This window comes from Alligator mississippiensis, chromosome 1 (assembly GCF_030867095.1).
Source record: "Alligator mississippiensis isolate rAllMis1 chromosome 1, rAllMis1, whole genome shotgun sequence".
NCBI classification, from domain to species: Eukaryota; Metazoa; Chordata; order Crocodylia; family Alligatoridae; genus Alligator; species Alligator mississippiensis.
In genome coordinates, this window is record NC_081824.1 from 285441827 (window position 1) to 285513915 (window position 72089).

Below are 72089 nucleotides of genomic sequence, written 5' to 3' on the forward strand. Positions count from 1 at the left end.
TTCCATTGCTCAAGACCAATCCAAGAGAGGAGTGGAGCAGTGCAGCAAAGCCCTCAGTTCATTTACCAGACCAGGTAACTCCTGATTTGGGGTAGCACAGGGAGCATTGCCCCAGGGAGAGCTTTTCTAGCCCAGGTTCCCATCTCCACATGCCCATCTAGGTGGAATTCATGGTATTTGATAACTGGGAAATTTTCCCTGAGCCTGCTTCTCCACACCCTAACTTCACATTGTCACCCCTTCCACCCAGCTTGTAAAGGAAAGCTGGTGGGATTGGGAACTGGGCTTGGGGAATCTCCCCTATCCACTTCCTGGCACTACCATTGCCATAAATGAAGCCCAGTTGCCAGTACCCAGTCTTGGGAAGAGGCGAGCAGCTGCTCCCTCCCTTCCGAGACCAGTTTGAGAGAAGTTGGGAACAGTGGGGCTGGGACCTGGGAACTGCTTGGTTTGGGATAGAGGCAGGAAAAAATGACAGCTGTTCCTTTCTCATCGTGGACTGGTCTGGGAGGAAATACAAACAGTGAGGCAAACCTCCAGGCTGTCCCCCTAGCCAGGCAGACCCTAGAATGCAGAAGAGGGAGTAGCAGAGGCTCCTTTTCCTGTCCTCTCCTGCAACAGTTCAGGACCAGTCCAGGAGCAGAGCGGAGCAGTGAACTGAAGGCCCATGCCCATTCCCCAGAACAGGACCCGTAGGTGGGGAGGACCAAATGGATACCCTTCATTCTCCTCCTAATCTTTGGAGGGGCAAATCCCTCTTCCACTACCCAGACTGGGGACTCTTTTGGCACTTGTTCTAGCTTTTCCTGCTCATTCCCCCAGTCTCTCAGAGGAGAGATCTTCCCTGATCAAAGAGGAACTTCTTAACTTTTCCTGAAAGAAGCATTTTTTTTGTCAAGAGGAACTTGATAAACACCTGTTCACTTAACATTCCTATCAGGAGGGCAACAATTCTACAGGTAAAAAAAATAAGACCTGCATATGGCCCATGCAGATCTCAGTAACTTCTATGGGTCATCACAGTTTACAGAATTTTAGATGTAGAAAATCTCGACCTTCCATATCTATTTTTTTAACGTTTTGAAAAATACAACAATCGGCTCTACTTTCTATTCCCAGTTCTCTCTGATTTTGGAATGAACTACTTATTGAAGTAAAGTAAATTGAGTGAACTGAAATGAGAAAAGTATTCTCTCTGGACTTGCAGAAGAGGTTACAAGTGCCAAAAGCTGGTTCATCCTATCACCACACTCTCATTCCAAGTCTTTATTCAATGATTTCTCCCAATGGACTGATTTTCACTTAGACTTTTCCTACAAACATATGTTGTTTGCATAATATTTTTATTTAGTTTAAATTATTTATATGATTATAGTCAGTGCAAATATGAACACATTATGTCAAATTTGAATTATATTACAACTGTTTTATTTAATATATATATATTAAACATAAGTTTTTAGTTAAATTTAAAAATCTCATTTAATAACTGTTTTTTAGCTGAAGTAAAACAAGGTGAATATAAGTGATCCCACATTGTGATTTAGAAGTCTCTGCTATGAATAACAAGCAAGGAATAGTACAATGTGCAGAAGGAACAAAGAATTATATTTCAAAATGAAAGAATCACAGAAAATTGCAGTCATTACCTTATCTAGGTATTTTCTATGTGAACATTTAACTTTCCTTTTAAGAACACGGATTACATGAATGCAAATATAGTGTATAAAAAAGTAAGCAAACTAGCAAGAAAAAAAGTTTTGCATGCACTTTGCCTTTCTAAGTTATTTTTTCCTGTTGTTGTTGTTACGTCTGTAATTTTAATTAATTGGTTAAATAGAAGATTCTGAGAGCTCTAAGAGTACAAAAATTACTTTTTTTCAATTTTTATAATGCTACAAGGAAGAGTATTTAAGGGCTTGGCTTTTGCCTATTATTTTAGGTATATTCAGAAAGCAGTGTTCACAGTGCCACTTAATACAGTAGACATGCACCAGTGTAGGCCCCTGACTTGTTCGCCTTCTTTTTTAAAAGCCTAGTGGTTCAGAAACCTAAAAGCCAGTTGCTGCCTTAGGGTTTTAGTCTGGATTATTAACCTATGGCTTACCCATTGACCTAGTTAAAGGGACAAACACACACACACAAATATGTAATGGCTTATTTTAACCTTAGTTGACTTAAAAGGTGATTGACAGCAAGAAGTATCAAAGTGCAAGCTGAAGGAAAAAAGATGATTGGTTATGAGAGGTGAGGGGTAAAGTAGTTGCAAGAAAAAATGACTGACAGGAGTGGTTTTTGAAGGAGAGTTATCAGTGAAAGGCTGTTGCAAGCCAAAAGTGATGGATAAAAGCATGATATGTAAAAGCTGTCAATCATTCAAGAGGTATACATTCTTTAAAGAAATGTCATAACATGTGGAGGGTTTGTGTGGGGAATCTGTGTAAGTGAAACATCTGGTGAAGAAAGGCAACATCTGGAAAAACAGAGGGGAAAAAAGAGAGAGAAGACATTTGAAGACTCCTCACCCCAGTGCCTGGAGAAAGCCTGACCAGTGAAATACTGGTGCTGCAAGAAAGACTCGATCTCAGTATTTGGGCTATGCAAAGGAGTGGAGATTCGGCCCAATTCAGCAGCCAAATCTCTGAATCTGAGTTGAATCAGGAGACCCTTTAATCTCTCCAAATCAAATTGGAACCCTCTGAATTGATTTGGAGAGATTTGATGATTCAGACATACACACAGCTTTAAATGTTTTTTCTACGTACTTCAAGGTACCAGGTGGCTCATGAATGCTGAGATGCTGGGGCAGATGGAGCATCCTACAGAAGCCTGGGGGAGGGGGTCTCCAGAACACTCAGAGGTGGACTGTGCGGAGGACACCCCCCCCCCCAGGTCAGTGACTAGTACCTCCTGGGTCTGGGGGGGCACCCAGGGTCCCCCCGTGGCCAATCACTGAGCCAGGGAGGTGCAGGGGGGGTCTGCCTCCGAGCATCAAAGAATCGAATTACTGTCCCCAATTTGGGCCGAATCCAAATCTGAATCAAATTCGGCTCGTTTCACACACCCCTAGTAAATATATCCCTTTTCCTATTGCAGTTGTGTATTGGTGTTCTTAACTGTTTAATAAATCCAGTTTTGAAGCTGGAATAGCTTCACTGAACATTCAAACTGCCTTACCTGTCCCCTTTTTCTAAATTAACTAATTAATTAATTTGGCACAACATGAGTGTTCCATTGATTTAACACTGTCAAGCAGGAGCAGACTAGACACAGAATCAAGAATCGACACCACCAAACACTTATGAGGGTGAACCACAGAATTTAGAGGTTTAGATATCATATTATATGTATTAGATAGCCCTGACAAAGTGAAGAACAAGGGTCAATGAAAAGTTATTTGGGAGAGAAAATTGGGACAACTGGTTGTGATAGAATCTGTCACTTTATACTGTATAAAATAATCAAATTATAAAAGGAAAAGCCACAACCTGAAGTAACCACTTCTAATTATGGCAAGGGGGTTATGCCTTCTGCTGTGGAGGCCAGAATAAGGTGTCAGATAAAATCCCCATTAAAAAGAGCAAATGAATGAGATCTTCCCACATGCTATCATCCACTGACAGAAAATTGTATCTTTTAGCTATACAATACCCAACACCATAACTGTAAAAATTTAAGTTAAGGAGAAAACAAAAAAATCAAAAAAAAAAAAAAAGAAGAAAGAAAGAAAGAAAAAGAAAAGGACATAAGGAGAAGAAAACCACTTGACTGCTATATATAGCTTAAGGGCCTTGTTTTATAGTAATTTTAGACAGTTCTCTTAACCCCTGGGTTGGCTCCACATTAACACCTTTATGTGGCTTAAACCACTAATTATTCAGCTCAACATTATGCCATTTCAAGGTAGGATTATCTTTAATACACAACATTGCTCCTGTTCCATTAAGGTGTAGCCACACCCCAAAGCTATTGCATCCAAGTTGAACTCTTCCAGTATCCCAGGATGTTCCAGGGTGCTCACTCTGCCCAGGAGTAGCAGAAGCCTGTTCAGGCTGAGGTGGAAGGCACCAGGGCCACCAGGCACTGGAGAGATCCTGGTGTCACCATGGCCACCAGGTACTGCAGAGACACCGCTGCAAAAACAAGCAGTGTGAGGCACGCAATAGCATGAGCCACTAGTAGGGGAGCCTGGCCAGCCAGAGCTGTGCTCTGGCTGCTGGTCAGGCTCTGAACACCCAGATCACCAGTGCTGCTGCCCTGGACAGTCCCCAGAACCTCAGGTGAGGCTGCTGGGGCCAACCTGGGTGCAGGCCCCAGCTTCCCCTACCCCACTTGGGGCAATTTGCCATGCACTAGAGCGTATATACAGGGGCTTGCCTGTGGACAAACAGCAGTGGCACAAATATGTGCTGCTGCTTTGTCCTTCAGGAAATGCATGTGCATGCTTGTGGGGATGTGCCCAAAGATCTTTTAATTACAGAAAAGCACAAGAAACATTATGGGGTACCTACCTGGGACCATGTGCAGCTCCTAGTCCTGTCCCTCTAGTGACAAATCACAGATGTGCAGGTGAAGGGCAGTCAGAGATGGTTTTTCATTCTAAGGTGCAAGTGCTCCACTAAACCAAACAACACTAAGCTGATTAATGTTTGTGCAGCTTATAGCATAAGGTGTAACATGGCCCTAAAGCTAGAACTATATGTATTGTTAATAATAAGTCCCAGAACACATGACTACTGAATTATTCTCTCTCTCAGATCTAGGTTCCAGCTCTATCCTGTGATAGAATTGTGTGTAACAGAACTGGAACTTTGCGACACAATTATATGTCCATGTCTGAAATATGATCATTACTATGTTTCAGAATGGAACTTCAGCACCTTTTGATGACTAGAGGAATGAAAAATTAGTAGAAAAAACAAGAGCAATTCAGCTGTAGGAAATACACAGTTCTAATGGGTATGTCTGAGTCTACAAGCATAGATTTTCTCTGAGGAACTACTCAATGATAAGAGTACTCTGCTGGAGCATTAGGAGAGATTCAGCAAACAACCCATCCAACTGCAAAAGACCTGACCTAGGAAATTGACCTATTTTGACCTGAGTGGGGCTGAAATTCCTCCCCCGCCCTTCGCCCTAATACACTGGGAGACAAATGATTTCCAACTATTTCAGAATACCCAATTCTAAAAGAAGTTCTTGCTGTGGAACAAAGGTAGTTCCTGAAGCTTCTTTTACCCAGCAGGTTAAGAAATTAGTACTGGGTATATGTATCCTGAAGCAAAGAACACATTGTAGAGCAGGTCTGAGTCAAAAGTAAAGTAGGTAAGTAGGTAACTGAACCTTGAAAGCACATTTCAGAATTTTATTTCCCTGTGTTGCAACTTTACAGTATAGGTTATATATTTTATATCAGTAAAGCATTGTATTTTTATATTTTATTTTTCCACTAAATGCTCTTTGTGAAGAATGTTCTTAAAAAATCTGTTCCTGAAAGAGGGTTAACTACAGGCTTCAAGCAACATTCTCTGTAAAAAGAGCTAAAAGGGAAAAAAAGAGTTTGCTAAATTAAAGTGGTTAAGCAAACATACGAAAGGTTGACTTGTATCAGTAATCAAACAAAATAACATGGTGTCAGGAGACAAATCTATTATAGTATTTTAGTGACATGGCAATAAAATAAGAGTGTAGTCATCAAAGCTTACTTGCAACTGCCAAATCAAGTTATTTAGTTACTGACATGACAGCAGACACCGTCAATTTATTTTACCTCCACTTGTCTCCTTGTTAACAATAGGAGGAAAAATAATAAACATAACAGTTGGGGTTATTTTTTTCTCATCTACAGGCATATGACTTGAAAAATAATCTTTCTTGTCAAACTCAAAAGTTTTACAAAATTTAGCTAATGAAGGAATTCAATTTGTTCTGTTGGAATTTTTATTTTTTTTTTTCATTTTAAAATGTACACAAAAGAGCTAATTTAGATTTTTTAAACAAAAGTTTGTCTTATAAATACTGAAAAAAATAATACTTTAAAATTCCTATCTCAAATTCTTATTTACTTACGCTTTTTCTTTTTTGCATTTTGCATTTCTCTTACCCTGAATAATGAAAATCTATTGAATCAGTTTCAGTTCTGTATAAAATCAGTGTGTTTAGCAATGATGGAAGCAACACAAATATATATTTAATTTTAAGCACTTGAGTAGTCTCAATGACTTCAGTAAAAGTGATCACATACTTAAAGCTAAATATGCAAAAAAGCTCTTGCAGGGACAAGACTCCAGATACATTTATTTTCATATTCTTCTGCAATATCTGAGCTCCAGATACTACAAGGGAATTGCTTTTCCAATTAAAGTAATGACAATCATTTATTTAAAAAAAAACAAAACATTTCTCTTGATCTTAATTTTTTTATTAGCTTGCTTTAACAAAATCCAAATTTGAATTAACAGCATCTCTTTGAATATTTTTAGCAGTTTGATCTCATACTCCTTCCTCCGGCAAAACATTCCTTGTGTGAATACAGGAGGGAGATTTAAGCTTATATATAAAGATTTCTTCTGGAACAGGTAGCACATCCTTCCTGGTTTTTCTTTCTTTCTCCACTGCATTTCATTTATTTATTCAAGAAGTTGTCTTATCCAAGCTTCAAACTAGTTAATATATTAATGAAAAGTCTGTTCCAGTTTGGTGTGGTTCTGTATAAATATAAAGTCTGACCAATTTGAAGAAGAAAGTATTCAGTAATTCACATGTGCATTGTATTACAACAGACATGGCCAATCTGTGGCACAAATACCATAAGTGGCTAGGAAAGCCTCTGTGGGCACTTGTATATGTGCTCTGGGGGAGTGGTAGGTGCTTTAATTAGAGTAGCTCCAAGAGCCACTCTAATTAAAGTGAGCTTTAATTAAAGAGCTGCCACCACCATTTTGAAGAGTGGGGAAGCTGCTATTCAAGACGTGAAGGTATGGTAATTACCACGCTCCAATAGACTGCATTAATTGCTCATATATAGGCACCCTCTGTGACATGCACCAGATCAGGGAGGGGGCAGGTGGACACAGGCAGACAGGGCAGGAAGCATGAAGCAAAGCAGCAGATCAGGCAGGGAGAACAGAGTTGGGAGCAGAAAGAAGAGCATCAGATCGGGCAGGGAAAGAGGAACAGAGTACTATTTAGGGGAGGTGTGGGTAAGCTGTAGTATGTCTGCCAAAAAGTTTGGCCCCCACTGTCTTATAAGATCTGTATCTTCACTGCCAGTTAAAGCCCAGCTCTGGTAGATAGTGATTTAAAATTATTATTACCTGAAAGTTATTTGGTGGCTTATTGAGAGATAGAGTAGACTATTTTTCCTTAGACTTCCCAATCCTTCCTACTGTTGACATAACATTTCTATCTTGCTATCACTCTGACAGCGGTACCTATAGAATAAAGGCCGCTCACAGACATTAAAAAAAACAAACAAACCCCAAAACACTTCACTTTAAACTCAGCGCACTACCACACTGAGCTCAGCACAAACCCAAAAGAAGCATCATTTTGTGCTAGTTGGACCCAGCTCACCCAAAGTCTGCATAGAGTGGGCATTTTAGTGGAGCTTTTTTTTTTTTCTTTTGGTGTTTTTACTTAATAACTGATTGAATTGGCTTTAGACAACAGTGCCAAAAGGCTCTGCTGAAGTGCCCAATATATCCAGATGCTGTGGAGCCAGGTCCAACTAACATGTTGCTTTTTCCAGTAAATAACTTATTTTTAATGTCTGTAAGCAAGCAAAATGATTAGAATGTCTACTGCTTTTTAAAACTACTATGTTGTCTAAATATGCTACTGGAGACAATGCTAGAAAAAAAGATCAATTGTTTCATCTTTACTGAATATATTTTCAGGGTAGAAATAAGCAACACAAATGATGTACTCAAGGGAATCTTTAGCTGTACTGTTTATAATGGACTTTTCTCTGAAGAGGTAGAAAACTGTGTTTTCTTTGTTTTTTCCCTCTGGCCCCTTTCAAGCATGAAATTCACTTACGTCACATAACATAGCACATGGAATTATTTTCTTATGAAAAACAATAAACAGCCTCAAGTCAATATGACATAGGAAGCTAATATTAACATATAAGACTATATGCAGTACTGTGTCCAGTTTGGGGCACCAAACTTCAAGAGGGATGTGGGAAATCTCAAGAGGGTCCAGAGGAGGGCCACTCACATGATTAGTGGCCTTTGTGATAGACCCTATGGGGGGCGGTTGAGAGAGCTGAATCTCTTCAGCCTTCACAAGAGACGGCTGAGGGGAGATCTTGTGGCTGCCTATAAATTTATTAGGGGAGGTCAACGGGGAATAGGGGAAGCGCTGTTTACTAAGGTGCCCCAGGGACTAACTAGGAATAATGGGTGTAAACTAGTTGAGAGTGGATTTAGGTTAGATGTTAGGAAGAAATTTTTCACAGTAAGGGTGGCCAGGATCTGGAATGGGCTCCCAAGAGAGGTGGTGCTATCACCTAGCTTGGAGGTCTTCAAGAGGAGGCTAGATAGTCACCTGGCTGGGGTCATCTGACCTCAGTCCTCTTTCATGCCAGCGGCAGGGGGTTGGACACGATGATCAATTGTGGTCCCTTCTGTCTCTACAATCTATGAATCTATGTCAACTTATAGCAGGATTACTCTTTAGTAGTGCTTAGAAATATTGATACCAGATAAACAATTACATTTAATACTGAATTTGGGGAAAGTACTACAATGCTACATGGACTCCAAGGGCACGTCCACACATGCAAGCATGTGCACTTGCAGCAGCTCAAATAGAAGTGATGCAAATTTGAGCCAGGGCTTTTTGCCTCAGCGCACATGCTCAGACATGCACTTTGTTGTGGAGCAAATTGTGCCACTTGGGGCAAAATAACTCTGCCTGGCTCCTCCCGGATCTTCAGCCAGGGGGAGCTAGAGCCCGGGGCCAGCACCTGTGCTATCCCCAGCAGTATAAAAAGCCACCCTGGCAAGTAGTTCAGGGCTATTAACTCTCAGCAGCTTCTGGGGCCCAGCCAATTGGTACCTGGGGACACTACCCCTTGTGCCAGCTGGAGAACCTAGCAAGGGGCCCTGAGCTTTGAAGGTGCCACAGGCAAGCCTGCACTTTCCTACATTGTATGCTGCCTGTAGTGATATCTCTGCCTACGCTATAAGTGCTTGAGCCTTGTGGCTGAGGAGATTGCTGATACCATTGAAGAGTCCCTCTGCATGTGATGGGCCCCTATTTTCTAGCTGGGAACCCACTAGATGTTCAATCAAGTTCTGAACTGCTTCCTGCCTACCTGCATATTGAGAGGGGGAACTTGGCCAGGTGAGGGGGGCACCCCTGATGCAGGGCTCCTGGCTCCAGGTGTGGGCAAAGGTGGATGCAGAGCCCACTGCCCCCTAGTCCACCCTGTGCAGGCCACACCAGCATGGGTGGGTTAACTCATGGGCTAGCAGGACCCAGGTCCAGGGACACCTGCAATCAGAGTCCTGTGGGTGCCTGGGTTCCCATAGGGAATGGTGGATTTTCCCTTGGAGGCAGGCAGCATCCCAGAACACTGCCAGGCAGCATAGAGAACATCTCCCTGCAGGTAAGTGTATGGGGGGAAGGACTATAGTGGGGGGAAGATCGAGGCCCCCATGATGGAGGGGGTGGGGCAAGAGCAAGGGCTGGGGGTTCTTTCCAGCAATGGTAGTGTGTGGGACCTGGGGTTGGGGTTGAGAGTAGGATGGAGCCATGGGCAGCTTGTCCAGGGGATGCAAGGGGGGACCACTCTTCACCACTTCATGCATCCCTGAGGGGAGACAGGGGGGCATGCCCCTCCAATTTGAATGTGGGGTGAATGTGGGCCACCAGCTGGGGGTACGGGGCTCTCCAGGGCTAAGGCAGCAGAGCAGAGAGCCCTAAGCCCGCAATGAGCAGCCTGCATCCACCTTTGCTCCACTTGGCTCTGCTCTGGCAGTGGTGAGGGAAGGTGGGGGCAAGGAACCAGGGAGGAGAGATGGGCATGTGCCACCACACTTTGGTTTACCCAGCCTCCCCTACAGGCAGGGGTGGGGCCAGGCACTTCCCAATGTTGCGGGGGGGGGGGCTACTTAGTGGGGCCAGTGGCTTTAGGGGCTATAGCCACCCCAAAATTCACCTTAGCTCCATTGCTGCCACCCCTCCCAGAGCTGCCACTGCCACTGTCTGCCTGCCTCATGCAACTGAACTCACAGTGCTCCTGCCTGCTCTGAGCCTAGCCCAAGCCCTCCCAGTGAGAAGATTTCATAGATTTCATAGATTTCATAGACATTAGGGCTGGAAGGGACCTCGGAAGATCATCGAGTCCAGCCCCCCGCCCAAAGGGCAGGACGTCAGCTGGGGTCATAGGATCCCAGCAAGATAAGCATCCAGTTTCATCTTGAAGGTGTTCAATGAAGGCGCTTGAACAACCTCCGGCGGCAGGCTGTTCCAGACCTTGGGGGCTCGGACAGTAAAGAAATTCTTCCTTATGTCCAGCCTGAAACGATCTTGTAGTAGTTTGTGACCATTCGTCCTCGTCATCCCTTGGGGCGCTCTGGTGAACAAACGTTCCCCCAGATACTGGTGATCACCCCTGATAAACTTGTAGGTGGCCATCAGATCACCCCTGAGCCTGCGCTTTTCCAGGCTAAAGAGCCACAGGGCTCTCAGCCTGTCATCGTAGGGTCTGCTTCCCTGACCCCTGATCATGCGCGTGGCTCTTCTCTGGACTCTCTCAAGCTTCTCCACATCCTTTTTGAATTGTGGAGCCCAAAACTGGACGCAGTACTCCAGCTGCAGCCTCACTAAGGCCGAGTACAGGGGGAGAATGACGTCCCGGGATTTGCTTGAGAAGCATCTATGGATGCAAGCCAGCGTTTTGGTCACTTTACTAGCCGCAGCATCGCATTGCAGGCTCATGTTCATCTTGTGGTCAATGATGACCCCCAAGTCTCTTTCTTCCATAGTGCTAACCAACATAGCACTGCCGAGCCTATAAGGATGCTGCGGGTTTTTTTTCCCAAGGTGGAGAACCTTGCATTTATCGGCGTTGAACACCATCAGATTCTCATCCGCCCACTTGCTGAGCCTGTCCAGGTCAGCCTGGATCACCCGCCTGTCTTCTGGCGTGGATGCTTTGCCCCAAAGTTTGGTGTCATCGGCGAACTTGGCCAGTCCGCTTCTGACTCCAGTGTCCACATCGGTAATGAAGATGTTGAACAGTATGGGTCCAAGGACAGAGCCCTGGGGGACCCCACTGGTCACAGGACACCACGATGAGTGACTTCCATCAATTACTACCCTCTGGGTCCGACCCCGGAGCCAGTTTTCCAGCCAGTGGATCGTGGGGGACCCAAGGCAACAATTGGCCAGTTTCTCCAAGAGACGATCATGGGACACCAGATCGAAGGCTTTTTTGAAGTCAAGATATATGACATCAATCTCATCTCCCTTGTCCAGGTGATAGGTCACCTGGTCATAGAAGGAAATGAGATTGGTCAAGCAAGACCTACCCGCAACAAACCCGTGCTGGCTATTCCTTAAGATGTTGGCGTCGGCCAGTCCATTAAGGATGGCCTCCTTAATAAACTTTTCTAAGATCTTCCCTGGGATAGAAGTCAGGCTGATGGGCCTATAGTTAGCCGGATCCACTTTCCTCCCTTTCTTGAAGATAGGCACCACGTTGGCCTTCTTCCAGTCTTCGGGCACTACACCAGAGCACCAACAGTTTTCAAAGATCCGCGCTTGAGGCTGGGCTATGATGCTCGCCAGCTCCTTGAGTACCCTGGGGTGAAGATTGTCAGGGCCGGCTGACTTGAAGGTATCCAGCTTCTCAAGATGTTCCTTCACAAAGTCAGCATTAATGGAGGGCAGGGGATCACCCTCACCCGGACTTCCCGGCCCTGTAGCAGGCACAGGCGTCCCATGGGGCTGATGAAAGACCGACGCAAAGTACCTATTTAATAGGTTGGCTTTTTCCTGGGCGTCAGTTGTCAGTTGCCCCATCTGGTTCAGCAGGGGTCCAACGTTGCCCCTGCTTTTCCTCCGGCTCCCCACATATCTGAAAAAGGACTTTTTATTGTCCTTGATGCTCAAAGCTAGCTGGAGTTCAGTTGCAGCCTTGGCTTTCCTGGTCTGCTCCCTACAGGACTGGACCAGTGCAGAATAATCCTCCTTGGAGGTGACTCCCATCCTCCATCCTTTGTAGGCCTTTCTTTTTAGCCTCAGGAGGTCTGCTAGGTCCCTGGAGAGCCAGGTGGGCTGCTGTGCCCTCTTGCTGCCTTTCCTCCGAGATGGAATAGACTTAGTTTGTGCATTGAGGATCGCTCCCTTGAGGAGCAACCACTCTTCTTGAACTCCCCTCTCCCTGCGGTCACAGTCCCTTAGGGCCTCACTGACAAGCCTCCTGAGCTTGTCAAAGTCGGCTTTCCTGAAGTCAAGGACTTGCGTGTTGCTGACCGACTTGCCAGCTTTTCGGCGGATGGTGAAGGTGATCAGCTTGTGGTCGCTGTCACCCAGCTTCCCATCGATCACTAGGTCGCCGACTAGGTCCTCCCCAGTAGCCAGCACCAGGTCGAGCAGCGCTTTGCCTCTCGTTGGCCCATAGATTTCTTGAGTCAGGTAGAGGTCATCCACGCACGAGAGGAAGCTCTGCGACCGCTCAGATTTTGCTGAGCGATCCTCCCACGAGATGACTGGGTAATTGAAGTCACCCATGACAACCATGGTCCTGGAGCAAGCTGCCTCAGCCAGTTCCTGGGCAAACTCCTGGTCTAGCTCAGGACTTTGGGTGGGAGGTCTGTAATAGACTCCCACCATTGTGTCCCCTGTGCCATGTTCCCCACGGATTTTAACCCAGAGGGTCTCCAGCCATCCACCCTGGTCGCCAATATCGGCTTGCAGGGACGTGTAGCTTTCCTTAACATAGAGAGCTACACCCCCGCCCCTTTTCTCTACACGATCCCTCCTGTACAGGGTATAGCCATCTATCCCCATGGTCCAGTCATGGGTGGAGTCCCACCAGGTCTCCGTGATCCCTATGACATTATAATTGTTGGCACTGAGCAGGAGGATGAGCTCCTCCTGCTTATTCCCCAAGCTCCTGGCATTTGTGTACAGGCAGGCAAGCGCCCCCTGGGGGGCTCCTTCCTTGCCCACAGATTTTACTAGGGCTGGGGCTGGGGCGGGCTCCCTTGAGTGCCATGATCCGCTGGCTTTGCAAGGATTGTTCAGCGGGCCAGCAGTGGCGGTCGTCCCCCCGTCCCCCAGCGGGCTTAGTTTAAAGCCCGGTGGAGCAGGTCAGCCAGTCTGGCTGAGAAGAGCCTCCTCCCTAGGGGAGAGAGGTGGAGACCATCTCTTCCCAGCAGCTCGCTGCCTCTCTCGCCAAAGAGCGGGCTGTGGTCATGAAAGCCAAAACCTTCCTAATGACACCAGCACCGCAGTCTTTGGTTGACCACATAGATCCTCCCGTCCCTTCTCAGCCCATAGCCTGAGACTGGGAGGATCAACGAGAACACCACCTGTGCCCCCAAACCCTTAAGCCCCGCTCCCAAATCCCTGTAGCGCCTCATGACCTGGCTGGGAGTGCTCCGAGCTGTGTCATTGGTGCCCACATGAATAAGGAGCGTGGGATAGCGGTCTGTGGGTTTGAGGAGCTTGGGGATCCTCTCCGCAATGTCCCGGATGCGGGCCCCTGGGAAGCAGCAGACTTGCCGGGCTAAGGAGTCAGGGTGGCAGATTGGCCCCTCCGTCCCCCTCAGGAGGGAGTCTCCCACAACAAACACCTTACGTTTTGTCTTGGGGAGAGCAGGGGCGGGAGTTGCAGTTGGGCCCATGTTGCCTGTTGTGGCCGGCAACTCAGCAGGCTCTGCTGGGGCAGCAAGAGGTGCATACCTGTTGCTCAGTTGTGGCGGGGGTGGGGCCTTGGTGCGGCGGGCCTTAGGGCCCTTGACCACCTTGGTCCATGCCCCTGGCTGGACACAGCAGGAGGTCCCAGAGTCCTCCTCTGGCCTGGAGGGAGACTGTGATCTACCCTCTGCCTCCCGGGGGAGAAGGGCCTGGCAGTAGGAGTCTATCTCCTGCTCGCAGTCCCTGATGGCGCACAGTCTGTGGACTGTGGCCTGGAGCTCCTCCAGCTGGCGTGCCAGAGACCCCAAAAGGGAGCAGACCCCGCAAGGGGAGGTCGCCATGCTCCCAGGTCCCAGAGCCTGAAAAAGGGACAGGCAGCCCCCGCAGCTGAGAGCCAGGGGCTCCGTCTGCGTGGAGCCCGGAACCAGGGGCTCCGTCTGGGTGGCCGTCTCTGAGGTGCCGGGGGGGGGGCCGCGGAGCCCGAGGGGACCCTCAGGGTGCGGCGCGTGCCCATCCGTGTCATGCCTCTGGTAGGCTGGCTACAGCTGGGACTGTCTACCCTGGGGGGTGCGCAGGCAGGGTCTGGCGCCCTCCCGCACGCCCTCCCGCGTGAACTCCGCGCTAACTCACGCGCCGGCAGAGAAGCGTGCCTGTTTGTGCAGCCTGTTCGCGTGGCTCCCTGGGGGGCTGGGCAAAGTAGGGGCCTGGGCGGGGCTTGACCCGGCCCGGCTCCACTCAGCTGCCGCCTCCCACACACACACTAAGGGGTTAGCCCCTTCTCTCCACGGGCCCCGCTTACCCCGGCTGCGCTGGGGGTCAGCGGGGGGCTCCGTGGCTGCTGGAGGGTTTCTGGGGGGCTTTGGGGGAGCGGGGGCGCAGCGAGCTTTCACCCGCGCGTCTCTTGCCGCTCCCGCGTCGCTGGCTGGTGCTGCCCCTGCCAGGAGCGCTGAGCCTTTGTAGGCTCAGCTGAGTGGGGTGGGTGGGTGGGCGGTGACATTGGCACTGGAAGGGGCGGCTATGTTGGGGCTAAGGTGAATTTTGGGGTGGCTACAGGCCCCCAAGACTCTCCCTAGCATGGCCTCTGCCTGCAGGGCACAGAGGCTCACCCCACCCTTGGTAGCAGCAGCACCATGAGGGGAAGGGACAGCATCTGCACATATTAATAACTGTTAATTATCCTGCCATAAGATAGCACTGTCCCTGACAGTGCTTACAGTAGTGTAAATTAGTTTACTGAAGCCTAATAGTATCACTTGTGTATACAGTGATGCTTTATTCCAAGTTAATTAGCCCACCCTGCATTTATGTGCATGTGTAGATCAGGCCAGTTAGATTAACCTACATCCTGAACAAAAAAATTGGCAAAAATATTTCAAGGACTATTAGAACAAACCACATATGCAATCCTGGCAAACATCTCATTAGATGACATACAGCCAGTCAAAACATGGAGAGGAAATACCAAATGAAATGACGCTGTTTCACTGCTCAAAAGAAATCTCTGGGATTAGCTATGCATTGGATTCTTATATTCAAAGTACTGAAGGCATGGACCAGTGTGACATTTGTTGTGAATGCTAAATAGAATCTTGCAGGGCAATAAAAGCAAGCATACAAACATTCAAGCTGTTTATAATGCTACAAATACATGGTTAAAGTCAATAGGCAGTACATGGGAGGAGGAAGGGGGCTAAATTAAGGTTAGGGAATTTCCCAATATTACAAGAACTCTGGCAAGGGCTGGGGCTCTGGAAATGCCAATTCTGGAGGTGGTGGGGGCAAGAACAGATCTCCATTTCCCATGACATCCCCATAGGGTGGGAGGCTATCTTCGGGAGCTGATGCTCTTTGGTAGTTACTAGCTGATCCTTGATAGTCTTTGTCCTTCACTGGTAGGAGAGAGGACAGGCTATCAATGATCCAGCTCCCCTGCAGATAGGGGAGAGAAAGAGCAGCTCCCAATCCCACCCCCTACCCAATGGGCAAACTCATCTTTGAAATGACTCTGTAGCTTTCCAGCCAGGAAGTTAGAACACATATATGCTGCTCATAAGCACTATATTTTAGTAGTGCTATAAAGTGCCAAGACACTAAGCACACCAATCTCCTTGCTGTTACCAAGCTCTTGCATTGTAGTCATTATAGTCTCTGTTTTCAAAGGTTTAAGCTTATTAAGATACAACAATTTACACCTTAGGCTAAAAAAGTCTTAATATTTAAATGCTGTATACTAGTAGTGTTGATTGTGTAAGTGCACAAAATACATAAGAATAAAAATGGATAATAAGTAACAGAATATTTCAAATATATTCCAGTTAACAGTTGAGATGAAGCCTAGCTGGCCATATGATATAATCTACATTTTTATGTTCACACTTTTCGAGTCCCTAAAAAAATATTGCATTTGCACCTTATATCACACCTAAAATTTACACTTTCTTCTTCACAGAATAGTATAATGCAAGCATGGAAACAGCACGTGAACAATATGGAAGAAACAAGGCATGGGGATATTAGAAATGATTTAACAGGAGTTTGGAAATGAGCTTATGAAGTCTGGTGTAAACCAGCTTTTGTACAATGGCTATAACAAAATTATCCAGGATCTTGTGAACCTAGTCTTTTTTGAGATTCACCTTCAGGTTGTGGACCTGACACTTTGTTCTTGGTAAGTTTTTCTACCAATGACAAAAGAAAAACCTGTACAGGCCAAGCATTTAATTCCATAGTGGAAAAATGAATTCAGGTGCAAAGACAAAGAACCAAGAGCATACAAAATAACCTTCAATGTACTTGGAATAGCACTAATAAGTATAAGAATCTACATAACACTTAAAAACATAGGTTGATTAAGACATAATTAGAAATGTATAAAACTCTAAACAGGGTAGTTTAAAATCAGTAAGAGAACTTACAGAGCATGGGTGACAGTAATATGAGGCATAAAGAGAACAAATACAGAGCAGATGTCAAGAAGCACTTTTAAACACAGTTGGCTAATACTCTTTTGAAATGGCCTAATGGGCAAGCTTGTTGAGGCAAATACAGCAATGCAATCAAGAAGCAATTAGAAGGAAATGATGTATTAAAATGGATAAACTTCACTGGGTTAAATGGCTCTCTCTTATTCACAATCATTTTTATAGCATTATGAATTGAAAATATAATGTAAAAAAAGACATTTTACTTAAAAAAAGTACATGCCTTTTTTCCACATGATAGAGTCTCCCTGAGAAACCAAACACATTAATTCCTTACCTTATTTAAAGAGAAAACATGTCAGGTTTGAAAACAATAGTGTGTGTTGGTATTACAAATACAATTAAGTATACATATGTGATGAAGGGATAGTGAGGGGATTTGTTCAGTTCTAAATTTCTTCATGTTGTAAATTAATGCATGCACATATCCATGGCTATGGCCATGCCAAAGTCGACTCTATTCAGTGAAGCAGCTCTCTTTTAAGCCCCAATTAACAGAAATATGCGTTTCTTCTAACATTCTAATTAGGAGAATATTAGAATAATTCTTAAACTCATTGTCCATTTATAGCAAATCTAACCCAATATATTTTGAGTACTGTATATTACTATATCTCATATTGAAGTAAACGAGGGCTCCTGTTAGCTTCAGGAGGCATCAACTAAGCCACAGAAACAGCAGGATGAGGTATGTGAACTTCAACGAAATACAGCATTTCACAGAGTATGTATGCCATAACCTTTTCAAAGTTTTCACTTTTCAAAACATCACATAAAATTAGTAGACTTGATCAAATATTTGGAAAACTAATAATTTCAGATAACATTTTGTAATAACTATCAGGAGGAAAATAGGCAGGCACTTCTATAGTCTGAGAAGTTTCTCACTTCTGAATATCAGAGGCACAATACAAGCAATATTGGTATTGATGCTTCACAAAAATAAAATCTCAAGTATTCCTCCTGATGGAAAGGATTGCCAACCTATGCATAGGGGTTACAATTAGCTCCTTTGCTTTACTGCTGAGACTAATTACTAGGGCTGTGGGAGGCTTGGAACAGAGCTTCGGATCCGGAGAACCTTCAGACGCTTTGGGATCAAGCAGCACATCCGGGTTGAAGCGCTGGCCTCGTTCAGGTTCCCCAAGCACTTTGAAGCTTCTGAAGAGCTTTGGAGCTGCCTCGGAGATCCGGCCATAGGGTATAATGGGGAAGCAATAAAATATCTATAACTATGTTGTTTTTTGTCTGATTTGGATGAAATTTTCGACTATGAAGAGAGGATGAAGCCTGCCGAGTTTCAAGAAGATCGGCACAAAGGTTTGGGGGGGAACAGCATCCCAAATTCTTGAAAGCAAAACTTATGTCACGTCTAGTCTTACAACATAGCAGGGTGAAAACTGCAGGGGTGGTGGCTCTTACTGAGGCCACAAAGCCTGCCAAGTTTCAAGACGATTGGTGCAGGGGTTTAGAGGCAATTGCCCCTAAGATACGGACAAGAAAAACTCGTGCCATGGGTGCTGTGGGACTGACTGTCTGGCCTGGGGCAGGGAGGGAAGACACTGCTGCAGGCCTGGCTGCTAAGCTGCTGTGTTCCCAGTTACCAATCAATCAATCATGATTCACTCAGGGACCAGGGACTCAGAAACCAGCTCAATACACAGGACCTAGCTACTACATAATGACTTAACGAGCATCAGTTAGCACTGACAAAATCAGGCTAAGGAGAGGAAAGAATCAATACAGACAATCAACTGCCCCAAGGCAGACACAGTCTTGGCACAGTTTTGCCCACCAGCAGCTCTGGGTGCAGGGCCATAGACACCACCCTGCACTGATCTCCTCCACAGCTGGCAGGCATCACAACAGGGGCCACCATCCCTGCAGCTGCCACCCCATTGCGCCTTAACACACACAGTGTCACCCATGTCACAAGTTTTGCTTGTCTGCAGCTTGAGGGGCAGTTCCCCCTAAACCTCTGCACCAATCTCCTTGAAACTTGGCAGGCTTTGTGGCCTAAGTAAGAGCTATCACCCCTGCAGTTTTGACCCTCCTGTGGTGTGACACACAGCCGTGACAGGAGTTTGGCTTTCACAAATTTGGCGTACAGTTGCCCCAAAACCCCTGCACCAATCTTCTTGAAATGTGGCAGGTTTTATGCTCTCAGCAGAGGCTATAATTTCTCCAAGTTTCATCCAAATTGAACAAAAAGCAACAAAGTTATAGATATTTCATTGATTCCCCATTATACCCTATGGCCGGATCACCGAAGTGGCTCTGAAGCTTCAGTCGCATCGGCCGTATCGAGATGGAAATGCAGTCCAGAGCTCTGGATCGGGTTGCAGCCATCTGAAGCGGCCAGATCCAAAGCTGAATCGGATCGCTGCCGACTCGTACAGGCCTACTAATTACAGGTAGATCTGTATTTAAAATTTTTAAATATTCATTTATATCCATAAGTTAACCAGACACATATTTTATTGGTTTAACATTTCTGTACAAATTATTTACAAATGTCTAAAAGCCAAGAATAAAAATTATGCAAGTGTAATAATTTGGCATTTTATTTATGCATAAGACAATTATGAATAGTTTTCCATTAGTGCAGTTAAGCTGCATAAAGTCAATCATATTTATGGATTGTATTGCATTTGCTTTGCAAGTTTAAGTTATTACACTTTAAAGTAAGAGAACATTTAAACTTGTTAATAGAAATGCATATTTTAATAATATTCTAATTAGGAGAATATTAGAATAATATTGCAGAGATACAAAATAATGTTTAAACACTTAGTCGGATTTTTATCTCAGTCTCAACTATACAAACAGAGAAGCAGATGCGATTAAACTTTTCAAACAAACATTTAAATAAATATTTGGCTAGTATACAAGATTCTCTCTCTAACTCTCTCTGTCTCTCAAGAGTATGAACAGCCACCTGCTCCTAGCTAAAGCAAATAAGTGTGTGATGCATCTCCAGGAAAACTTTCAGCAATTTGAAAATCCCACCTTTTCATTAAGATCTTCATCATGCTAGGAGTGACACTAGCATTTTGCCTAGATGCCTAGAAAAACCAGAGACATCAAAAATTTTGGTGACATTCTACTGCTTTGTGGGTACACAGGTACTCCCACTGTAAAGAGCCTGTGGATGTGGCCATAGGTGCCTGGAGCACTGGGCATCTAGATGTGGCAGTCCAGAGATACACACCCAGTTATGTGTCTGGTGTCCCATATAGGTGATAGGAAGGCATTGCCCAGCAGATAAAATAGCAATTTGCACATAATAGCCTGCACACAGCTACTCATATTCACATAGAAAGAAAGACACTTCATGTATAAGCATCCAATTGACCTGGGGCCAAAAAGGGCTATTCAGATGACTACAGAAAATTGTCCATTCTATTGTTATTCAGTTGTCTATCACCCCCTACCAAACTTTTCAGGGGCCTATTTCCAGATAATCGTAGTCTGAGCTCAACCAAAAGGACCTCAATGGCCCGGCAGACCAGGCCTGCTTTCTGGCTCCTGTAAATGTGTTTGCATGAAGGCTGCTCTATCTTTGGCAATGACAGTGCTGCCATGGATGGATGCAAGTCACCTCAGAGTCACACAGTGCCTTACCTCCACTCACCACTCCAGTTTTTCCTTTATAGCCCAGCATAGGGGAGCTTATCAGAGACATGGTCTTTGAGATCCTCCCCTTTCACCCAGGGAGCCTGGAGAGAATTGTGACAGCAGGTCAACTGTGTGGGAGGGTATGGATGACCCCTTTATTGGCCTCACATGCAGAGAGGCCTCAGAGGTAAAGTTCCTGCATTCATGCTTTGAGCATGACTACATTTTCCTAGCCACACAGGACTCTTAATGGCTGGTAGACTGTCTCTGAGTAGTGCCTCTTTGCAGCTATGGACAACTGATACTAGGTTAAACACAGATGTATTTATTCATGTACAGAGCACTGTGTTCATACCTCTCCTAGATGTGGGGGGATACATGGGTGTAGATTCTTAAACGCTGATTTAGCCATATAAACCACATATGCATTCAAATAACATGATTAAACCTGGTAATAGAATGTCAGTTTAAGTTTTTCATGAACAGGAAATACTAACAGAAATGTTAATGGAGGTCCTTATAGTAACCTTTTAAGTGGAGTACATATGATACTTTATACATATTGATATAAAATGATAGAACGCAGTCTTATAATTTATTGGGAATAAATATGTATTATATATTAATTTATGGCTGCTTTAAGTGAGATTGTACTCCAGGCCTCCCAACTTCAAAGTACACACTGTTAGTTGACTTCTTAAATCCCAACTTTATTCTGTTCTTCATCTAAGGGATATCACCCAGAGCTTAAGTCAAAAAAGGAGACCTACTCATAAGCATTTGTGGATCAGGGCAAAATGCTAGAAATGTCCTCAAAATAATTCATTTTGAATTTAGACAGACAGACCAAAAGGATTTACATGGGTTTTCAAGAAACCATAGTCAGGAAATAAACTGAGATCATTATTAAAACAAACAAAAAAAAGGAATAAAAATAGTTTAGTAAATCACCTTCTCCATAGCAACCCAGGAACAGATTGTTTGTATAATATAGGCCTATACATTATCAAGGCACTTTTCAAACATTAGCCCTTATCAGTTCTGTCATGTACTGATGCACATTTTTACTGTGTGCATTTTTTCCCCATATTTTATGAGGGTAACTAAGGCAGAGGGTGAAATGCTGCTCTGCTGAAATCAAAAGTTCCACAATTGGCACACACAGAAAAAGGATCCAGTATTATACCTAAAAGATTTCCAAGTCTTACACAAAGTTACACATGAAATGCTTGGTGGAGTAGTTATTGAGCCTCTGAAGTTTGTAGCTCTTCAGCCTGGATAGCACTCATTCTTAATGTCCATCTATAAATGTGTTTTATAAATTGTTCTACCTATATCTCTGCACCTGCATATCAATATTTATTGCATCAACAGGTTTGGGGACTACCTTCATTGACATTTGGGCATGTTAAGCATCTCTTATTTTTCCCCACAGCAGTTATAAACAAATGTAGAGGTGGAGAACAGATATACAGATTGGACTAGAAGTGTAAAATAGAGATCAGACTGTCAGACTGCAAACAGACAAGTTCTTTGGGTAAATCTGATATCTTTTATTAGACCAACTCAATGAGTTGAGTTGAGTTGGTCTTATAAAAGATATCAGATTTACCCAAAGAACCTTGTTTGTCTATGTCCTTAGACCAACTTGGGTACAACCTACAGCCCTGTAAACTACAAACACTCTTTTAAATTCAAAACTTTTCAAGAGCAAACCCGTGTAAAAAAATATAGATGTCTAGAATCTGCTTGATTTTTTGGAATGCTGCTATTGTTTTCAGAAAAGAAAGTGGTATTGGATATAGTGCCCAGTTCTGAAACTAAAGGAAGGAGAAACACCGCCCCCCTCCCCTCCCCCCCCCCCAGAACCCCCCCCCCCAAAACCAAACAAACAAACCCGCACATTGACAAGTGCTTTTTCTAGTAATTCTCTTTTCAGAGGGAGGACTAATATTTGTAAGAGGAGTATATTCTTGATGTCATTGCCCCAAGGCTTCTAAGCATCTATTGGAATCACATAGATATCCTCTTGTCCTTGCGTTTCAAAAAGGAAATACATTAATTCAATACGTGACATACTTTACTAACTGTTTTATAAGTGTCTGAATTTATTAAATGTTTTCATGTCTATACATTTCCATTCAGGATTGTACCTAAAAGTCTCTTGATAAATACAAAGATATTACTACAATCATATTTCTTTAGTCCACCCATATTTCTTCAGTCTTGGTTTAATTCAAGTGAATCTTGCCCACTACTAACAGTCATCATAGGGGAGATTTTCAAAGGCACACATAAATACTTAGGAGTACATCTTGGAAAAAAAAGGCAAATATGCTACTAATGTCACTTGGTTGCTTTAGAAAAAATCACCATGCACAAAACACAGTGTGATGCCTTCCATATACTGTAGGTTTACTAATTTGTTATTTTAAGAAATGATTTAGCCCTGATTTTTTAAGGATTCCAAGGATTTTTTAATCAAATTGCAAAGCAATGGTTTAACATTATACATCCTGAAATAAAGGGTAGAATGTTTACAATGTATCCAAAAAAGTATAAAATATACACAACTTATTTCTTCCTTTTGCATGAATTTATTGGTGAGATTTTTTTTCTGGTCTTTTTTCCTTTCATTTGGAAATGGTCTTCATTGTGTTACATACTTCAGAAGCAAAGAAAAGAAATAAATAAAATGAAGAGTCACTTAAATGAAAAAGCACCCTGCTGCAATATACCAATTTGCTGAGGAATAGTAATGGAAAAAGTCAGAGAAGTTGCACAAGTTACGATTTCCTGGGAAGCTTTTAATTAAGAGCTAGATTACATGGACTTTTACTGTCATCCTTTTTCTTCAAGATTATTCAAGAATGACTAGTTGTCATAGCAACTGTATTTTCATAAGATGCAAACTATAGTCCTAATTCTCATTTAGGAGAGTAAATCTGGAGTAAATGGAGTTACCCGAGCATAATATCAGTGTACTTGCGAGCAGCATGGGGGATGAGACAGCATCAACATTTTAAGGATAAAACATTCTCAGCCAAACTGTAGTTTGTGCAGGGCCCCAACCTGTGAAGCAAAATTAGCTTTGTACCATCATTATGATGCCCAATTCTATGGCTGTCAGACATTGGTATGGCTCTCAGAGTATCTTGGAAAAACCTCACAGCTTCAAAAAGCCTGTCTTTTCTTCACTGTTATGGATGCTCTCTAAGCTGTAGCAACCTAGAAATATGTAAAACACAAAATCAAAGATTTGACAACTGTCAGTAAGCAGCCCCAAGTCAGCTGGCAAGGCTATTGACATCTACCAACTGAGCAAAAGAAGCAGCTGTTCTTTATATCTATATGCAAGCTTTTTGAAGCTGAACCTTAGTACAAGTGTTTTTACAAGCTTCTTGCACGTAGCTCCCCACTTTGAATTTCCTGTTGTACCAGCACTTAAACCCACCCCCCACCTAACAAACATGTATTTGAGCATGTGGAATTTCTAAAATGGATCCAAATTAATATGATATGGTCCAATTTGTGACAAGAAGCTTGCCAGAGAGATGAATGGTGAGATTTAGTTTCTTCAGAAGTAGTTTTTTGGAAGCCTAATTTAACATGCTGATAATTAAGGTTGAACTTGTTCTGGATGTTCTACATCAAGGTATTTGTTCTTAGTATCTCAGCTCTTCCTATTTTCCCCCCATGAAGAAGCTTTGCTTTCCTTTTCCACTGCAATCAGACTCCTCCCATGTTCTTTTGCATTCCCTATATCCCTTACATTACTACATAATACTACTGCTGCAAACTAAGAAATTTAACATTTGCCACTTACCACAGATATGGTGACAGCTCTATTTCCAGCTTTCTTACACCTAGTTCCATACTAATTTTTTTCTTCTTCCTGCCATGAACTACTGCTTTCATTAGCACTCAAAGGGGAATCAAGATGAAATGTTCACATCAAGAATTCAGGCTGATGGAAAAAGAGGATGTCTGAGAAGGATGGAGGCCAGAACACAACAGCCAGCCTTTCTCTTACCCTTCTTTTCCTTTTTCCACTCCCCTTTTTAAAAATTCCCTCAAAACCTGTACCATTTCCCAGTGAACATTGTCTTGGGAAACAGCAACTGCAGTTCAGAGATAACTTGTTTACTTGAAACAGAGCCTAACAGCTCTTCTTTTTCCATTTACCCTATGGATATTCCCTTCTTCTGCTTTTCACTGAGTTTCCCTACTGAGCGCCCTTTAAACACACAACAGTTTGAATTAAGTTTTTCTGATCATTCTGCCTATTTTGAAACAGATTTGTTTTAAAAGAACTTGGGTGGCTAAGTGCCATGAAATACTTTTACTAGTAGAAGAAACTTTTAACTTAAATAAGAAATCAGTTCAAGCAACTCAATTTATACCACAAATGTTTCATTTTGTGTTATTAGCTTGTAACTACTACACACAAGTAATGACAGGAAGCTTCAATGTGCATTGAATAGCATATCATCTCTGTCTTTTGTCTATCACAACCATATAAATGCTAGGGTCCTATCTTCATGTCTAGCTTTAAAGTGTCAAGTAAAATAATGATATTCTTTATATAAAATCATAATCATAAGAATTAACAGTTTTTAAAGAATAGACCTTCATGGTCACCAGTTCCACATATCTGTAATGATCCATATGATAGAGTTGCTAGGCTCAAGCTACTTTCAAATTACAGTAAACTCTCTGGTAACTGGCACCTTACAAGCCAGAATGCTCTGTTAACTGGCATGCTGGCTTGTCAGGAAAAGTGAAAACGGAAGTGCTCACCATGGCACGGCCTGGAGGCATAGCTGACTGCACGAGGTTGTGAGGGGCCCACCTCCCTGTCCCACAGGAGAGGTAGAGATGAGATGGGAGGGGTGGCGATGCAGCGGGAGGGGTGGCGATGCCACAGGAGGGACAGAGGGATATTCAATTAACCAGCATATTTTGTTGCCTGGCATCCCCCATTCCCGGGGGCTGCCTGATAACAAAGCTTTGACTGTAGTATGTTTTATTCCTTTTCTGTCATCTGATCTGCATTCCAATTCATTTATTATTTCAAAAGAGGAACTAGAGAGTGCATTTTTTACATACACAACTAGTTTCATAGTTTCATACTTGGTAGGGTTGGAAGGGACCTGAGCAGATCATCAATCCAAAGAATCCAAGGATGAGAAAGTAGAAGGATTGTGGGTTAGGCTACATGGGGGGGCAAGGAGAAAGGGATTTGGTGGTAGGGGTCTTCCCCACATCAAGGGGAAAAAAGAGATTCAGGGCTCCTGAGGCAACTCTCAGAGACCATAAAAGCTAAAGAGGCGGTAGTCATGGGGGACCTAAACTATCCAGACATCTGCTGGGAGTCACAGACAGCAAAGTCCCACCGCTCACGCAGGTTTCTAACCTGTGTACAGGATCTCCACCTGACACAGGAGGTACACGGTCCCACTAGGGTGAATGCCATACTGGATCTGGTATTGGCAACGGTGGATGACATAGTAGGGGACCTACAGATCGGTAGCCATCTGGGGGACAGTGATCACCTAATAATAGAATTCACCATAAGACGTCGAGTGGGTAAGGTAACTTGTAGGGTGAAAGTGCTAGACTTTAGGAAAGCTGATCTCAATGAACTCAGGCGATTAGTCAAGGACGCACTGCAGAGTAGGAGTTTTGAAGGGATGGGAGCCCAAGAAGGGTGGCTGTGCCTTAAGGAAACGATCCTTCGGGCACAAAGCAAGACAATCCCCGAGTGAGGTAAAAGAGGGAAAGGGGCCAGGAGGCTTCCCTGGCTGACCAGAGAAATCCAGGGCAGCCTAAGGGACAAAAGGGGAGCACATAAAAAGTGGAAACAGGGAGAGATCACCAAAAATAAATATACCTCCTCTGCTTGTGCTTGTAGGGAGGCAGTTAGACGGGCCAAAGCTACCATGGAGCTGAGGATGGCAACCCAAGTAAAAGACAACAAGAAATTGTTTTTTAGCTATATAGGGAGTAAAAGGAAGGCCCAGGGAGGAATAGGACCACTGCTAAATGGGCAGAAACAATTGGTGATGGACAGGGGGGACAAGGCTGAACTCCTCAACGAGTTCTTTGCCTCAGTGTTCCTAAGCGAGAGGCACGACAAGTCTGTCACTGGGGTTGTAGAGAGGCAGCAGCAAGGAGCCAGACTTCCATGTGTAGACCCTGAGATGGTGCAGAGTCACTTGGAACAACTGGATGCCTTTAAGTCAGCAGGCCCGGATGAGCTCCATCCAAGGGTGCTGAAGGCATTGCCCGACATCATTGCAGAGCCACTGGTGGGAATATTTGAACACTCGTGGTGCACGGGCCTAGTCCCGGAGGACTGGAAAAGGGACAATGTGGTCCCCATTTCAAGAAGGGGAGGAAGGAGGACCCGGGCAACTATAGGCCAGTCAGTCTCACCTCCATCCTTGGCCAAGTGTTTGAAAAAATTATCAAGGCTCACATTTGTGAGAGCCCGGCAGGACAAATTATGCTGAGGGGAAACCAGCACGGGTTCGTGGCAGGCAGATCATGCCTGACTAATCTAGTCTCTTTTTATGACCAGGTTATGAAATGCCTGGACACAGGAGGAGGGGTGGATGTCGTATACTTGGACGTCAGGAAGGCCTTCGATACAGTATCCCACCCCATACTGGTGAACAAGTTAAGAGGCTGTGACTTGGATGACTACACAGTCCGGTGGGTGGTGAATTGGCTGGAGGGTCGCACCCAGAGAGTCGTGGTAGATGGGTCGGTTTCGACCCGGAAGGGTGTGGGCAGTGGGGTCCCGCAGGGTTCGGTCCTTGGACCGATACTCTTTAATGTCTTCATCAGTGACTTGGAGGAGGGAGAGAAATGTACTCTGTCCAAGTTTGCAGATGACACAAAGCTATGGGGAGAAGTGGACACGCCGGAGGGCAGGGAACAGCTGCAAGCAGACCTGGATAGGTTGGACAAGTGGGCAGAAAACAACAGAATGCAGTTCAACAAGGAGAAATGCAAAGTGCTGCACCTAGGGAGGAAAAATGTCCAGCACACCTACAGCCTAAGAAATGACCTGCTGGGTGGCACGGAAGTGGAAAGGGATCTTGGAGTCCTAGTGGACTCCAAGATGAAATGTGTTGGCAGTGTGACGAAGCCATCAGAAAAGTCAATGGCACTTTATCGTGCATCAGCAGATGCATGACGAATAGGTCCAAGGAGGTGATACTTCCCCTCTATCGGGCGCTGGTCAGACAGCAGTTGGAGTACTGTGTGCAATTCTGGGTGCCACACTTCAAGAAGGATGAGGATAACCTGGAGAGGGTCCAGAGAAGGGCCACTCGTATGGTTAAGGGCCTGCAGACCAAGCCCTATGAGGAGAGACTAGAGAAACTGGACCTTTTCAGCCTCCGCAAGAGAAGGTTGAGAGACGACCTTGTGGCTGCCTATAGGTTCATCACGGGGGCACAGAAGGGAATTGGTGAATATTTATTCAGCAAGGCGCCCCCGGGGGTTACAAGAAACAATGGCCACAAGCTAGCAGAGAGCAGATTTAGATTGGACATTAGGAAGAACTTCTTCACAGTTCGAGTGGCCAAGGTCTGGAACGGGCTCCCAAGGGAGGTGGTGCTCTCCCCTACCCTGGGGGTCTTCAAGAGGAGGTTAGATGAGTATCTAGCTGGGGTCATCTAGACCCAGCACACTTTCCTGCTTATGCAGGGGGTCGGACTCAATGATCTATTGAGGTCCCTTCCGACCCTAACATCTATGAATCTATGAATCTATGAATCAAGTCTGACTCCCTGCCATGGGCGATTGACAACAGCAGAATGTTTTTTTATGTTATAGGCTTTGATGGGCAGCAAACCTTCCATTTATCAGAAAAAGAAAATGGAGTTTTGAGAATTATATTTGTGAACTGATTACTCCCAGTGGATTAATGTTAATGTCACCATGTATGTGGGTAGGGTAAAGCCCATTATCTGTAGCCTATAGTTTTATCATGTATCATGAGCTAGTCTGGTAAATTTAGGCTTACCCTTGAGATTCCTGATGGCTGACTATAGCATAATAGTATCTCGCCTAAGCAACTGTGTTTTGTAAATATGCAAATCTAGGCACACTTGAGAAATACACAAAGTATAAATATGTGCAATTTGGCCTCTGGATTCACAGTGCTTCTTATTGTATGACAACACTAAATATAAATGAACACGACAAAAGCCTGTGACCCTTTGAAAACTAAAAAAGGGACACAGATGAATGTATTCTCTGTCCTTGGCTAAACCTATACCTAGAGTAATGCAGTTACTGTGATACTACTATTTATTTATATTAGAAAAAAAAGTACAGAGTAACATAGAAATAAATAGAAAGCATGTAGACAGAGATGAAAGATGTATAAAGGCATAGAAAAGGAAAATAAAGAGGTAGAGGGTGTTCCCTATTCTCAATCGGATGGGATAGGTAGGTAGGAGGGGGTTCTGTGAGATCGATGCCAGCATTTTTGGTAAATCCCTCTTTCTTCTATAGAGTTAGCCCAAGCCCAACATTCTGAACTATATACAATTTATTGAGTTATAATATACATAAACATAAAACTAAATATCATATACATATATATATATATTTACACAGTGAACATTAACCAATACCCAAGGTTAAACCCTAAATAATACTATTTACCCATCAAAATAAAACAATTTCAGCAGCTTCAACACAATACATCATTACAATACAACATTTCAATTACAAAATATAAGGTGCAAACAGGAACAATTTTAATAACACCTATTTCTTAATATAGTCCCTGACCCATGGCAAGAGATAGTCCTCCTTACAATGGGGTCCCTTGGGGGGTGTCCAGGAAACACCAGGTGCCCCTCCCCTTAAGGCCTTGGGTAGGCGGGGGCTGCTCACCCAGCCCCTTCTCTGGGTTTGCCCACCCCAAACGCCTTTCCCCTGTGGGACCCAAGGGCCAAGTTCTTCAGCCCAGGCCCCTGCAGTCTACTGGTTCTAATCCCAGTCCTGGTAAATTTAACTCCCTACACTTCTACTTTCTTACCTTAACCTTTCCACAGGTATCCCAAGTACACCAAGCACATACATGCATACATACATACATACATATCACAATACCCAACTTAGGAACTCATTTGTGTGTATGTGTAGGTGGGTGGTATGTGTGTAAATTAGTAAATACACACACACATGCACACACATAGATAGATAGATAGATAGATAGATAGATATCATTGTGTGTGTGTGTGTGTGTGTGGTATTTGAATTAGTAATCCACGTATGTGTATTGGATGTGCAGGTGTTGGTAACTGGTAACTGATTCTGTCTAAAGTTGGTGTGTGTAGTGTGTATGGGCTTAAACTGGTGATAGGTGTGCATGAACCTAGACTAGTTATTTTGAATGTGTGTGTATCTGAGTTGCTAGTGTGAGTGTGTGTGAGTGTGTGTGTGTGTGTATATATATATATATATATATATATATATATATATAAGGCATTGTGTGCATGATATACAATTTAGTGATCTATGTCTAACTTTTGGGGTGTAGAGTGTATGTGCTTGAATTGGTGATAGGTATGCATGTGCCTGGGCTGGTTTGGATGTGTATGTGCCTGAGCTGGTAGTGTGTGTGTGTATGCACTTCGGTATGGAGCAAATTGTGCCACTTGGGGCAAAATAACCCTGCCTGGCTCCTCATGGACATGCAGTCAGGGCCTAGCTAGATCCTGGGGCCACCATCCTGGGACCTGCCCCAGAAGTATAAAAACCTGCCCTGGCCAGCAGCTCAGGGCTACTTGTCCTCAGGAGCCACTGGGGTAGCCCCCATGAAAAGGGGCTACTAGTTAGCTGGGTGGGCCTTAGCCTGTGGTAAGTGAATGGACACATAGGCAGAAGCTTCTGGGGCCTGGGCAAGTGTTATCTGGGGACAGCAGCCCCTTGTGCCAACCAGACTGCTGCAGCAGCATCCCAAATCCACTTTTTAAAAATCCCCCAAAATTCATGTTCTTCCACAATTAGATCAAAAGCCCACCATACAGACAGACAGACATCAGTTAGGCAATGTTTTATTGATATATTTACAAAGTTAATAAAGCAATTTGGAAACCTATCAGAGTCTCTATCATCATAATAAAATAAAATCTAGATAACTATTTGTGTTGATGTGTGCTTTTGGTTTTCTTCTCACATGATGGGTGTGTGATGTGGGATGTGGGATTTGTATGAAGGGGTGTGCAGGATGTGGGTGGACGTGTGGGTGGGTGTGTGGGTGGGTATGGAGGGATGTGTGGGGATGCGGGTCGGTGTGTCGGGGGATTACAGGTGGAATGTGAGTATGGGAGGACTGTGTGGAGGGGGGCTTCTTAGGAGAGGTGGGTCCCATGTCCCCCACAGGGTGCAGGCACCCCACACAGCATATGGACTGCCCCCCAGAGGGCCCCAGCTCCCCCATGAAGGGTCCCAACCCCCCTGCAGGATATCAGTCATTCTGCAGGGCCACAGCCATCTCTGCACAGGGCCCACAACTCACCCCCTGCAGCAGCAGCACGAGTGGGGTGCTCAGGGCCCACTGGTGCCAGCCCCACCATGGTGCAGCACAGCCCTGAGCTGCTCAGAGCTGGCACCACTTGTGCCACTTGTTGCAGGACTGGCCCAGCTTGCCATGGTTCTGCACACCCTTCTGCAGCCCAGGGGCAGCTTGCACTACCACCTGGGTCACCAGTGCCACACAGAAGAACAGCGTGTTGCTCCGAGTTGGATCCTGCTGGAACTGAAGCCACTTGTGCTGCCAGGCCAGGCTGCTTCCATGGTGGCAGGAGCTGGCTTGGAGTGACACACTGTCCCTGCACACCAGCTGGGTCCTGCCTCTGGCATCAGTGCTGCCAAACCCATGGTGTGTGCAGGGAGGAGGCACGCAGTGGAACCTGGCCTGGTGTAGCTCACTAGCATGGTTTTGGACCAGATTGGGAGGCATGGCTGTGGGATGTGTGGCTCATGTTAGCTGTACATCCCAGGTTGGGTTGTACCAGGTGTGTTTTCCATGAGGCTCAGGTGATGATGCGCCATGGCCTGTAGTAGGCACAGTGCCATGACCGTGTATTGCTGCTTGAGTCTCATGGAAAATTTACCCCTATTTATACAGAAATGCTTAAGCTCATGGCAAAATACTTCCAGGAAAAAAAGTACGAGAGAACATTTATGAAACATTCTGGTTAATCAGTTAACATATTGACTGGCAACTTGCAGTAGATCTATAACAAACTACAGGAAATGAGAATTGCCCCATGAGTTTAATCAAAAACTACTTTGATTGACTTTTGGAGTTTTGTATTGGATTAGGAAATCCCACACACCAGTATTCCTGAACGGCCTTAAGAGTTTCTCACTAAGGCTTATAAGAACACAACGAGACTCAGTTCCTTTTTCCTCCTCTATAATTTTCTGTATTTTACAATATTGCAATGCCCTCTGTTGTCATTTTTCTCCTCAAAATGACTATGTAGAAATAATGAGGAAAAAAGAAGTGGTATATAAAGGAATGTAACAAAACAAGCAGAGTTATTCATCAGGAACTTACATTGGTAGTAGAGAAAGAAAGACCCCTTGGTAAATCCAGTCTAAGTGTGTGAACTCATTAAATCTTCAATGAGCTGTTGTTATGGCAAGAATTCTACATCAATAATTAAATCAATCTGTGACTCAAGAACAGGGGAAAAGTCAACTGAATTTTAATGTATCGTGTATTTTTTAACAATGGCTAACTGAGACAGATGTTGGTAGATAAGATAACAGATGCTAAATGATTCTTTTTTATAAGACGTTTATAAAAGAGAAACAAAATTAAATGTCAAAATGATACAGCTACTCTCAGTTCAGAGATATAAACCTCCCCAAACTCATTAAACTGGGAACAACAGCCAGAACAGGTGTTCATAAGTGGGATTTTGAAGTCCGCATCATTTGGAAAAAATAATGGATTCTTCATAAACTCAGATATGTTAATGTACCCATGTATTTCCCTCTTAGAACTAAAACTTTTGATGTATATCACTGAAATGTTTTATGATAGAATATTTAATGAAGTTGGTAGGTGGTTAGTGTTCTAATCTCTTATTCAACTGCTGTGATGTTAAGAACTTAATGCCCAAGAAAATTAACAAATGAGTCAGTGATATCTACATACACATGCACCCCTCCCCTCAACAACTTTCAACGGAAATATTTTAAGCATACCATCTATTATTATCATTGTAGTTGTTGTTACTGTTATTACTATTGTTACTGATGCTCTACATTATACATAATGCAATTGTTGAATTATTTCTATACTGGATATAAATATACCTAAAATAAACAAATGATGACAATTAAGAGAGATAAAAGACGTCTTGACTAACAGTAGTTATTAGGGGTGTGCGAAGCTTCAGTCCGCAATTCGATTCAGAGAAGATTCAGCCTGATTTGGAGGCCGCATCACTAAATCTGTATTGAATTGAGAGAAGAAAAAAAACCCCTTTGAATCTATTTAGAGCCTCTGAAATGATTAAGGAAAGATTTGGAGATTTGGAAATTTGGAAATTTGGAACGCAGTCTTTCCAGGGGAACAGAAACTGAGAAGAGGGAGGGGAGCAGGGTGGGGGAAGACTGACATCTCTAGCTGGCCAGTGGCTGTGACTCTTCCCTGAGTCCCCTTTCAATCACTGTGCTCTGAGGGAGGGAAATAGAAACAGCATATAAGCCTCTGTCTGCAGGATTTTTGTAACTTTTGTGATCTGTTTCTGCCTGAGCAACAGCATCTGAAAGGTACTGGATTGGCTTGGCTTCCTACCTAGTAAGTTCCCTGCTACTTTCTGTTCTTGGAAAGGATTGGATATAGCTTACTAACTAGGACCCCTCTATTTATCCTTATCCATTTCTTTCAATTTATATTTGTTCTTGTTCCCCGCCCACACACACACTTTTAAAAAGTTGTGTTTTCCCTGAAAGTTAAGCCCCTGCACCTATCTCCTTGAAACTTGGCAGGACTCATGCTCTCAGAAGGGGCTATCATCCCTGCAATTTTTATCTGAATCAGCAAAAAATGACAGTTATAGGTATTTCAGTGATTCCCCATTATAATCTATGGCGAAATCCCCAAATCTCTCCAAATCGGCGTCAAATCTTCCAAAGCCAATTCAGCTGAATCGATTTGGGAAAGTGATCTGCTCTCCAAATTAACTCACTGTCCTCTGAATTGGCCAAATCCAAATCGAATACTTCCCTATTCACACAAGCCTAGTAGTCATAACATAGTCCAACTTTTTATATTTTTTTACTTACAACCACTTATCTGCATCCACTTTCTACTTGTTATGGATCCCAACTGGGTTCTAAACTTTCTAGAATCATCCTAATGTATGGCAGTGTTCATTAAAATAACATGTAGTATATATTTATATGCTTAAAGTGAATGAGAAATTAAAACTGAACATGAACAGATATGTTTGCAGTATTTAAATTTAAATAAAAATAGTTCTAATCAAATTATTTCCTGATAGTTTTAGAAAGCACAACAAAGCCTAAGAATAAGAAAGGAGACCACAAACAAACAGAAAAGAAAAAAAAAACTTGTTTTGTGAAAGTCAATAAATACTTCATGCACTTATGATAGCTAATTGTTTAAGAAGAGAGTATTTTTAAACCTTTTGAAGAAAGAATTTTTTTTTGGATAAAAATATTACAATGTATGACAAATCACATTAAGAAGTACATTTTAAGATAACACCATAGATTCATAGGGTGCATCCAGATGTGTGCACACTTGCCTCTTGCAGTGTCTCAAAGCCCTTTGAGATGCTGGAAGAGGCATGTGTAGGAACAAAAAAAGTTCCCCACACTACAAATTTGCAGCACATGGGGCAAAATTGGACCCCAGGATATCCAGGGGTCAAAAAATACCCTTGGCAAAAAAAGCCAGGCAGAGGATGATCCAGGACCATGCTCTGAAGCAAATAGATCTGTCCTCCGCAGAGATGCTATGGTAGCCAGACAGCGTCTCTATGGTTGGCCCGTGCCCCAGTGCTGAAGCCCTGCTGCCCCATGCTACCCCATGCTGTGTGGGGGAGTTCTTCAATGAGGCTCCATTGACCCCGTTGGCCACTGCTACTGTCAGTGAGTGTGAGGCTTTTTTTCTTTTTAATTGAGTCCCAGACTGTTAGGGCCTGGTGGGTGGGGGGAATAGAATTCAAATAGAATTAATTTTATTATGATGATAGAGACACTGGTAGGCTTCAAAATTGCTTGTTTTAAAGATTGTAGATATATCAATAAAACATTGCCCAACTGATCGCTCTCTGTGTTTTACTAGGATAGATTCTCAGATGTGTGAAGGAATGTGTGATGTGTGATGGAATGCCCATCCAAAACAAGAAAGAGCATGTCCAGCTGTTGGAGGTATTCCCTTTTCTATACATAATTAAATACCCATAGGGCCAAAGAAAGATCATTTTACCCACTGCTTTATCCTATTAGACACTACTTATAGTGCTTATTTGTGGAGCAGAAAAACTGGAATTTTTTTTTTCTTAAAAAAATAAAAGTGTCTTGGATTTTTCTACCCACTCTAGGTATAACCAGAATCTTCGGTGGCATATTTACTACAATGGCAATTTTTTGTATAAATTAATAAATGGAATAGAATGAAAAAATAGACATTTCTTGTCTGTGATTTGCAGGAACTGTGGATAAAACAGAGTACTTGGTGGTAAGAATTTCAAACCATTTAAGACACTTATACATCTAAATCATTAAATGACAAGGGGCCTTGAAACTTGAGAAACTGGAGATCACCTACGCATTAGAATAAAAATGCCATTAATAGCTAGAGCTGTCATTCTGATATAGTTCATAAGCAGTACTTTTTCAGGGGTCCCTTTGCACCTCGAGTTCATTGCTTTATCAAAGCCTAAATTGTGTTTACCTCAGTTTGACAAGCTACATAAGATCATAAGCACCACAGGTGAACACCTTAAACCCATATCACAAGTCTGAAGTTGAGCTTGTGGCGCTTTCTGTAGGCCCTTTAAACTCAGATTAATGAAACTATTAATTCTTCATGCTAGAGAACTAAATTTACAATCTATAAGATGATAAAGTAAAAAAGAAAAAAATCTATTGATGTAACACACAGTGCCAAAACTAATGAAACCTAATTGCTATTCAAAAGTTCCTTTAAGAAATTATGGTCTTTACTGTAAAATGCATAATTGAAGATGAAATGTGTCAGGCTAAGTACATAGCAACCATACATACATAAATGTTCTGTGACAAAAAAAAAGCATATGGGGGGGGGGGGGGACAGAGATAGGATATTTTCCTATTTAAAATTGGTTTCTTTTAGGGGGAGGAATGTCTGCATTTCTGTTTAAAATGCATTTCCTTTCTTCTTCATGTATTTTCTGTAACTGATTGTAATATTTAACAATTCAGAGCAAAAAAAGTGCATTAGACTGAAAGAAAATTTAAAAAACTCATGTAGCTATATTGTTAACAGAAAAAAAATTGTTTTTATAATGTTGCTTTCATTTAGCTTTGGAAGGATTTTTATTATTGTTTCTTACATAATAAAAAAATTCTAACAAAATGCAAACAAGTGAGGTCAGGCATTTAAAATCCTATTCTTTTATAACCTTCTTTGTATAGATCTGGCAGGATTCTGTGCATTCAGAAGTACACTTACTGTTTTAAAACTGTTCAGTTAGATTTGTTCAAGTGGATTAAACCTTTTTCTTGTGCAGCTTCAGTAAAAATGTTACTTGTGAAGTTATCTATAACTCAAGAAAGAGGGTAGGTTCCAGCAGATATGGCATTGTACTGGGGCTTGAAAGGCCACATTCTACACTTTTCTTTCTTGCTATGTGACGTTCAGCAAAAAAAGTGGTGTGAATTTCATTTTTTTCTGGTGTCTCTTTCCTCTTCTACCTATAAGATACTTGGAACAGGATTCACAACTCTGACAAGTGTTTTTCCAGGGTGTAGCACAATTTGGTCCTAATCTTGGTCAGGGCTTCTCAGCAGGCCCCTAATAAAAATAATAAATGATATTAAATTTTAAATGTAGAATGTCTTTCAAAATTCTTATATAACAACAGGCTTAGTCCATTTAGCTGTCTGTTCGTAATGCTCTTGGAGCACTCTGATTGGTTAGTGAAACAACCAATCAGAGTGTGGAGCACCACCATGATGGCAGGGGTGGAGGGTACAGAATGGGGGGGTGAGGCTAGCTGTCCTTGCCCCCCCCCCAGCCCTGCTCCACAGAGGCAGCAGAGTGCTGCCATGATGGAGGAGACAGAGGGGACACAGCAGGAGAGTGAGGCCAGCACCACTGGCCTTGCCCCTCTGCTCCATCCCCTCTTTCGCCACCATCATTGTTACGGTAGGTTGTCATACTTTATTTTTTAGAGTTGCACCTGTTTACAGAGTGGTGAATTATAGCATTGTTTAAAGTTTTCTTTTATATTCAGCCTAAAGTTCTGTATAGCCGCATTGTTATCTAAACTTTGCAATACCAACTGGCCTTGTTTCTTGCAAGCAGCTTATGGCTTTGAGTTTACTCACATGATGTTTCTTTCCTTTTTCTATCACTGTGAAAGGGTTTTCTAACACAACATAGTCATAGTTTTGTTACTAGCCCAATTAACTGAACTTGACACTAATCAGCTGAATCAGAGGGATGAAATGATTGGAAATGTTAATGAAAGGTGATAAAGGAGTCCAATGGACAATGATAGACCAATCCAAAAGCAAGGAGTCAAAGGAGTCAAGTTAAAGAAAAGCATAAAAGGGGGAAGCAAGAATGTTAGTCATTGTCATCATCATTTACATCATGAATCCAGCTTTCAACACTTGTCTTGATCATCACAGCCAATGACACACCCTTTGCTCCAGGAACTGAGTGGCCATCTTTTCTGTGATGAAAAGTAACATCTGGGATTGGGTGAGATCAAAAGTGTTTTTTCTCTGTTAGAATATAGAAACTGCTGAGATAATACTTGTTGTATTAATAAAGTTAGACTTTGATTTTAGGACACTGAGTTGTCTGTGTTCCTATTTCATGTTCCATTTAAGGGTTAATTGTGCTTTAATGATCCCTAAGCACTATCTGCTGGTCAGTGGTGAGAACATCATGGCAGCACTCTGCTGCCTCTGAGGAGTAGGGCCAGGGGGAGGGGTTGGGCAAAGCCAGTAGAGCTGGAGATGGTGTGGGATGCTGGTGGGGGAAACTCCCCCTCCACCCCCCACTGCTTCTGGGAGGCAGCAGTGGCATAAGGTGGTGGGTGGTGGTGCTCCATCCCCACCTGCCTGCCCATCCCCTGCCAGTCATTCTTGATGGGCAATTGGCTAGTGTTTTTATGTCTTACAATAATCCTTAGTGGAATGTCTATTTTACTGTTTTCTCAATGGGGTCATCATCAGGTTTCAAAACTATTCAAATGGACAGGTTATATGCCCTTCCCAGATACACAGAAGATGAAGGGAAGGTGAACAAGGAGCCTCCATTCCTTTGTGCTGCCCTCACAAGGGAAAATCAGCATAGCAATCTCTGGGATTAGGGACTGTACTGGCCTTGATCCTTCCAGAAAACAAATCACTCAGTAAGTGGTGGAAATTTGCTTGAACTCAAGTTCAATATCACGTCCTTGAGCTGTCAAATTGAATAATCCATTTGCTATGAAAATATGCCTCTTCTCTGTAGGTGAGGGCACTTTTAGAAATGATATAATATCAAAGAGTACTCACAGTCCAGATAGAAACATAGGTAGATCCATTATCACGTACATTATAGGTGTAGTACTCTAGCTATCTGCTTTTATGTATCATATTTTTAGAAGCCAAAGAGAAAAGAAAATATATGAAGAGGCAAAAAAGATAAAAATACCTCACTCACAGATATCTTTTTACAATACAAAATGATCAGTTACTTTTGGCTACATGCTTTAAGCAAATAATTTCACTTAAATGGTGTTTCTACCAAATTATAAATATGCAACAGTATTCACATTAAGGTATTGTTTTTTTATTTTATGAAATGTAGATGAAAAGATTAGGATTATGAAAACTAATTATCAGGAAAAAGAGTATGGGCACTGATAGAAGAGTGTGATTACTAAATAAACAGCAATTGTATGCTATAAATCACATAATAATTGATTTAGTTTTCTTGATATGTTTCAGGCACTTAATTAGAATATAAATTAAGAAAACAACATATTAATAAGAATTTAAATCTGTATTAATTATGACTTATGTAAGTGTTAAGGGCAGAACAATTTGATTAATCTAAAATTTGCTTATTAAACTTCAGTAGTTATTCACTAGAAGTATAGGTAAAATGAACAATGTATTTTAAAAAATGACTTTCTGACATTATCTTTAAATAAAAAAGATAATTGGAGTAAAATTATACTCCGTGGATGCACCTGCATGAGATGCTTTACTACGTGGTAGACTAATTTAAATCAACCCTACCTACATGTGCAGGGCATTTACTGAACAGTAAATTAGGCTACTGTGCAGTTAGCTAGTATCTATAAATACAGGTACTAGATTAAGTGTGCAGTATTTACTGCTCAGTAGCACTTCTGTAGATGCTGACTGGCAGCAGATTTGCTCCCGGTCAATTTAGGGAGCAGCAGGCCACAGGGGACAGGGAACTCTTTGTCCCCAGTCCTAGCATTGCTCAGCTCCCAGATGGCTCCAGGAGCCAAGAGTCGATCAGCACTGGGACTGGGGAGCTCTCTGCCCCTTGTCCTGGCTCCCAGCATGAAGCTGGCAGTTTTAGAGAGCAAGCAGGGGCTGGGAATTTAAGCAGGGTAGCTTCCAGTGAGCCCCTTGTCCCCCACCCGACAGGAGACTTGCAGGCAGCTGCCCCGCACCTGGAACAGCTCCTGATGAATCTCCTGCTGGGTAGAGAAGCCCCACCTGGCAGGGGGCTTGCTGGCTGCTGTGTCCCAATGGGCAGGAGACAGCTGCCATTGCATTTGGTGGAGCTCTTCTGGCCCTATGGATAGGACCAGCCTGTGTACCTTGACAGCCCCCAGGCTAGCATCCAGAGGGGGAAGAGCAGGACAGGAGAAGCCCTGTATTGGGCTGCTCCCATTGGGAGCAAATCTTCTCCCAAAAGGGTGCAGGTGTAGACCTGCTTTCAGGGAAGACTCACTGTGCAGTATTTACTGTGCATTAAGCCTAATACAAATTAATAGCATGTTTAGACACGCCCTGTGTGTCATAAGATTTTGAAATCTTTTCCTTTATGATCATTTATACACCATATTTGAATGACTTTTACAATTGTGTGTGAGATTTTCAAAAGAGCATGAAGTGCTTTTAGTTAGACTAGCTCCCATGAACTTTCATGTGTATTTGTGCTCCTGAATCATAGAAGTACTTTTGTAAATTCTATATTCTTGTACTACTTCTGGAAAAGAGGAGTGGGTATGTGTCTGCTGTAGATACAGAATAACTCAGTCCACTTTAGCCAGCATACTTATCTACTCACAGTACAAACTCACCTCTCTTTTCTCTCTGTTCTAGAACAGAATGGTTTGTACTGAAACTTAAATTCAAACTGGTCCAGACTCTCTCAGCTACCTGCATCCCATATCTCAGGAAACAGAATTCACTCTGCACTGCTTCTGAATAATTTAAGGAATACAGGGCTTGGCATAAGTGTCTCCATCTTTTATACATCTCCATTACACAAAGCTAGGAAGTACATCTCGTTGTTGTAAATGTGTAACTCAAATAATAGATGTTCTCAGTTAACCTCATCTACAGACAGGCTGGCAAGGCCAGTTTCCATATGTTTGCTGATTTAAACAGGAAAACACAGATGCCAAAGTAACAAAAAGTAATTGAAACCCATTACCAAAAGGAATGGCACTCATTTCAAGAGTTGAAACCTAAGGCCTGTCAGATATGCAAGTAAAAGTGCCGTGGAATATGATCCATGATCCCCTTAATCATGTTTCTTGCCATGCCATACATACATGGCAGGAGATGGGATTGTGGGATCAAGCATCAGATTCCACCATGCCTTATTGCCAGTGCAAGGCAAGCCCGAGATCACAATCCAGGGCTCCCTCTGCACTGGAAGGTAGCTAGCTTCTGTGGCTAGCATCCCTGTCAGCTGATCCAGGCTCGTAGCCACAGAGGGGCATAGTGGACCACTGTGGCTGGGAGCCCCATCAGCTGACAGGGCTTCTAGCCATGGGGGGTGGGTGGTGGCACCCAGTGGCTGAGAGCTCCAGCCTGGCCCCACATTCAATTAATGGCATTATAGGAACCAGCCACAAAGTTATTGTACATTTTTTGTGTAATAACTTGGTGGTTTATTCCACTATTTATCACATAATTATTTGCATTAACATGTGGGCAGGTAACAACTTAAGACGTGATTAAGTGGTTAATGTGCCAGGGACCTAAGTGAGTTCTTGCTCATGGAAGCTTATGCATCTCTGATTCAATTAGAGATGTCAAACGATCCTGAATCCACAGAATGGACTGGCATAAGATAAAGAAACTGTTATAGCAGGCCTTTTTGCATTATGAGAGCCTGACATGAAAGGGACGTATGCAGATTTAGAAGCCTAAATAGATAATAGAAATCCTGAACATAACATTCCCTGGGGAGGTCTAAATAACACTTCTTTTCTTTTTAATTTTCAAGTTCCCTCAGTGTCTAGATTTGTGTTTCTGTGCATGCTCAGAACTGCCTCAGTTTTGACAGGGCAAGAAACTTAGTGCCTATATCTATGGCCAAATTATATGTACAAATTCTATCTAGATTTCTCTTCCTAAGTTTCTAGGGTAACCTAATGTGGCAGACTTGCCTAACACATACTGACAGGATTAGGCTCCTTACAAAATGCAGCTGCAGCTATTGTTTTGAATGTCATTAGAGGGGGAACAAGGGAGGTATAAATGATGTAGGAGAGGTATCTTTTCTTTCTATAACAGCTTAGTAGACAAGCGCTTTCCTATACTCTCAGTTTCTGCGTTATATACACTAAACTATACATAATCCTGGGACTAGGGTCTCAAATGCTTCTGTGAAATACCAAAAAATGTCAAAATATTGGAATATTTTTGTAGGATGGAAAAGTCTATCTTCCAAAGAGCACTAGTAATATTATATTCTTTAATCTTGGGAAACAGATATTTATAGTAAGAAGAAGAGCATCCACCCTTTTTTTCCTTCTTTCTCTTACCAGCCTTCCATGTCTTCCTTGTCTTCCACACTCTTGTCCTATTTTATAAATGTGTTTGTGTGCCTGTGCATGAATCAGTATGAGACAATGACTTGTAGTACCTAAAGGCTTATCATTTAATTTGGGCACAACCACTAATACTTCATTTCACATTTGAAGGATTTCTTTAATTTATGTAGTAATTGAACATATTATCCTTCTTTTTTACTCTCCCTGTCCTCAAGGCCGATATCAGTAAAAATAAATACATAAAAGCAGAACTTATCCAAATTGAATTGAGATCTTGTGTGTGGAGCTGAGAGGACAACACAGCTTTACATACAGTACTCATACTAAGATCCATCAGCCTACTGATGCCAATGAAATCAGACTAATCTCTAATATATTTAGTACAACATAAAGTGTTGCAGGTTGTGATGTATATTTAAGGATACTTAACTCTCCTCATTACAAACCCCTGCCTTTAAATACTTAACAACTAGATCAGCTAAAGAATTTAGGAACTTGGATGGATTTGAAGTATCCCAAATACAAACCTGTAATCCAGATGAACAATCCTGTAAGAATGAAGGAACAAAAGCAACTAGGTGCGTCTATGTTTATGTGTAAGAGCTCCATCAGCATCCAAAATTCTGGTTTTGCACATGCTCAGAATTCTCCAGGTTTGAGATGTTAACTACATATGTAATTTAGGACACAGAAACTACTCGCTACTCTATCTAGGTTCCCTAAGGGCCTTGATACACCTTATACTGTAAGCTGAACAGATGTTAATTGGCTTAGTGCTGTTTGTCTTAGTAAAACACTCACACCTAAGACTAGAAAACCTTTTCTGCCTGTCTATGACCTGCATAACTGTGACTTGCCACTAGAGGACTGGTAAGCAGGAGTGTACTATGATCTAGGGGAAGGACCAACTGACTGCTTGAGCTCTAAGGACCTGATCCTTTTTTTTCCAAAACCCTTTCCTCTGTGCTGCCCCTGCTCAGGGTGCTGGCCAGCCAGGCATTGCCTGAGCTCCAAAAAGAATTGGGTCCCTTGGAACTCAGGTGGTGTCCAACTGGCAGCAGCAGCATGGGAGTATGACCTCTGGAGAAAAAAAAGATCAGTTCATCTTCACAGTAAGGGTTGCTAGAATCTGGAACGGGCTTCCAAGGGAGGTGGTGCCCTCCCTTACCTTGGGGGTCTTCAAGAGGAAACTGGACAAGCACCTAGCTGGTGTTCTCTGACCCCAGCACTCTTTCCTGCCCAGGGCAGGGGACCAGACTCGATGACCTACCGAGGTCCCTTCCAATCCTAACATCTATGAATCTATGAATCAGGTTCCCAGGACCAGACATATACTAGTGGAGTCAGTCAGCTGAAGCAGGGTGGAGCTCAGCAGTTGTAGTGTGGCAGCCGGAGGCTGGTTCCTGCTGACTCTGCACTCCACTGGGTGGCTCAGGGTGTGGCCACCAGCTCCCCCCACCCTGGCGTGCCCAGCAGTGGCTGCAGTTGGCAGGTACCTGAAGACCCTGAACCCCCCATCCCAGGAGCAGCTGGGCAGCTCTGGCCATGGAGCTCAAGGCAACTGTCTGAGCTGGGGATGCACAGAGCAGGTATGGAGGCTATGCCACTCGCAGCCACCTCCCAAGCTCAGTGCGGGAAGGAAGTTCTGTCCCTATAACTTACCCAGGCATGTTCCTGGGCTGCTAAGCCCAAGCAGAACAAGTGAGCTCCTGGGCTGTAGTGCTGGCTCTGTTCATCAAGACAGTGGGGCAGAGGCACTATGTCTGGCACTGTAGTGCCCCAGTGTCCTTGGCCTCAGGAGGGGCCACTGCATCCTGGGATGCTGAAGGACTTCAACTTGGGTAGAATATCTGTAGGAAGTGGACACACCTTAATGAAACAGGAGCAAACTTAGTGGCATAGAGATAATTCTGCCCTATCATAGAGTCACTTTAAACTGAATAATGAGTGCTTTAAGTCACTTAAAAAGTGTTAACATGCAGCCTATCCAGGGCTTAAGAGCTCCAGATGCCACCTAAAATTACCATGTAAGAAGCACCCCCTCTCCCCCAACTAAAGCAGAAGATTATCAAAGGCTATGTAAGAATTATCTTACTCTTATGGGTTTTAATTTGCAACAAAACACAGCAAGCTCTTCATTCCAAAAATTATAGTGATTGATAAGAACCTCTTCCACCCAGCAGGAAAAGGAGACTTAGTTTCCCTGTAATCTTTTATGGTACAAAGCATTATGGACCATAAACACAATTCTCATATTCATATAATACCTTATTTTATTTCTAATTCTTTTGTAAGGGTTAAGATAGTTTTAAAATGTATTTAGAATGTCCCTAGTGTCATGCATTTTGAATCAGAAGGTATAAAAGTCATTTTATACTAGTTATTCAAAATCACTCATCAGCAGTTTCATTATAGTGATTTTTTGCAGATCATATTTCAACAGTGCTTTCTCCTTATTAATTTTGCTCTACTGTTCTTTATTTTTTATATAAGTTTTCTATTTCTTATGTGAATTTGATGTCTACATGGCTAAAAATCTGTTTTGCTGGCAAGCATGCACAAGAAAAATAAAATCATACTGTGAATATATGACATGCTTTTTCCTTTTCAATATCTAGAGAGAAACTGAAAATATGATATATTTTATTAACAGCTCTTCTCTTTTTAACACACCCTTCAATCTTAATTTTATATGACAAAGCCCAGGAAACAAATAAGAAATTGAGATAGATATTGCATTCACTGAATTTTCATAGTGAATGAGCAGAGATGATTTCCTATACACTTTTGTGCCTAGTTGTAGTCTACTGAGCCCATTTATGATGTTTCATAGGTGTTTGAATAACATTTTCTATTATATGCTGTAGTTTTGATAATGCTAATTCATTTAGGTTAAATAGGAAAAGGGGATGAGCCATAAAGACAAACTTTTGCAGAGTTTGTAAAAATTCTTCTCAGCTCAAGCAAACAATTTCCCAACACCATGAGTTTTGCAATGGTTGGGATTTAACTGCAGGCCTTGGCCTTCTATTTTTCTGTGATATAAGCTACACATTAATAAAAATGGTTCCGTAAGTGGAACATAAACACAAGTAGAAAGGAAGGAGTTATAAAAAACAAAACAAAACACCTTTTCTGGAGGGAATTAGAAGTGAATAGGTTCTGTTTTGTTTGGTTTTATTCTACTATTATATTTGGTTCAGTTAAAAGAACTGGAAAAAACAATATCTTTTGCTATCTCTCTCTTGTCCTTCATATTTATATTGTCCCCTTACCCCAAGGAAATTTAAGTGGGAGTATAACTGTCTTAAACTGGGTTGAACAGGATGATAGAGACATGACATTCAGTTTCTGTAAAAGATAAGGAAGCTGGGTTGGATTAGAAACACCTAAGCGACAGCCATGTGATCACTTTTTCAAACCCCACATATTCTCTACTAAAGTCCATGAGAACAGACAGGATCCTGCAATTCTGAATTAATGTACCTTGTTTTTACACAATGAGATTATATTGACTTCCATGGATTTATTCCAGATTTATAACAGATAAGAATGAACTCCAGCATTAGGCTTTCCCTGGCACCAGCCCCAGCCTGAATGAAGAAATAGAGAAATGACAAGAACAAGATCACCACAATTACCACTAAAGAGCACATTCACAAAAATACTTCATGAGGAGGAAACTTCAGCTCATTGGACACACAAGGGTGAAATATGGCACAGAATATGATTGTCCCTCAGGATTGTTGTGGCACAGGCAGCATAGGCAGAAGAAGGAGCCCTTCTGTCTATACTATAGCAGAAAGCCCCCTTTTCCTCTTGCCTGCATTTGCTTTCCCCTCTTTGGATATGTTTCTCTTTTTCTACCTTTTCTTCCTTCTTCTCTCTTTCACTTTAAGATAAGGAATTGTGTTTTAAAATTTGTATGTGTGCATTTTGTATCTCCCCTTGTAGTTTGGTATTTTTATCTATTTGTGTGCCATGGCATTTGTAGCTTATATTTTATACTCCTCACCTTTCAACTTTCATAAGTAAATTATACATTGTAACAATGTTAACAAGGGCAGGAATCAAACTGCCCTTCCCTGTATCAGGCTGGCCTCTGAAAGAGTGAGTGAATCAGTGATTGAATGTGTAACATAGTAGCAGGCAGCAATTATCACCTGGAAGCTGCAGATCAACCAACGGAAGAACTCAATAGAATTGAATGTAACAACCGGGAAATCTCTAAACGTCACTGATCAAGGGCTAGAAGCCCTGGCCTGAGTTAATCAACGCCAGAGACCAACTTTTGGGCTGAATATCTCCAGATAGACCACTCCCAGAGCCCTATTCTAAATTCATCAACAGACTCCCAAACCTGCACATACACGCGGACAACCCCTGGGGCTGACAGATGCTGTCCAGTAGCCACCGAGGGGGGGGGAAGTCCCACGAGGGTCAATGACCCCTGGATTGGGCAAACCTGAAAACTGGGGAATCACCAAAGTCTGCCAGGGACAGATAAAAGGCTGTGAAAAGTGACCCTCAGTGGCGCCCTCTTGATCTCCAACTCAACCAGACCTCTCCAGCCAGAAGGACCAGCCGGTGACCCCCTTCTGGAAGATAACACCACTCTGAAAGAAGCCTCAACGACAGACTCCAGTGCTTGTAGGATAGGTATACCTGACTCTGTAGCCTGCTACTCTGTGTGTGTGTGTGTGTGTGTGTGGGGACCAGCCCCAAGGTTTATGATTACAGTGTTTCAATCCACCTAATAAACTAGAATTTTAAGGATCCCGAGTTGGACATTTGTAGCCAACAATACTACACGAGTCCTTTTTGTATCTTAGGCCCAGTCACTCTGGCAGTAATAGACATTGAATTTCTCCAGAAAAAAAGTCATTTTGTCCTGGGATCCTACAGAGGTACCAGTCTGTTGCCCTATTTAAAATACCTGTGAAGTATGTGAGATGAAACATGCTAACACTTCCCCTTCTCCATACCCCCCAGCCCCCAGATAAAGCTTTATGCATCTATAGGTTAAGATAAGGCTCATTCAAGTTAATTGTCAGTCATTCCAGAGACAAGTTTGTCAGGCTGTGTGTTGTCCCTGAGCACAGAGCAACAATGCAGTCTGGAAGGGCTACCTGTGTAAAGGGCTGTGCTGCCTCTTTATCCTGGGTGTTGACTTGGATCAGTGGAGGCCACTATTCCTCTTAATATAGCCTAAGTGTTTAGAGCAGGTGCCTGGGAAGCCAGAGATACAAGTGCTAGGCATCATTTGCTCAGAGGGGGGTTGAAACTATTCTATTCTGGCTTCCTGGCACACAGCCACTACCTCACATGTTACACTTTGGCTAGGTGCAGATATGACACTTCTTTCCAGTTTAAAAGGTCAGAAATTGGTCTATACCTGTAACAAAACATAAATTTGGGACACATTGACCATTTTTAAGGTGGTGGATCCTGGTCTAAGATAGACTTAGAAACTTGTAGTATTAGATTTATTTGAGCTAGGTTGGACCAGTATATCGAATATCAGTGCCAGGTCCAAACATGAATCAAGGTATCAGTCTGCCAGTATCCCAGGGGACTTTGTGGACTCTCCTAACCCCCCCCCCCCCTTGCAGCAAACTGTGGCTCACTGATCTAGCCAAGCACCAAACTGGACCCATCCCCAAGCTCTCTAGCTGTCAGCCAGGCAAGACAGAGCCAGGGAGGGCATGGGGTTCACAAGCTGCTGGTGTGAGGTGGTGCCAGCGCTGCACCCTGCATTCCCAGCAGGGCCAGGGGAGCACAGAGTGTCCCTCACCTATCCATTTTAAGCCCAACTGCAGTTGCTCTAAGAAGAGCTCACAGGATTTTCCCAAGCCAGCACCGAGTTTTGGCTGAAGTCACTTCCAACCACATTGCCACAGGGCTCTGATCCATGGTGGGCGGGGGGGAGGGGGGAGGGGGGTGGAGACAGCCATGCCCTTGTGGCTGAAGCACCTGGCAGAGGTCAATTCTAGTGCCAAGACTGAGCAGGGAGAGGGGAGGGGGGCAATGGGTCCTCGTGCTGGCCTCAGCTCAGAGTGGGGCCCTTGATTCCACACTAGAAACTTCAACAGGCAAGGGGTAATTCCAATGCAGGAAAAGGGGTACGGAGGGGTGGCTGCCATCTCAGCCTGGCACAGGGACACACTCCCCCTCCCCGCACTGATCTCATTGCTAGAATTACCCCATGCTAGGCACTGTAGCCACAATGGCATGGCTGCCTTCCCATCTACCATGGACCAGAGCTATGTGGCTGCATGAGAAAAACTTGACACTAGCTTGGAGGGTAAATCCTCCAGGTCTTTCCTGGACCACTGGAGTGCAGCATCCCAGGGGTCAGACTGGATAGGGGAGGGACACTCTGTGCCCCTCCCTCCCAATCCAGCTGGAAATCTGGGGTGCACCTCTGGCACTGTCTTTCACCAGAAGCTCATTTTCCCTGCTCCCCTCAACTTCTATCCTGCCTAGGGTGGACCCCTGTGCCCCTCACCTCAGACAAAGCCCAGGGACCCCCATGCTACAGATGCCTCCCTCCCAGCTGCATGACAGATGACAGGGAACTGGAGGAAGTAATGAGCCTAGCAGCTAATGAGTGATGATTCAGCTTCTCAGCTGTACTTGGTTGCCCTTGGTAATGTCCGGCATACGGGGGGGGGGGGGGGCATGTGGGAGCGCTACTTGCCTTCAGGTCTCAGCCAGTACAGGCATCTGCCTGTGTTCCCCAGTTGAAGAGTGAATGTGAGTTGCATTCACTAACAGTCCAATCTATGCAGTTTAGTGAAACCTGCATAGATTGGATTGATTCTGCCCCAGGCTTTTTAACTATCTATATTTATCCATTAAATGAAGCCCTCTTGGTTGATCTTTTGAAGCTGAGCCATTGTCCCTTACATTTACTAATCAATGGATAAGATGGATAGAAGGTGGTGCAGGGGGAAGTTTCTGATTCACTAGGAGCAAGGCTTCAGGCCAGAACCTTTGCAAAACTTGAATCTTCTTGTTAGTTGTATAAAGAATTTGAGGATCCTATGATATCATATTCAGTGCCATCATAATAAATGTAACATACTATTTTAGGGGTATAGGTTGTAGTAGTGTTGATCTAAGAACATAGGCAGACTAGGTTCTTTGAGTAAATCTGATATCTTTTATTAGACCAACTCAAATAGTTGGAAAAATTCGTCTTAGCAAGCTTTCGGGTTTAAATACCATCCGTCAGGCTGAGGAAGCATCTGCAATTGGTGTGTGTGCTCTTCCTGGATGGAAAGAATAGTAAAGAAGACAGAGGCTAGGCTGGTATGCACGCAAGAAAGCCAATCAGTGAAGTTGTAAATACATGCTATTTTAATACTGTATTAAAAACATACTGTTTTAATATTTCTTTGCGACTTACATGTATAATTCTAGAATCAGTAAAGGCAAACACAGAGATAAGATACTTCCTGAAAAGACTATGGACATCACTTCATTTAGCTCAAGTTCAAACAACACCTGTTCTGTATTCTTGATTTTTTCCTATGGAAGACAGTCTCTGAAATGCATGCTTGAGGCACAGGGAGCTTACATCATGAAGATTTAAGCCTGTATTCTTGCTCTTTGGCAAAAGGTTAACAAGTTTTTACATTTACCATTTCTTTTCCCTGCACAATTTCACTTGATGGAAATTTCACTTAGAACTTGTCATATTTTAAATCCTAGACAACTGTGCACTACTAGTGTTTTAGCTATTACACAACATTCACTAAAGCAAAAAAGACTTTATAATGGATTTTTAATTTTTAACTCAAACCAATTAAGGAACATTTTCAAGTAATTAAATTCTAATGACTATTTTTCAAATGCTTATTTAAACTAAGTGAATCAAATCTATAAAGAGTGTATACTGTCAATTCCATAATATCTTCCAGTATGTTTACTTGCAGAGTAAAAAGATCTAAAAAGGTTTTCTACAAAATATTGCTGCAGTAATATTTAAGATTAATGTCAATGTCTTCTCAGCTCGCTCTCTCAGGCAGCTTAAAATGTTCTATGAAGGCATGAAATTACAGCCTACCTAGTTTATCTGTAATATTTAAAAAAACTAGTTTATAATTCTGGTTTGAGATCAAGGATTAGACTGGTTTCTGTTGCAAAGGAGGGAAGAAGAAGAAAAGGTAGGTTTCACAGAGGAAACAAAATCAATCTCTCCCAGATACTAATTATTTCCAACTTGGGGATTTGTAAACTTCTCTATATCACAGTGATACAGATCCCATTATACAGACTCCAAATGCTAATGGAATTATATGAATAAATTAAAAGAGAGTTTTCAAGAATTTTATTTTTCCCCACAGCTTGATCACCACTTTTATGTTACATCAAAGATTGCTCAAATTAGCTGGATATCTAATGTAGAATTACTTCTTTGTTAGGAACTTTTGATAAATGATTCCTTTTAATACCTTTATTTAAAATGCCTATTTTTTAAATTCACTATATCTATAATACTGGTGGTAAAATGATATTCAACTGTAATTTTTTAAAATCACCTTTAATAACAGAGAAAGGTGCATCATGTATTATGCACTGAATATGGTATGTTGGGTTTCTATTAATAATCTTAATGAGTTACCACCATTCCATAATCAAACACTGTAGTTCCTCAGATTCCTCTCCTAAAAAGTTATGCATTTGCTTCAAAGTATGCTAAACTAATATTGTACCTAGTCACTCAGGTCTCTATTTCTTTTTTCCCTCACCCCCAAGCACTCATAGGGTGTGGACATATAACTTTTTAAATACACTTTATACCCCACGGGTGCCTATAGATGTGCTGTAGGGCTGCTCCAAAGCACTGTAATTACAGCACATCAGAGCAGACTCAATTAATTGATTATGTCAAGGATTATTAAGAAGGGGGTTAATTGCATCTGCTGGAGCATGATAATTACCATGCTCTAGCCAGGCTCCGTGTCTCGTGTATTAGCCTCCCTGTGTGTCAAAATAGTGGTGGGAGCTCTTGAACTAAAGCTCGTTTGACAAACTTTAGTTCAAGCATCCCTGCCAACATTTTGAAGTCCAGGGATGCTAATACATGAGACACAGAGGCGAAGTGGAGTGCAGCGTCTTCTGCATCAATGTCCTGCACTTCAAAATGGCAGCAGGGGTGATTTAACTAAAGCTTGCCAAACAAGCTTTAGTTCATGTGCCCCTGCCACCATTTTGAAGTGTGTGAATGCTAATACACAAGACCCTGTGGCACTTTAATTATAGTGGCTCTTGAAGCTGCTCTAATTAAATTGCCCTCTCCCCCTGCCCTTGGGAGCACATGAAATGTGCTCCCAAGTGTCTACATATGCAGACCACTTTAGACTGGTTTAAACGTCCTGTAAACTTTCAAAAATCACACCAGTAAAATCAAGTACTGTTCTGAGCTGGTTCTTCTTGAGTTAGTTCAATGTTATGTGCAGAGACAGTCTGATGCCTAGTGTATAGTGACTCCTCCAAGCATCCCACACTACACTACTTCTCATCCCCCAAATTCAGGCAGGTCAATGAAGATGCTCTGGTAGACAACCAGGACTCCACTCCCGCATGATCTGTTGCCTACAGAGACCACAGTCTGCAGGTAAGGGGAAGCAGAAAGCATCTGGGTCAGCTTCACTTTCCTGCTAGGGACCTTGGGTTGGGGTCCCAAGCATTTTTGTGGTCATAGGGGTAGCCAGTTTTGGGGGTGAGAAGGGGTTTTGTATTGCCCCCATCCCCCAGTTTCTGGCAATGCAAAGGTCTTGAGTAGCCAGAAAACGGGGAGTTCTTTGGAGATGGGGGGCAGCGGGGGGGGAGGTGGAGGGAAGCATCTAGGTCTTTGGAGCCACAGACAAGTGTCCACACTGACCCTGAGGGCAACCACTGCACTCCAAACCCCTGTCTCAGCCCAGGTTTTCTCCTCTTTTAAAGGAATCTTGGGGAAACTCTGGACATTGACCCCTAGAAGGTATGATCTGGGTACTTCACCCCACCTGAACATTGCACATGGTTGCTTGCTTGATTATTCTGCCATTGTACCCCTGAGGCTTCCAGGCTCTCTGTAATCCTCCTTTGGGATTCAGCAGCAGGGAACTTGGAATCCCTCAGCACCCTCACTTCAGTCATGTCCCCCTGGCTCTCCTAGAAAACTGACAGGGAAACCAGGGGGGCTGCTAATGAACCCAGGGCTTCCTGGTGCCTCCTTCAAACTGTTTCCTTCTCCAATTTGTGCTGAACCCTCCAAGCTCTGTGGAGGTTGTTACATTTCTGACATGATTCCTCATGCAACTGTCAGTTTCAAGTGCCAATAAGGCCAGACATATATCTTAAATGTCTTATTTACTGACCAACTAGTTTACTGAACACTAGTATGACACTTTTGGAGCAGTACATTATAACCTTAGTTTTCTGGCCAAGAACTCAGGTAGAAAGGAATAAGGCTAAATCCCTACCATGTTACACTCTTTACAAGCCACCTAGTCACAGGAGGAAATAAACAGATGTATAAGCTCTAAGGTCTTGCTTCTATGACCCCCCAACAGCAATTTAAGCACAGTTCTTTCTCCCTCCCTGAACCTCTTTTGAGGGTGTTCAGTGCCAAGGCACAACCACAACATAAAGGAAAGTAAGATGAAGTAAATTAAAAGCCACATATTCAAAGGGTGGTCTCCATTTCTCATAAAGATCATGTCTTCCAGTCACATTTAGGCACAGTCAGTGTCCTTTCGTCTCCAGATAGTTGATTTCTGGAGTAAATTAGATACCTAGCAGCTCAAGAAATCTGAGCTGTACCTTTAGTTCATTTTTGCAAATGCAGGAATGTAAAGATGAACAAATCCAATGAAGTCAGTGCCTCAAAAGTACTTGCTTTCAGAGTTACAGTCAGAATAAAGAAATCATTGGTTCTCTTTCGTTGGTTTAGCTCATACTTCTATTAAGTACAGAAGCCAATGGAATAAGGATATTTTTGAATAGCTTTGGTAACATAATTGTTTCCTGGGATAGTTAAATAATTGGGAACCAAAAATTGTTTCCCTTTCTGCTGGCTTTAATATAGTTGCTGTCTCAGCCCTTTAGTATGTTATTCTAGATTGACAGTCAAGGTTAGAGATGAAATGTAAAGTATTCTTACTTATTATGTTACCTAGCATAGTCCTATGTATTTCTCAAGAAGACTTCAATACGTACCAAATTATACAATGTGGATTTTAGCTGTTGGCTAGATTGACTGATCATCAAATTGATTTCAATTACAGCTTTGTGTGACACTTCAATTACCTTGTAATGCCAAAAAGATGAATGTCATGATTCTGTGTAACAGACTTTCCATTCATTAGTGCATGGTCCTTTCTACTAAATATTTAGCAAGCTTAAGGATACACAAACAGTGCATTCTCCAGAATTATTGAATGTTGTAGCTGTCCGTCAGGAATAACAACGGTACAAAAACAGTGGACAAAAAGTTTGTGATTATGTATTCTGGACCTTATATTGGCTTTGAGAGGAAGTGGTCTTCCTAAAGTTTATATCTGGAAAGAAATATTTCTTTTCTTTGATTTCCAAAAGCAGATGACTGGGCATTTATAGGAAACATAACTAAGTGTAAATTTCTACTTCTTGTTTGTGAATAAACTCAGTTTTTAGTTTATCTGTGTATTTTATTATTTTTCCCCAAAGTGTAACACACTTTTTTGGGTTTCTAAAAAGCCTTTGACAATGTTCCCCACCAGAGGCTCTTAACTAAATTAGGTAGTCATGGGATTACAGAGAACTCATGGATTAGAAATTGCACGTCATTGAAGTGTGGAAGCAGACATCAGAAGTTGTAGAAGCTGACAGTTTAGTTGTATTCAAAAAGGGATTGGGAAAAATCCCTTCCTTTTGAAAGAAAGGGGCATCAGTAGGTATTGAGCATGAGTATTACGGATACAGCCTCTGAATCAGAACTTCCTAGACCTTAAATGCAGGAGGCTGCAAGGGAAAGAGGAACAGTGGAAAAAACCCTGTTCATACCCAGTTCACTCTCCCTTTCAGCATCTGCTCTCTGCTGCTGTGCGACAGAATACTGGGCAAGATGGATCAATGGTCTAACCCTGTGGGAACATGTACACAAGATGTTTACTGTGAAGTAGACTAATAAGCTGCACAGTGAACTTCTTAGTGTCTATACGTGCACCCTTACTATTCTGAAGTAAACTAATTTACTCTGCAGCAGGACAGTACTTTGTAAATACAAGTACTATCCTGCTGCAGAGTAAAATACTTTGCAGCAGCACATGTGTAGATACTGAACGGCTGGCTGGGGCATGAAGGTGTTTCAGTGTGGGGGCTGTCTACTAGCTAGCCCCATCCTGATGCACACTCATGCCCCAGGCAGCCCCTCCACAGCACAGTGAGCTGGGGGGAGCACCCTCAGACTGGCAAGCTGATCCCCTGGGTCCCCTGCCATCTGGGGCTACTTTGCCTGAGCTCCACATGTTGCACCTGAATAAATTGCACAATCAAATGGCACTCCCAGGAGCAATTAACTCCAGAGCTATAAGCTCCGCAGTTTATTCAGGGACTGTAATTGCATGTGTAGATGTGCCCAGTAAATGTCAATTGTTATGCTCTTAGAACAGAGACCATCAAAACTGTTTGTGATCCCTTCACTCTGACAGTATACCACTGAAAACTGTTCCTTGACAACAGCTTTTCAAAACCTTATGTATCCGGCCACATAGTTATGCCATCTAGGCCAGGGGTGGGCCTCCCTCTGTCTCTTCTCTGTCTTGCTTCTCTCCCTCTTCTGCCCTCTCTCCCTGCATCTTCCAGATCCGGGTCAGAGCTGTAGTTCACCAGGAGCCCCTAAAGTCAGCTGTGGACCCAGGCAGGAGCTTGGCAGAAGCTCCTGTCCAGGTCCACAGCTGATACTGACAGCAGGTTCTGGGTTGGAGCTCTGGGCAGGAGAGAGCTCTGCTCTTAGTGGTGGTGGTAGCAGTGTCTTCTGTGGATGCTGCTGGCTTGTTCTGCATCTGGGCTCCTGAACCTGTTGGCAGTATCCACAGCTGCCACTCACCCACTGAGGAAGAAGCTCTGCCTGGGTTCACAGCTGTTGCCAGCGCATCAAGGGCTGATGCTGCTGGGTGGATTCAGTTCCACCCACCTGCCCAGCAGCACCTGGTGGCTGGAGCCACTGGCCACCTGCGGGCCAGATCCAATGAGTAGGAGGCCATCTACCTGCAGGCTGTATCGAATCTGTTGTTGGGCTAGATCTAACCCATGGGCTATATTTTGCCCACCCCTGAGCTAGGACATATTAATACATAAGAATGTCAGTGGAACAATATGAAAAACCTTCCTAAGTCAAGACAATCGTATCTACTGCTTATCCTATATTCATTAGGCCAGTTATTTTATTAAAAAAAATGTAAATTAGATTGGTTTGAAACAATTTGTTCTTTAAAAACCCATGCTGGCTTATTTTTATATCATTTTATCATCTCCCTGGTGCTTGATTTTTTATTAATGTGTTTTATTATATTTCCAGGTACAAAATTAGGCTGGCTGGCCAATAATACTTTCATTATTTCTTTTTCTCTCCATTTCAAAGACATGTTTGTTTTTCCCTAATCTCCTGGACCTCTACCACAGATTCTCAAAGATAATTGCTAATAGTTCAGAGATTCTAACTAGTGCCTTAACATCAGTTATGTTAACTTACACTACCTTGAATACATCTATCTTGCCTATTTTTTATGTTAGCTCTTTTCCTTATTTTGGGTTTTGGGTTTTTTTTTTGTTTTTTTTTTGCTATCTCCTTGTTAAAATTAGCTTATTTAAATTCTGATCACAATTTTTTTTTCTTTCGCAAAGACTAAAGCAAAAAAAGGAACTGAATACTTAATCATGCATTAATAGTTTCTGTAGGCTTTACATGGAATTTAGGTGCCTACATAAAGAAAAAAAATGGATTCTGAAAACCTTTGTCACCTTAAAGTTCAGAGGTGACTCAATCATATATGGCTATCAGGATCGAAGAACTAGGTGCTCTGCCTCTCTCCCATAAGAGACAAAAATCTATTGTATTGCTTAGGCCCCCTCTACACATTACATGTATTATGCAATTAACTGGTTAATTGCACAATTAATTTAGACTGGCTACATGTGCCAAGTAGCTACATGTGCCATAAAAATGTCCATTCAGCTATAAAGTTAGAACTGGAAAATGTACAATATTTTTTTTAGTTAGAAGGGGTATGTAAGAATGATAGTGAATGGTTTGGATACTTACCTGGAATGGGCAAATTCAGGTCTGCTTCAAAGGGGATCAGAGTGGCACTTAGAGAGTGGCTAATTTCTGGCTCACCTTCCAAAACATTTGGCTTCCTTAGAGATGGAGAATGTTCTCCTTCTCAACTGCACCCTAGAACATTTGATATCCTGGTGACAGGAAAGAAAAAAAATGTAGATTTGAATCATATCAGACAGGCAAGGTAATTGAACTTGGATCACTCTACCATTTAAACTCTAGGGTATTGTGCAAACAGCAAGGGCTTTTCATCTTCTAGCTGTGATTTAAGAAGACATACATGTTTAAGGTTGTTTTCCTTTAGGAGAACCTTTTGAGCTATTGATCTCTAGTAAAGGGAGGTCCAGTGTAAAGTATCTGAAGCCTCAGAAAGCAGGGCTTAGTTGTAGATAGTTCCCTACTCAGAAGGCATATCTACACAAGACACTGACTGTACAGTAGCCAAAAATAGTGCACAGTAGTGCATCACAGCACAGACATTTCTAATATGCTACTGCACAGTATCATTAAATTACTGCACAGTACTGTCATCTAAAAATGTTCTCAAGCAATACTGCATAGTAACTCCAGTTACTTCACATTTATTTAGTACTTGCTAATACAAGTACTAAATAAATATACAATAGCACTGGGCATGTTTAACACAAGATACAACTGTGCAGAGTTTAAGTTAATTTCAATCCTGTTCTGAGATTCTTAATTCACTCTAGACACTATCTAGAGAGTTTCTAAAAACAGGGTTCTTCATTCTATATTCTGATTTCCTTAAAACTGCTTGTGAACATGAACTCATGAAAGGCTGGTTTGGTCAACAATGCTTAAATATGGAGATGCTATTAATCACTCCCTTGTTGAATATATCCACTGAAAAGTACAAACTATTGGTATTCAATTTGAATATTGCTGTATGTACCATATTTTATTAATAAAGCACAAAACAAGGGTTTTTTCATAAGGATCGATGGCTACATTTTGAATAATTCTGAATCCGGTTGTAAGTATATATCAATACAGAAAGCTTACCAGGTATAACCTGGCAAGGTTTCTGGGGCTTACTTTATACTAATTCTCAATGGAATGGAAATTTACTTCCTGACTGAAATTCATATTTTACCTACTGGTTTAAAAGAGAGGTTACCAAAAAGCACTAACTGGTTTCTTCATGGAGTTTCACAAATTTCACCTCCTACATACAGCTTAAACCAGCTTTGTTGGGGGATGGGGATGTCGAAGACAGGGTGAAACCAGGAATGACTGGAATAGATCAGGTAAGTGCTAAGGGACCCACTAACCATCAGGATAGGGGAGTACTAAGGGCACCTGTTAGGGGACTTAGGTGTCTCTATACTAATGCTAGGAGTATAGGGAATAAGCGGGAGGATTTGCAATCCTGCTTGCAGACAATGATTTCAACCTGGCTGCTCTAACAGAAACCTGGTGGAACCCTACCCACAATTGGGCAGTGGGCATTGAGGGCTCCAGGCTATACAGGCAGGATAGACTGGGGAAAAAAGGCGGGGGGGGGGATGGGACAGGCATTGCTCTATATGTTAAGGATCATTATACATTTTTCTGTAATAAAGATGGGGACAAAAGAAGGGCAGATCAAAATTCTATAGATCAGATTACAAGGGGGTAGGGGTGAAAGGACTTCATAGTGGGGGTCTACTACAGACCCCTGCACCAGGAGGATGAGTTTGACCTAGAATTCTTGAGACAGCTCTCAAAGCAGTATGCTCAAAGAACCTGGTTGCTATGGGGGACCTAAATTACCCAGACATCTGCTGGGAGGAGCAGTTGGCCAGGTCTGCCCGTTCACATAGGTTCCTAACCTGCATGCAGGATCTGCACCTAACATAGAGGGTATGCAGTTCCACTAGGGGAAATGCCTTACTTGACTTGGTGCTGGCCACAGGAGAGGACTTGGTGGGGGATCTGCAGGTACAAGGTAACCTAGGAGATAGTTTCCACCTGTTGATAGGATTCAATATCCAGCATAAAGTGGGAAAGATAACTAGTAGCGAAGAAGTGCTAGACTTCCAGAAGGTTAATTTCAAGAAGCTCAGGAGATTAGTTAGAGTGGGGCTGAGAGGTAATAACATTGGTGAGATGGAGTTCAGGAAGTGTGGGAGTTCCCCAAGTGACTTATCCCGCAGGCACAGAGCGGTACCATATGAGTACACACAAAAGGAGGTAGAAGAGCCAAGAAACCCTCTTGGCTGAGCAGAGAAATTCAGGAGAACCTACAGGGGAAAACAGAGTCTTACAGTTGACGAGGGACATGCTCAGCTGGGATGGGCTTCACCTGTCCCCCAAAGGTAAGCATGTGTTTTCTTCTAGGTTGGCAGATCTCCTCTGGCGGGCTTTAAACTAGGCTCATTGGGGGGAGGGGAAGATGAGGGCGGGGGAAGCTGTGGACCACCAAACCATGTGGTACCCACAAGGACAGACCAGCCTGAAGAAAGAGAGCATTGGGAACCTGAAAGCCATGGGGAGGCCAGCACTACGGCACAGGTAAGAAACGAGAAGGTAAGAATCAAAGGGCCCCTTGGGACTCAGAGCGGGGGGGGGGCAGCAAAGGCACCAGTCACAGGGCTCAAGTGCCTATATACTAATGCTAGGAGCATGGGAAACAAGCAGGATGAACTAGCGCTCCTGCTTGCACTAAACACCTATGACTTAGTGGGGCTAACGGAAACCTGGTGGGATTCATCCCATGACTGGGCAGTACATATTGAGGGCTATAGATTGTACAGAAAGGACAGGGTGGAGAAGAAAGGGGGAGGGGTTGCGCTCTATGTCAGTGAGCAATATACATCAACCCTCATCAAGACGGAATCCAAGGATGAGGAAGTAGAAGGATTGTGGGTTAGGCTACATGGGGGGCAAGGAGAAAGGGATTTGGTGGTAGGGGTCTGCTACAGACCCCCACATCAAGGGGAAGGAAGAGATTCGGGGCTCCTGAGGCAACTTTTGGAGACCATAAAAGCTAAAGAGGCGGTAGTCATGGGGGACCTAAACTACCCGGACATCTGCTGGGAGTCACAGACAGCAAAGTCCCACCGCTCACGCAGGTTTCTAACCTGTGTACAGGATCTCCACCTGACACAGGAGGTACACGGTCCCACTAGGGGGAATGCCATACTGGATCTAGTATTGGCAACGGGGGATGACATGGTAGGGAACCTACAGATCGGTAGCCATCTAGGGGACATTGATCACCTAATAATAGAATTCACCATAAGACGTCGAGTGGGTAAGGTAACTAGTAGGGTGAAAGTGCTAGAATTTAGGAAAGCTGATCTCAATGAACTCAGGCGATTAGTCAAGGACGCACTGCAGAGTAGGAGTTTTGAAGGGATGGGAGCCCAAGAAGGGTGGCTGTGCCTTAAGGAAACGATCCTTCGGGCACAAAGCAAGACGATCCCCGTGTGAGGTAAAAGAGGGAAAGGGGCCAGGAGGCTTCTCTGGCTGACCAGAGAAATCCAGGGCAGCCTAAGGGCCAAAAGGGGAGCACATAAAAAGTGGAAACAGGGAGAGATCACCAAAAATGAATATACCTCCTCTGCTCGTGCTTGTAGGGAGGCAGTTAGACGGGCCAAAGCTACCATGGAGCTGAGGATGGCAACCCAATTAAAAGACAACAAGAAATTGTTTTTTTAGATATATAGGGAGTAAAAGGAAGGCCCAGGGAGGAATAGGACCCCTGCTAAATGGGCAGAAACAATTGGTGACGGACAGAGGGGACAAGGCTGAACTCCTCAACGAGTTCTTTGCCTCAGTGTTCCTAAGTGAGGGGCATGACAAGTCTCTCACTGGGGTTGTAGAGAGGCAGCAGCAAGGCGCCAGACTACCATGCATAGACCCTGGGATGGTGCAGAGTCATTTGGAAGAACTGGATGCCTTTAAGCCGGCAGGCCCGGATCAGCTCCATCCGAGGGTACTGAAGGCACTGGCCGACATCATTGCAGAGCCACTGGCAGGAATATTTGAAAGCTCGTAGTGCAAAAGCCAAGTCCCAGAGGACTGGAAAAGGGCCAACGTGGTCCCCATTTTCAAAAAGGGGAGGAAGGAGGACCCGGGCAACTATAGGCCAGTCAGTCTCACCTTCATCCTTGGCAAAGTCTTTGAAAAAATTATCAAGGCTCACATTTGTGAGAGCCCGGCAGGACAAATTATGCTGAGGGGAAACCAGCATGGGTTCGTGGCAGGCAGATCATGCCTGACAAATCTAGTTTCTTTTTATGACCAGGTTACGAAACGCCTGGACACAGGAGGAGGGGTGGATGTCGTATACTTAGATGTCAGGAAGGCCTTCAATACGGTATCCCACCCCATACTGGTGAACACGTTAAGAGGCTGTGACTTGGATGACTACACAGTCCGGTGGGTGGCAAATTGGCTGGAAGGTCGCACCCAGAGAGTCGTGGTGGATGGGTCGGTTTCGACCTGGAAGGGTGTGGGCAGTGGGGTCCCGCAGGGTTCGGTCCTTGGACCGATACTCTTTAATGTCTTCATCAGTGACTTGGACGAGGGAGTGAAATGTACTCTGTCCAAGTTTGCAGATGACACAAAGCTATGGGGAGATGTTGACACGCCGGAGGGCAGGGAATAGCTGCAAGCAGACCTGGACAGGTTGGACAAGTGGGCAGAAAACAACAGGTTGCAGTTCAACAAGGAGAAATGCAAAGTGCTGCACCTAGGGAGGAAAAATGTCCAGCACACCTGCAGCCTAGGGAATGACCTGCTGGGTGGCACGGAAGTGGAAAGGGATCTTGGAGTCCTAGTGGACTCCAAGATGAACATGAGTCGGCAGTGTGACGAAGCCATCAGAAAAGCCAATGGCACTTTATCGTGCATCAGCAGATGCATGACAAATAGTTCCAAGGAGGTGATACTTCCCCTCTATCGGGCGCTGGTCAGACTGCAGTTGGAGTACTGTGTGCAATTCTGGGCACCACACTTCAAGAAGGATGAGGATAACCTGGAGAGGGTCCAGAGAAGGGCCACTCATATGGTTAAGGGCCTACAGACCAAGCCCTACGAGGAGAGACTAGAGAAACTGGACCTTTTCAGCCTCCGCAAGAGAAGGTTGAGATGCGACCTGGTGGCTGCCTATAAGTTCATCACAGGGGCACAGAAGGGAATTGGTGAGTATTTATTCACCAAGGTACCCCCGGGGGTTACAAGGAATAATGGCCACAAGCTAACAGAGAGCAGATTTAGATTGGACATTAGGAAGAACTTCTTCACAGTTCGAGTGACCAGTGTCTGGAACGGGCTCCTAAGGGAGGTGGTGCTCTCCCCTACCCTGGGGGTCTTCAAGAGGAGGTTAGATGAGTATCTAGCTGGGGTCATCTAGACCCATCACTCTTTCCTGCTTATGCAGGGGGTCAGACTCGATGATCTATTGAGGTCCCTTCCGACCCTAACTTCTATGAATCTATGAATCTATGAGTTGCTAGAAGCAGGGGGCAGCCACCAAGGAGGAGTATACCTGCTTGGCTCGCACTTGCAAGGAAGTACTGAGGAAGGCCAACGCAGAAACAGAACTCAGGCCGGCAACAAAGATTAAGGGTAACAAAAAGTCCTTCTTTAAGGACTTAAAGAAGAGAGCAAGAATAAGGTACAGGGTAACATAGGGCCACTACAGGATGGGCTAGGGCAACTCATAATAGGTAGGATGGACAAAGCTGAGCTCTTAAATGATTTATTTGCATCTGTGTTCCTGGTCATGGATACAAACACACCTCCCAATGAGACTTTAGTCTGGCTTGAGAGAGATACTAATCTACCAACAGTTAGCACTGACCTGGTGAAGGGTCACTTGGAGGAGATGGACAAATTTAAGTCAGAAGGCCCCAATGATCTTCACCCAAGGGTACTAAAGGAATTGGCCAGTGTCATAGCACAACCACTGGTACAGCTGAACATTCATGGTGCTCAGGACAGGTTCCACAGAACTGGAAAAGGGCCAATGTAGTCCCTATTTTCAAGAAGGGGAGGAAGGAGGACCTGGGTAATTATAGGTCGGTTAGCCTCACCTCTCTTTTTGGCAAGACCTTAGAAAAAATCATTCAGGATCACATTTGTGGGGGGCCAGGGGGTAATAGAATGTTAAGGGGCAACCAGCATGGGTTTATAGCAGGCAGATCCTGCCTGACTAACCTGGTCTCTTTTTATGACCAGGTCACAAAGTGTTTAGATGAAGGAGTAGAGGTAGATGTTATTTACTTGGATTTTAAAAAGGCTTTTGACACAGTGTCTCACCTAATCCTTCCAAGTAAACTAAGTAGCTGTGATGTGGATTTTTTCATAGTCAGGTGGGTGGAAAACTGGCTTATGGGATGTACAGAGAGTGGTGGTGGATGGGTTGGTTTCTACCTGGAGAAATGTGGGCAGTGGTATCCCCCAAGGCTCTGTCCTTGGACCAGTACTGTTCAATATCTTTATCAGAGATTTGGATCTGTCCAAATTTTTAGACGACACCAAACTAGGGGGTATAGTAAACACACTAGAGCATGTGGAGCGAATTCAGGTGGATTTGGACAGACTAGGGAAGTAGGCAGATCAGAATAGTTGCAATTTAACAAAGTTAAGTGCAAAGTTCTGCACCTGGGGAGAAAGAATTAGCAATACACCTATAGACTAGGAAGTACCATTCTAAGTAGCACAGCATTGGAAAGGGAGCTAAGAGCCATATTCAACACAAAAATGAACATGAGTCACCAATATGACAAGGTAATAAGTAAAGCTAACCACACTGTTTCTTGCATTAGTAGATGCATTATGAGCAGGTTTAGAGAGGTGATACTTCCCCTCTATGCAACATTGGTGAGGCTACAACTGGAGTACTGCATCCAGTTTTTGGTGTTGCATTTCAATAGGGATGAGGATAACCTGGAAAGGGTTTAGAGGAGGGCTACTCATATGGTTGAGGGCCTACAAGTAAGATCCTATGAAGACAGAGTGAAGGACCTCAATCTCTTCAGCCTCTGCAAGAGAAGGCTGAGAGGTGATGTTGTGGCTGACTACAAACTCATTGGGGGGGCGAGGGGGACAGCAAGGAATAGGGGATGCTCTGTTTACCAGGGCACCCCTTTGGGTTCCTAGAAACAGTGACCATACACTGAAGGAGAGTAGAGTTATATTCAACATCAGGAAGAAATTATTTATGGTGAGGGTTGCCAAAATATGGAATGGGCTTCCAAGGGAGGTGGTGCTTTCCCCTACTTTGCAGGTGTTCAAAAGGAGATTAGACAAGCACCTGGCTGGGGTTACTTGACCCCAGCGCTCTTTCCTGCCCAGAGCAGGGGGTTGGACTCAATGATCTAATAGGACCCTTCCAACCCTAGAAATCTATGAAATGTATGAAATCTATGAAATTCCTCTCCTCTCCAATGTCAAAGCTATATAAGCATAGATGCATACAATTAAGAAGAATTCTACTCCAAAGAAGGAAGAATAAAGGATAGAGGTGAAACAAAAGGAAAGAAGGAAATGCCACCATATTTTCTCAAATATAAGATGACAAGGAATATAAGACACCCCACCCCCCCACCAATAATTAGATTCTATGTATGGAAAATGTATATATTTGTTATTATTTTTCAGGTATAGAAGCAAATTTTTGGAGGTTTGACTTGAATTTATCCCCCTCTCACTAGTACAGCATGGAAAATTAACCCTTAACCTTTGCCTCCCCCCCCCCAATTTCTCCTGAAGCCCCTCCCCCGCCCCTTACTATCAGACCCTGGTCTCCCTGAGCACATGAAAGTGAGAAGCAAATTTGTAAACACTGACTTTGAAATAAACATTCTTGTAGTAACTCTCATTTACAGAAATTATTCCAGGTACCTATGATGTACTTTACCTCTGTAGAAACTGCTCCAAATTTTAGCACAGATACTCCATAAACACACTTTTAAGCAGTGATTTTGTACATATAGTAAAAACTCTGCATGATATTAGTCCAAAGCCAAAAGATTCATCATTTATCATATACTTTGATAAGCTGCGCTCCAGGAAAACAACAGCATTTCAAACCATGGTAACCCCACAACTCAGCACTGCTCAGTATGTGTGTGTACTCCAGATACCCGCGACAAATGATTCATGTGCTAATTAGCCCCCACTCATGACTGGAAATGGGTGTTCTTGTCATAAGTCCTGGGAGTCTCCAAAAATGTATATGCAAATGAAGTGCAGAGCAACCTAGTACCACTCCAGCTCACGAAGGGCAAGGCCACACTAATCCAATGCAACAGTCTGAAAAAGGGGGCAACAGAGGGATTCAGGGTCAGCTGTTTGGGGCCCTGTTCAACAATGATTGCCAGACAGTTAAGCTTGGTTAAAAAACAGGGCTGATTGGAAATAGGAAAGAAAGGCATAACTCGGCTGTGGAAATGAAGAGGAAGTCGTAATGTATTCACTGTAGTGACTCACCATGACTTGAAAAGGAGATGGTACTGAAGGAGCCTGAGCATAATGGGCATTACCATATATCTTATTCAGATGGGTTTCATTGACCTATCCTTGTAGTAGGTTCCTATCAGTTCCTATGTTTACCCAACGTGGGCCATGTATTTTATAGTCATGGTAAATGTTGGTTGCATTTAACTAAATTTATAGTTGGTTTCCTTTACTGAGCACAAGTCTCTTGTGGCAGCAGTTTAATGATATGCAATGTATTTAGGTTTAATGTGAGATTTCCTTGTATGCAAATGTAAGATAAGGGGCTTCTCCCCCTCATGCTGACTAGAGGGAAAACCTTGTGTTGTATCTGAATAAGTATGGTAGCAGACACAAGCTTGAATACCTTAAAATAAATTAAACACTGTAAAAATTCTAATATTGCTGCATAGGAGATTGAAAGAAAGAAAATAAGTAGAACTGGTAAGTAACTGTATAAAATAAGGGGCATGGGAAAATCTGTTGTCTTTTTTTTTTTCCCCAGAGCATGCAATAATATCAATTCTGTCTCAAGAACATCTTAGAATTCTGACACAATAAAATCACTGGCTTCAAGGAGGTAATATTTTTTTTTTCAGTTGATAAGGACTGCTATAAATTATGTCTGTTTTGGTGTAGGGGAAAGTTAAACATTTGCTTATTTAGGAAAAGAGCAGACATGCTTTGCCACGTTGTCGGTTACAACATCTGGGATCTTACTATCTTAATTTAGTTTCTGCCAATTTATATATTTACTTTAATGATAAAGGACTCCAGATCACCTACCTCTATTTTACCTGATTATGGTTGGATGAGCAAATTGCTTTGATCATCTCAGTGTATGTGCTTGTAATACTAATGTATCTGAAAGCAAAGCTTTATGGATCTTATGTAATTTGTAGTGGCAGGATAGTGGAGAAATGTTATAAATGCAAGAGGACTAGATGAGCAATTGGTGTGCCATTATCTTCTACTAAGCAAGGCACAAGATAAATGTCTATCCTAACAATTTGTGTGTTCTCAGCCCACACCTATCCCAGAAGCAACAACATTAGCAACTTTATGCTCCATGATTACAGATGTCAAATAAAATCCTGGCCCTACAGAAGGCAATGGGAATTTTGCTATACTCTCCCATAGCACCAAGATATTATCCATTCATTCATCTGAGCATGAAGGGAGAAGGAGGGTTTATTCTTTCTTGTTTCAGGGACTTAAAAAATTCCCCAGCTACTGCATCTGTGGTATGGTTGCCTGAAATGGGGTGTCCACACCACTGCCCCTCCCTCCTCATCTGTCCCTGCTGGTGCCCATTTTGAAGCTGAGACTTGCATTTAATAGTAATTGGGAGGGGGGGATATGGAAGGCAGTGCAGTAGAGACACTTTTTCCCTTATTGAGATCAAAACTGAAAGCTAGAATTCAGGGCCTGCTTCTTTCCACACCATTATCCATCTTACTAAGCCACATACCTGATTTATTCTCTTTTCTTGAAAGCCCAATGGTCAGCTTCAAGGAGAACACTAAAGAAAGGGATACCCACAGCAATATGGCCTTCAGGTCCAGATGCAGGCAGAGCCAAAGGACCTAGGCAGGGGAACTTGCAACCAAGACGGCCACTGGATCCAGGTGTAGGCAGAGCCTGATGACCAGGGAGGGAAAATAGAGTAGTCTTGTGATCCTTACCACCACCCCTGGTGCAACTGGAGACAGGGGGTCTAGATGATACCTGACCTATGATATGATAGATACCCTATAGAAGAACATGCTTGGGAACCCCCAAATTAAAAAGTGTCATAGAAGTACCCCCTGAATCCAGCCCAGGTATTACTTCTAGAGAATGAGCCCTTAGCTCTTTTGACTGTAAGATCTGGCCTTTTGGTTCTTGACCTACCTGTTTATCCATGCAATACAGCCTGTGGAGTCTTGCAGCCAGCCCTGGAAGCCCTAGCTGACACACGGGCAGTCTCTCTCTCTCTCTCTCTCTTGGGTAAGCGTCCTCGTTATTCTTTCTTCAGCAGCTACCTAGATCTCTCATGTCAGACCACCACCTTCTCTGGACCTTCTCTTAAGAACCTCCCTGACACCAGAGACAACAGAGGAGTCTCTTCAGATGCAGGGGATGGGTCTTTCAAAACCTGCACATTGGTTCATTGTTTGCTTGAGGGCCCATTCTCCCCTAACACAGAACTCAGGTAGGTTCATCTTCCATACACAGCTTCTTTCCCTAAGTAAATGTTAGTCAAGAAAACAGAGGCATGCAACATTATTATAGGACAATCATATTTAAACCAGAAATATTTTTTAAAAAATCATAATGTGCTACATATGGTGTTTGGAGCACTGTGCTGGGAAGTCATACAGATGTGGGTTCAAATCCCTTTGCATGAAGAATGCCTATAATTTGGGTCTTCAGCTTCCTAACTCCTCATCTATTAGGACTAAAACATGAAAGGGTACTTTTCCTCCTCCTTTCCAGTCTAATACCTACTACTCATGTGTTTCTGCTTGCCTACATTTTTGGTCCCTAGATGCCAGTCCATGATGCTACAAGTGGTGTGCATGCATAGCTGCATACTTGCCCAGCCAGTGCATAGTCACGCTCAGTTTAAAGGCATAGTCAGCACATGATCAGTTTAAGTGTGCACAGTTATGTATCCCTACTGCTAATGAATATATTTGCTATCTGTACATAAATGGTACTTTTGGCACTTGCACAACTAAAAAATTGCCAAGTAGACCTGAAAAGGGAAAAAGAAGTCTACCCAAACATTTCAACTGGCATCTATCCTATCTCTTGGATGCCTTAAAAGTATTAAAAATCACATTAATACTGAAAGGCCTATACTTGCTTACTAACCTATGTGTTTCCAAATATTTACATAATGTAGTACTATATTTTTAATGAACCTACACTAAACCATGGGTTAGTTTTTATAGTTAACCAGCATTACAAAATATTACTGAAAAACTCACAAGCACATAGGTAAGTTATCAAGAAGATTTAATTCTCATGTAGCATTCTTCAATTTGGCAACCCTGTTGTGACTGCATCCTGGCTTTTCACAAACAGTATTGGTTTTCCTGAAAATAAATTTTTCAGTAAACAAACAATTCACTCATAAAACAAACTGTCCAATGTCCATATTGTAGAATGTGCTTGAAAGGTAGTTGAGTGATGGTTCATAGACCCTGATGGTCTCTTAGGCTAGGGACAGACATTCAAAAAGCCTGAACCTGAGTTGATTTAATCTTTGCAGGTTAGTCTAATCTGGCTAAGGTAAACCAGTTTGTAACTGATCAGACATTCTCTTTGGACTGAAAAAAAATGTAGGTACATGTCTGCAGTGGCTCAGGCTAGAAGCCAGGGGGCACTACAGCAGCCCTCCCTTCACTTGACCAGTGCTGAGCTGAAGGGGGTGTGGCCAGGCCCTGGCAGGACACTATGATTAGGGAGGGGATCCCTCCCTCCTGAGCAGCCCATCAGGGAATGTTTATCACCCCTAACTCAATGGTTATCCACCCATTAAGAAAACAAAGTCTCCCTCCATTAGTTCAAGCTCTTCTTAAACAGCTTTTCCAAGGAAGGACATTACCAGCTTCCTGTTGATTAGCTCCAGAAAGCCTGTCTGTCTTTGTCATCTCCCACAGCAGGAACTGTAGCCAGCATGTGGTCTGCTAGCTAATGCTGAGTGGTGTCTGTGTAATGCAAAGAGGCAGGGGGAATAATCCCTGCTTAGCAAGGAGAAGCCAGGCAGATGCCTGCAGTCTCTGATGGAGCTGCAGCCAGGAAGCAGAGGGGAGGGGGAAATCCTGCTGTGGAGCAGAGAGCCCCACCCAGTCCAGAGAGCATGCCAGGATGCTGGGGGGAGTCTGGTTTATCGTAAGCCAGCAAGGGTTCTGGGACAGTTATTGCATAAACTGGTTTGAGCCAAATCAGTTAAGTCTGATACTACATTCAACCCGGTTTATCTCAGACCAGTTTCAGCCATTTTCAAACTGGTTTATGTGCACTGAACATCTTCTCTGTTACAGGTTTAAATGAGTTTCTTAAACCGGTTTATGTATAATGTCTGTCCCTACCCTTAATGAATGAACCATCACAGAGTAAAATGTTTAAATCAACATAAAAGCAGCACTATAAGGAAACAGCTTGGGTACTTAGCCAGAATAACATAGAAAAGTAGGTCAAATATTTTATTTTAAAGGTAGGGGAGTAGGGTTGAATAGTTTCTGCAACTAGTTTTCCACTGCCCCACGCAAGAGCAAACCACTAGAGAGAGAAAAATTCAGGACTACTGATTATTTTGCAGAGATGTTTACTTCTCTCTCACTTTTTCTCCCTGTCTGTTTCTCTCTCTTTAAAAAAAATAATAATAAAGTGCCTGTGACTAAGTAATTCCTTTGTTAAACCCATATTCCTTGCCTGACTATTCTGTTATCTGCTAGAAAGAGTAATCAAGTTCACAATACACTTTAGAGATCTGACCTGACCTACACCCATCCCATTTAAGAGCACAGGCATCCAGCATTTGGATTTACTGACCACAGTGAAGTATCTGTCCTTTGAAGACAACTTTAATTATCTGTGTCACTGTTGATGTATTGTACTATTTCACATTGTTTTACAGTGAAGATTGAGACATTGTTCATGCTTCTTCCACCTGCCTCTGCTTCACATAGCACCCAATCTAACTTTCCCATGAGAAAAACAATTTGCAATGTGTAAGTATGTCCAATATGACATACCTGGACATGTCTTTCTGTGATGTTACACAAGGTGATAGCATAAATCTACTAGAAAATCATGATTAAACCCATACATTGATATTATTCACCTTACCCTGCTTGCAACCCGTACCTTCTGTGTTAATAGCACAGCCATTTCTGGACTGCAGACTTACTATGCCCAGAAGCAGTGCCTCAAAATATACTATGTTGTTCTTATACACTATCCCTCCTGAAAGAAAATAATATAAATGCATCTACATGGTGTCAGGGACAAGTTTGTTAACATTGTCACTTGGCAGTACTAATTAGCCCACCCACAGGGTCACACAAATGTTTCTGGAGACTTGAACCAATGTTGGGCAATTTTTTTGTGAGCATATAGTTTTTTCACTGGAAATGGATACTTCTGTGAAGTACAGCATGTTTGAAGGCAACGAGGATTACAATCTGTGCATGACCTCTTTGTCAGGGGTTGAACAACCCCTGCCAGTACCAGTGAAAATTGAAAATTTCAGGCATGATTAGCCAGACACACTTACTTCAGAACATTTAATGAGGGGAAGTGGTGAAATTGATTTACCCACTCTCAGAAGAGGATGGATAAACAGGGAGGGAGATAATAGGAAATCATAAGCAAAAAGGAAAGATTCTTATAGGAAAGATTTGGCCTATATTATAGGCTGTTCTTCTAGAATTCTTTCTACTCACAGGCCCGTCCATCCCAGTATTTATGGCACAGGGGTCATTGCTGTGGCTTTCTCTGAGTATAGACAAATGAACATTTCAGCTACTTTAAAAGGGAAGGGGGAGCTGCAGTTGAAGAGTGCATATCAGCTTTTACAGACTTTATCTAAGTAGTATGTCGGCAATACTGTTAAACCCCACTAACTTTGACATTGAAAGAAACAGGGTTAAAGTTGTATTTTTGCTACACTGTTTGCCACATTGTCTATATCCTGTATCAGCACCATTTTAAAATAATGCTTAATTAAACTGGCCAAGTTTTCAGCTGGTCCTCAGCAGTTCCACTTATTTGAAAGATACTATGTGAATTTATGCAAGCTGAGGTCTTCACTATACTGAAAAAGCAACAAGAAAAAATGCATATTTTGGAAGATTACTATTAGTGCTGTAATGGAACGCATAATATAAATGAGGTCTTCATATCTCATTTTATTATTAATGGAAGACGGTAATAAATACTTATACAAATCCATGTTGGGTATAGATTTGAATCTTAAATAAAACATAGATTATGGATGTATTCTTCTTTCAATGCATGTATTTCTTATCAATATTAATAGCCTATATAAATCAAACACACACTGAGAGGATAATTCACCCTTAAAATGTACTATTCCTATTATAATATTTGTCAATAAGATAGATTAATATTGTGCCACTGCTTTTGCTAACTCATCAGGATTTTAACAATACACTATAAGAATACTAATGGCTCACACAGCATGTGCTATAAGTTATAATGGATCCCTATTACTTTTGATCATTTTAATACATTGCAAATTTCAAAAACAGTTTCTATTTGACTACTTTCCTAGGAAGCAGAATTACTAAGCCTTCCATAACTTTAAAAAGGAAGTATTTAAAATGCCAGGAACTAGACCACATCACTTCATCTCATTCATATATAATCAGCTAGTGCTTATTTTTCCTTAATACCTCTCACATAGATGCTCACTTTCTAAATATATTGCATAAAGAGAAAAATACAGAACACCTGTTGTTTATTCAGATAAATAATTCTATATTCGCGAGAACCACCTCTGTTCTGTAATCAGTCACATTTCACCAAGCCCTGAAAATAAAAATCCAATATTAAACACTCTTATTTGAAACGATTCAGAAAACAACAATGTCATTTTAGTAGAAACATCCTACTTGGTTCTTTATTAAAATGAAGACTTCTTAAATTCACTTCCATTTATCTGTGTGTGTTTTAAAAAAGCATCTGCCCATCATGTCTGCTAAGGAAGATAACAAGTCTGAACTATTCTGTAACAGTATCAAGAGATCTCAAGAGCTGACAGAAAGTTTTGTTAGAGACTCACCCAGACTGGATTTAAATTAGAAAAAAAATGTAATCCTAGCCTGCAGCTACCAATCTAGTGATCAGTTATGTTTAAAATAAACAAGATAGGGCCCTTTTCTGATAAAGACAAAGATGCAGAAAATAAGAAACTTGTACTTCTTCTAGACTATCCTAGCAAGAACTTGTTGCTATTATAAGGTTTAAAGGGTAGGACTAACTTAATATTTCTGAAAAAGTGTTAGGCCAGATTCTTATGCAACATAAATAGATGTAGCTCCATTAAAGTCAATAAACCTACACCAACTTACACCATCTGAGAATCTGACCCATACTTCCTTAAGCAAGCCAATTATACTATAGAATAAGTTATTAAAATAAATGTTAGAAAAGGCAGAAAACAGGTCAGCATGGCACCTTAAAGATTAACTTTAACATTAAGGGACATAAGCATAACAAAAAATATATATGAACTATTATTTTGGATACTTAATCTAGATATATCCATTTCTAACATTTCTAAACACTTGGAAGAAAAAAAGGTGATTAGGAACGGTCAGTATGGATTCACCAGGGGCAAGTCAGGCCTGATCAACTTGATTGCCTTCTGTGATGAAATGACTGGTTCTGTGGGTGCAGAGAGACCAGTGGATGTGGTATACTTTGATTTTAGTAAGGCTTTTGCTATGGTATCCCACATCATTTCCCCAGCAGCTCCATGTTCTCGGCGAGATAGGCAGCCACCAAGGCCTGAGTGCTACCTGCCTGATGGTGTGAAGTTCTACCAAGTCT